Below are 72,089 nucleotides of genomic sequence, written 5' to 3' on the forward strand. Positions count from 1 at the left end.
TTATGATAATTGTGATGGTTATATGGTATATGATGTATTTTCAGATTATATATATATGTACCTGAAACGATTCTGGCGCGAGGCCATATTTATATTATCGGCGCGAGGCCTTATTTATTATGATTTTGGCACGAGACCGTATTTACTATGATTTTGACATGAGGTCATATGTATGATTTCGGTGTGAGGCCGTAGTTATAAAATGTTCGACACAATGCCGTAATTATGAAATTATGTACTATATGTTATCAGTACTCGGATGCTAGTTTAGTTCAGTTCAGGGCTCGGCACCGTAGCTATATGTGTAGATCAGATATCTACTTCAGATTAGTGCTAACCATCCCACGAGGAGATGGGAGATGGATAGTCGATGTGACTTTCAGTAGAGTATGGACGTCCACCTGGTAGTCCGGACCAGGGTGTGGTGGGCCCATTGTACTTACAAACATATTTGATTCAACAGTGGTCGGCCAGCCATTGTCGGGTCCCGCCTTCGAACTGCACAACCCGTCATGGGGGGTAATACATGACACCAGCTAGCTATTCGTCCTGGGTATATTTTTAGTATTTCGAGTTATAATAGATGTTTATGTATGTTATGATTTATTAACGAACATGAAAGTACATGATTATCTAGTATGATATTATGATTATTTCCAGAGTTATGAAATGTACTGTATATGTATAAGCACTTTAAATATTCATGTTGCCACACAGCTGTATTTAGTTTATTTTCCCTTACTGAGAAGTGTCTCACCCCCAACATTAATATATTTTTCAGGAAACCCAGAGAAACCAGCCGGTCAAGGCCGCCGTTGAGTAAGAGGAGCTTCCCTACTAGAAGGGTAAGCTTTGTACTAGGATCAGTAGATTTTTGTTGTATGATCCTAGGGTCATTTTGATATTTGATGGTTGTATATAAGTATAGTATTTGGAGATGTAGTAAACTCTGGTGTTATGCTTATGATGTTAAGTTTTATGGATGAATGATTTAAATTTTATATTACTACTGCTTAGGTTTCCGCTGTGATTGTCAGGTATCCCCGCTACCCACGGGTTCGGGTTGATCATTTTATCTATTATGTGACATTTTATATTTAAAAATTGAGGGATGTTACAATAGTAAGGACTTTTTCAGAGTTAAGGTAAGGGATATATGCTATGTTAGGAAGTTTCAAATTACTATACACTCTATTTATTTATGAAAATTATGTATTACGGTATGGTGTGGCTTGAGAATACATATGTAGTACGGGAATTTGTTTTATGAATTGTAGTTTCATGATTTTATATATTTCATTATTATGACTATGTGAATTACAGTACCACGATTTTTCGGATTTTAATACCATGATTATACGAATTACGGATACAGTATTATAATTAAGTAGTTCCAGTATTATGATTTACAAAGTTTAAAGCAATGTCATGTTTTATATTACCATAACATACAGAGTATACAGATAGAGCATATACAGAATATACAAACAGTTATACAGAGATAACATCTAGATGCTACCGTTGTAGAATTTACAGAACAGAGAGATAACATTATGGTAATTTTGAAAACATGATGAAAACAGTGAAAGAGTATATATGAATATGTATATAATATCAGACCTTATTGGACCATACAGTTTACATAGTACGGTACCGTAGTTACATACAATTTACAGTTATAGAGTGCAACTGCCTATTCAGATAATAGGCTGTACGTTGATCATATTGTGCCCTTGACGTGGACAGGCTCCCCATCCAGATATGGGTTAAGGTGGGTAGATTAGACCGAGGGAGTATAGTGATTTACCTGGTCGGCCAGCTAGTGTAGATCCCGCCTATAGGCCTCACAACCCTGTCATGAGGGGTTAAATCATGACATACAGATATCCATAGGAGAAAGTTTACAGTTATTATTATGTATATAATGATTTTACAGAGATAGGGAAATTACCTATGTATGTTATAAGTATTTCTAAATAATAACTTAAATACAAATGTGTTAAATGACATGGAAATGGGGATGGATATTATGATTTGTACTGTAATTATAGATTCAAATAAACTTGATTATATGGAAACAGATTTTTATGATATGATAACTCAATTGCCACACACTAATAATAGCATATATCATCTTACTGAGTTTTGGCTCATCCCAGTGTTGAAATATTTTTCAGGTGATCCAGGTAGGCGAGCAGACCAGACTCGCAAGTAGAGGGGCGTCTGTAGTGCCCTGACAGCAAAGTGAGTACAGTGGAAGATTTTGTATACCCTAGCTAGTTGAGGGTATTTGGGAAAAACAGTGATATGTATATATATAATTTGGGAAACATGGTAGTACTCTGGTATTGGTTTTTGGACTGTGTATATATTTTCATATGGTTATGTCTATGTGATTATGCTTCTCGCTGCTTAGGTTATTGATGTAGTATTAGAGTATGTTAATTATTACAGTATTATTAAAAAAAAAATTCTATTAATTAAGCAGGTCGTTACATCTAATGTATCCGAACAGATGGGTGCTACTTGTATGGGCAGGGTAATTACCCCTATCCTTTGGTAATCTTGTGAGTAAAATACCTTACATGTATTTGAATAGGATCAAAAAATTATTTTAGAAAATATGTTAATGATTTGCAAATGATGAATAATATGTTATATACAAACTCATGTTAACCACACGATATTTTAATATATTGTTTCTTCCTTTACCGAGATGTGTCTCACCCGAATATGAACTAATTTTTTTCAAGACCTCCACAAGATCGAGCTTAGAAAGCTCGAGTTGTTATAGCACTTTTAAGGAAAATGGTATAATTTTGATAATATTTTGGGATGTAAATATTTTATATTTTATGTTTTAAGTCTTCTGATAAATGGATGGTTGTGAAACATACTGATGTTTGTGAATACTGGAAGTGTAGATTATGTTTTGGACATATGTATATATGTGAATATAAGTGCAAGCATGGTTTATTATGGTGTGTAAATAGATTTAGGAAATTCTGGTATTATATTTGTAGGAAGATTATAATTATGTTTTCCGTTGCATAAATGATATTAGAATGTGGATCATCAGGTAAATGAATAGATTAGTAGCACTCCAGGCCCACGTAGAGGGTCGGGGCGTTACAATATGCGCATGTGTACTACACTTAAAGTGAATAATTAAAATGCATATGCAATATCTATGTACATTTATATAATTTAATAATTCAAATAATTACATATTTAAATGGATATCCTTGATACAAGCCTCGTTCAAATCGTCTAATAGGAAAGTGAAATATAAATATGCATTAGTACAAGTATTCACATTGTGTGAGTATGAAAATGGCCTGGACACGAGCTTGTGCAAGCATAAATAATTTTTTAAAATGATTTTTCATATTTTTGTTATTAAAAATGCAAAACAAAATTAGGTGTATCCAAATATTTATGAAAATGCATATTATGTATTATATTATGCATATTATGTGTGTGTGTGTGTGTATATATATATATTCAAAATTCTTGAAAAATGTAAATCAACGTGGTGGGAAAGAAGTGGGAGTTAGATAATCAATCAGATTAAATTTCCACGTGGCTTGTAAATTGAAATTTGTTTAAAATGATTATCAAAAGATAATAATGTTTAATATTTTCTTTCTTAAAATAATAAATGATGCTTTAATACATATCTCAATCAATCACTTAAAATATATATACATATATATATAATCTTACCAGGCATCTTGTGGTTAAACTTTGATAGATCAAATTAAGATTGGAATATGGTTTATTATTTTTCTTCTTGGTAACTGTTTTTTTTTTTCAATAAAGCAAACACAAATTAAGAAAGATGTTAATAATTTTATGAGCATATTTGAAAGAATTTTATACTGAAACAAATATCTAATTATTGAAAATAGAATTAACGAGAACATCTAATTTATGACAAGAATCAATTAATGGTCAATTAGTTAACCAATAAAATCACAGCACGTTGTACATGGTCTAAAATAGCAGCCACAATAACACTGTCATGGAAATATTTCTTTGTTTTTTTCCCAGAGCCACAAAGTGCATTTACCGTGAGCGGGTGGCGCGTTATAAAAAATACACTTAACGCAGTAAATTAACAGAGCAGTAAATTAGTAATGGGAGAATTGGAAAATCTCCCATTCTCTTTTTTCAGTATTTTTTTTTTTTTTTTTTTTAAAAGAAAGGGTTAAGAGCTTGAAATGGGCACTGCCACTCTCTAATACGGACGCTGCCATGCAACTTTAACTTCTCAAGCCACGTATTTGCATCCTTGGGTACCTGTAAATGCGCAAAACAATTAATGAATAATTAAAATTATTCTCAGAGTCGATCTCTCAGATTTTTAACATAAATAATTTAACACCGTGTTTGGGAACCCCAAACTCCCTATTCATTCTAAGCCACATCTCATTTATAGATTTTTTTTTTTTTTGACAAGTTCACTTTCATTGAGTTAAACTTTTTAAGCCTTGAATTCCAAATTTGGATCCTATAATTTTTTCCTCAAATTAATTTCGATATGTAGTAATGGACTCCATGAAAGATAAAATTAAAAATTTTAAAAATAAATTAGTAAGAATTTAAATAGAATAGAATATAATTTTATATTGCATCATACTTAAATTTTAAATTACATTTTAGTAAAACTTTATGCATATATTATTTTTTTTTAAAAATTACCAAGCCCAATATCTCAAAACCTTCGACATACAGACCAAACATATACAAATATTTAAATAAGAGTTAATAGTAGTAAGGCTTCATTCGCTCATTAAGAATTTAACAATAATTAAATTAGTTATTAAATTAAAAAAAAATTATATATATATATATATATATATATTTAATGTCGTGCTTCGCCCAGTCTGACTAAATTACCATTAATGGACGTGCCAAATAAAAAATATTGGTTAAATAAAAAGAGTGGGGTGGGAACAAAAGAGAGGAGATCAGGGGAACAATGGAAACTCACTGGGGTCGATGGTGGTGAGGACGGCGGTGTGGGAAAAGTCGCAGTTGTAATCGTGGCGGCCGGAGGTCTGGTAGTAGGAGTTCATGAGGTAGGAAGCATGTGCCCTGACGGAGTTGGGGTTGAAGCACGCACCGCCTGCCTGAACCGGCTTGCAATCCACGTTTTCCAAGCTGCACACGTAGTTTATATTGCTCTGCAACTGAGGGTCGGTGGCCTCAGGCTTCGCCACGCACCATTTCTTCCCTGAGGCCGGTGTCGCCGGCGTCGGACTGAATTTGTGCCCGCCGCCCTGTCGTATACCCACACCCGCAAATTATACTCAGATCCAAATTTTAATTTAAAAAAGAAACGAAGGGAGCAGTGATTTGATTTCATGTGGTAGTCGTGACATTAATAAATTAATACAGGTTACCTGACACTTGCCAGCATCTGCTTGGCAGAACGGAAAGTCATGAAAATTAAAAAAGAAGCGGATGCAAAGCACGGAATTTTTTTTTTCTTAAAAAAGAAAAAAAGCTCATCGCGCCTGTACAAAGGCCTTCCATAATTGCCAGCATGTTAAAAATTATTTTTTTTTTTAAATCAGAACAACTCCAAGCAAATGATTAAGAATTTTTTTCTTAATTTCAAAGTCTTATCGTATTTTTGTAAATATTTACAGAGACAAAGAAAGAAAATAGCTAGTTTAGCTATTAATTAAAAAAATATTATAATCTTAAATCCATGAAAGAAAAAGAATAATCCAAAAATAATGGAGATAAAAAAAAAAAGCAAAAAATAAAAAATAAAACACAATGGGTCTTACGCGTACCATGCAGATGCGGGCTAGCAAACAAAGACTCAAGTCAATTATCACAGCTGCAACCATTCAAATGTGCAGGCTAGATAAAATAATAATAATAATAATAAAAGAATGAAAAATCATAAAACTACCATACCTGTGAACCTCGCATAATGCCAATGTCATAAACCGGAGAGAAGTCCGGTCTAAACAGCCCAAAGTTCCTCTCGGCGGTCGGACCGGGTTTCTGATTCTCATTGAACAACGCGAACAGGTAAGTCTCGAACTTCCGGCCGCGCATCAACGGCGTCCCCTTCCCGGAGGTCACGTGCCACACCAGCCTCCCATTATACGTGGCAGCGAACTGCGGGCTCACTCCGGGCTGGTTGGGCTCCGCCACGGACGGCCACCCCGTCTCACCCACTGCGATCTCCACGTCACCGTACCCCAACGCCTTCATCGCCGAGTAAACGGCGTCCATCATGCCGTCGAACATGTTGGTGTACGTAATCCCGGTGAACCTGTCGTGCACTCCAGGGTTCCTCTTGAACAGCGCGTAGTTGCCCATCTTGGGCGAGTAGCCGAAATACGGGTACGGGTTAACCATGAAGGGCGATTTGGTATCTTTCAGGAACTGGAGCATGGGTCCGAACACAGCCTTGTCGTATCCGCGGCGGAAGCGGCCGAGGCTGGGGGGCTCCGACACCGCGAGGATGCCCATGGAGTGGGGAGTGGTGACGGAGATGTCGGTGATTCCGGCGAGCTTGAGGGCGGCGTGGAGGGTGCGCATGGCGGGTACGAGGTGGCTGATGAGGTTCTTGTCGGCGGTGGCCATGATCTCGTTGCCGACGAGGACGTGGGAGATGCGGGTTTTGGGGTGGAAAGGGGAAATGTTGTTGGCAACCCAGGACTGGGCGATGGAGAGCTTGGCGAGGGCGGGGATGTCGCCGTTGGCGGCAGTGACGGCGACGGAGATGCCGGAGCCGGCGAAGGCGCGGAGGATGTCGGGGTTGGTGTCGAAGAGCTTGATGCGGTCGATGGTGGTCTGGGTCTTGAGGAAGGAGGCGACCTGGGCGGGCGGGGGGAGGTCGTTGCCGAGAGTGCCGTAGTTGACGCCGATGGAGAGGGCGGTGGGGAGGAAGACGGCGGAGATGAGGAGGATCAGGTGGCGTACGGACGGCTGTGGAGCGTTGGTGGTCGCCATTGTTGGGGCCGGGGACGTATGAGAAGGAGAGGAGGGAACGGGGGAGATGGAGTTGCCAGAGGTATTTATAGATAATGTCGGCAGACGCGGAAAGAAAAAGATGCGAAAATTACCAAATTTGTACTGGGTTTGGAGGCTGGCTTCAATGGCTGAGAATCAATGAATGACGTGAGAGAGTTTTAAGGAAGACGATGGAATTACCAATTAGCCATAATTTGACTTGATTTTTCCTAAAAATTGACAATGATGCCAGTTGGACCGGCTCGCTGCAATTTTATTTATTTAATGTTGCTAGTTTATAGTAAATGCACATCTTTTGTACCTATCCTTATAAATGACAACATTCAAAGAATCTATTTTATTTTAATGCCATTAATAGCCCCTAATAAATTTCACAAAATTTTTGAAAATGCAAAATAATATCGGAAGTAATGTATTATACTATACAATAATAATAATAATAATAAATAATGTTGATGACAGTTTAAAAAATCTCGCTAACATTTTATTCTTATATTTTTTTGACTAATTTGCCTTCTCTCTTTTTATCTCTTTACTTTTTAACTAAAAATTATTATTTAATATATTAAAAAAATCTAAAGTAGTCTAATTGTATTTTTTGAACAACCAATAATCTCTTATTAGTAGTAATTAATAATAAATAAAATAAAAAAAATATATATATTACAAATGAGTCTGGATACAACCTATTTAGTTGGTAGGAAAAAAAAAAAATCTATCATGCTTGGACATATGGGCATTTTTTTTTCTCCAATTTTATGGTGACATTTATCTCAAGTACTATTTAAAAGCATTGACTATTAAATTTAAGTTTGGATAAAATTCAAAGTAAATTATTGAAAGCCATCTTCTCTTACTCATCACATGGCTTATGATGGTCACAACCCTTTCTTTTACCATTTACCTTTTAAAAGGCATTGGAGAAATTTACCTATTTTGTTTTATATTTATAATATATCTATTTTATTCTTTGAATAAAATAAAATTTTTAGGTCCAAATCCTGACATATTTAAAATAAAATTTTTGAACGTATACTTATTTAAATTAATTTAATTTTTTTAAAAATAGTATTTTACTTCTAAAAAGATAATAATATTTATCTACAAAATTATATATTTGTACTTTTATATATTTTTTGCTATTAAGAGTTTCCTTTTTTAGATGAAAATTTAGCATATCTAAACAAAACTTTATAAATGTAACTTAATCTGATTTTGGTTGAATTTATTTTCTTTTAACAACACTCTTTTGTATTGCTTTTAATCATAGGGATATTTTCGCCACAAAATATTTTACTCTATTTACACTTTTATTATTATAGTATGGATAGATATGATTTTAGTTTAATTTATTTTTCAATTAAATAAAATTTTTTCTTTAAGTTCAAACATTAAGTTCTAGACATTCCAAATGTGTTATTTAATTTAATTTTTATTGAATTATTTTATATATGTATTATAAAAATTTACTTCTTTTAAGAATATTTGATCTTAATTTAATAAAATAAGAATATTTTTGTTAATAAGATGATTTACACTACTCATATACTTATATAATATAAAAAATTACTTTTTTATAGAAATGTTGGTTTATAGAAATTTACTTTTAAAAATAAGAATACTTTTGTCAATAAATTGATTTACAATTACATCTTTTAGAAAAGTTAGTTAAAAAGATAAAGGTATTTTGTTTACAAAATGATTTTTACTATTCATACTTTTATATATAGTATGTGTGTATATATACATAATATAATTATTTTTTCAAAAAAAATAATTGACATTCTCTTAAAAAAAATACATACCCGACTGACAATTTGATACAACAAAGCATGTTTCAAAATTATAATATTATTTGATATTCTTAAAACTCCAAATCAATTGTTTGAAAGAAAAGAAAAGAAAAATAAGAAGATTTACTTATTTTTTCTCTATTAACAAATAATATTAAAATTAAAAATTTTAAAAAGTAAAGGATTAAACATATAAAAATTAAAATTTAGTTGTCTTTTTGGTTATGTAAGGTCTCGGATTATATAATCAGAAATAGTGAATTTAGCTCTAATTCCATCCTATCAAGGTTCAACATAAAATCACCAATGTAAAAGTTTTAAACTTTAATTATTAAAAATATCACGAAAGACACTTAAAATATATTCATTAATTTATTACATATTTTACTTTCTTCTTCGTAACTCTTATGATAAAATAAGAAAGGAGTAAAATTCATTGTAAAATATATCTAAAAAATTATGAGTTAGTTTTTCAATCCCAATTGCTTTGAGTGTAGAGAATGGGAAATCGTTGGGTATTCGTAATTTTGAGATTTGTTTTCAAGTGAAATCCGGTGAATCACGCGCTGTCGAGTGCACGTGGCGGTATCATTTTTCCCAGTGTGAACACACTGGTTCTCCCTTGGCCACTGTCTCACGACATCTAATGATGATGTGGTTGGCAAAGGTAGGGAATCAAAAAGTGCGTGTTGGGCGAGGGCCCACGCGGTTAACTCCGGGTTATTCCGATAAATCACGCTACCCATCAAAGTCAATTACATCGGACCCAAAATGAACCGGCCATGGCGGCTTGGTTGTCCGGCTTAGCCATCTTGCCCGGAGAAGCGATTCAAGGGAAAAGAGCCATGCACCAAAGTTTTCAGTCTCGGGTACAAATAGAAAGACTTGCAAAGACGCAATTCTCCTTATGTACTAATATTTAAATCTACTAAAATGACGTGAAGTGATTCAACCGAGAATGCCAGTTCTGGGGGAGGATTGGTTTCACCAAGAAGAGCATGTGGGGAGGAGGAAGACACGGAGGAAGGAGTAGCTGGAGTGGCCGAAGCATCTGAAGGTAGGACATAGAGACCGTCCTTAACATGGCGCTGGAGGAGCACCGCCTGGTATGCAAATCCGAAACTCAAAAAATACAGAGTTATCAAAACAAAATTGACGGACAGAAAGTAAATTGCGTGTAATAGAAGGAACATGAAGAAGTTTGCCAAGAAGATATTTGCCAAAGGAGAATGAAGGTGTGCAGAGCCGATGTTCTGGATGGGAAGAGTAGAGCCATCCCCGATGCTCACTTGCTCAGAGCCCTGATAACTGGCAGTGTCCAAAGTAAGATGTGACAAATTAGGTGTGAAATGATGTGTAGCAGCAGTGTCAGGAAACCAAGCACCAGAGGCAATGGAGAGTGAGGCATGACTGTAATGAGCTGAGAAAGCCGGAGGAGCAGACGCCTGGAGAGAGTGGTTGAATCAATGATAGCACGTCATGGCAATGTGACCAGGTTTCTGGCAGACTTGACAAACTGGGCGGTTATCTGGACATTGAGAAAAATAATTCCGAGTGGCCACCGCGATTACCACCACGGCCTCCTCTGCGACCACGATAAGAGGAATTTCGACCACGACCCTGTGAGGGTGATACCGGGGGTCGAACAGAAACAGTATTGGCTGTGAGCTGACGGCCAAAAAGTAAGGATTGAGTATGATGGGCAAGTCGGGATTCATGATTCAAAAGAAAGCTGTAGTCTGTAGACCTGCGAAGGGGTCAATGGCTCTAGTCGAGTAGTTATCAAGGTGACAATGGACTCATGGTCCGTTCCAAGACCCGCAAGAAGATAAATGATGAATTCAGAGGAGGATAGCGGCTGTCCCGCAGCTCCCAGAGTAGATGCAATAGACTTGGCTTTGTGGAGATACTCCGTAATAGACTCAGAACCTTTTTTAAGGGTAGGTAATTGATACTGCGTCTGCAAAATATGGGCGGAGGAGCTGCAAATAAGCTATGAAGTGTAGTCCAAACTTGATGAGAAGTGACACAATCGAGCACCTGAGCCAATACAGTATCAGTGAGAGAAGAGTTAAGAGCAGAAATAATAAGCTGATCCTGTAATGCCCATTTCGTATAATCAAGATTAACAATGCCATCGATCATGGGGGGCGGCATGGGAATCCAACCATCAACATAGCCAAACAGTTGGTGACCTTTGAGAAAAGGCACAATCTGTGCCTTCCAAAGGAGGTAGTTATCAATGGTGAGCTTGAGTGTAACAAAATGGGGGGCGGGGGAGGTGAGTATGGATGTGGTAGGGGATGATGATGAAGAAGGCATGGTGGAGTGGTGGTTTTCGCTGGGGGCATTGGTGGTGGTGGTGGAGGTGCTCACGATGCCATGGCAGCTGGACTAGAGCAGACGTAGGTCTTTGAGAGGCTCTGATACCATGTTGAAGTAAATAAAATAAAAGAAAGCAGAGGAGAATTATATTGAAAGAAATGCCTCAGATAAAATTTCCTTCATTCATATTTTTTATTTCTGTCTTGTTTTTATGCATACACAACTATTACAACCATTACATAATATATATAGCTCAGCGGCCACTCCATAATAATTGGATCATATGACGCCTGGAGGGACAGATCAGCATTTCTTGTTAGATGGAATCAAAGGTGCCATTGAGGAGGTTTTGGTGGAATCTTCTTCTGCAGTAACGATTGCCTTAACAAAGTCTACATTATTGAAATCCATATCAAATAATCCCCTAATATTTGTATGGATTCAATTGCTAACTTGACATTTTAAGATTGGAGAATTTCAACTCCTACATAAAGGACAGCACAGTCACAAGTCTTTCTCCACCAATGATGGGCTATAGCAGCCCAACTAAATCTTTCATATCGGCTCTCACTAATGATGGAAATTCTCTGTTGGTCCTGCTTTGGGATCATTGCTCAAGCAGGCTCTGATTCTCGCCAAAAGTAAGGGACTTGAAATAATTGTGGAAGCTTAATTAATACCTCCCTCGAATTAAACACTTGCTCCTCTCGAACTCTCTGAGACTGCCCAAAGGCAGTCGGAGGATGTAGTCCAAACCTTAACAGAGACTGATCTTCATCACTTTTTCCAGTTACAAGACCATTACCAATTAGATTGATCTGAATTGAGGTTTTGAAGAGTTTCCAAATGCAAGCTGTTATCTCCTGGAAGTTTCCTTTTGCCTTTGCATGCTGGAAAATTTTGAAATGGAAAATTAGGAATGGAGGTGCTCCTGCTTCTTCAATCCTGGTATTAGATTAAATACCCAAATAAGCCTAAGCAGGAGATCATCAATTAAGGGTGGAACAACTTATAACCCAGATACACCCAATTACCAACTGGCACAAGCTGGATGCAGATTCCAGGCCCAGCAGGACCTAGGTGGCTTAATCTGAGATGCCAATGGATGCTGGGTTACTGGTTTTGTTCTTAATCTTGGGTGATAGCAAAAACACTAGAGCTGAACTGTGGCCTACTTTGCAAGGGCTCAGACTGGTTTTGGAATTTGAGGGATAGAAATGTGATTGTGGAAAGCAACTTAGCAATCTCAATTAGCCAAATTAAAGGAGAGGCCCCTCTATGGCATCCAAACCTTGGGCTTATTATAAGGCATAGACAATTTCTTGAGCTTGAATGGCAGCGTAAGCTGCAACACACATTCAAAGAAGGTAACATCTGTACAGATTGGCTTCATTTCTCATGATTTGAGCTACAATGTTGGTTTTTAACTTAAACAATCTTGATTAGCCAAATCAAAGGAGAGGCCCCTCTGGCATCCAAACCTTGAGCTTATTACAAACTGTGGACAGCTTCATGTACTGGAATGGCAGCGTAAGCAGCAACACAAATTCAGAGAAGGTAATATCCTTGTGGACTGGCTTGCTTCTCATGGTTTGGGCTACAACACTGGTTTGCAGTGGTGGGATATCAAACTCCTGGGATGCTTCAGCTACTACAGTTTGATTGTATGAAATACGAATTGTGCCTCTACTCATTGCATTTTCTACCTAGTTTCTTTGTTCTGGGTTTCTTTAACCCCATGAAAAAGAAAAATCTACAGGAAAAGCACATATGGAAAGAAAACAAACATTCTTTTAACCACAAAATCTTTATCTACAAATAAAAGGAACAGAATACTTTTAAAAAAGGAAAAGGCACAGATCTTTTATCGTTAGTATTTAGTATTTGCATTATAGTTTCATATGATGCATCACACAGATTGAAGCCCACAATGATTGTTTAAATCTGTGTCATCTTTTTCTGCCCACCAAGATGATATATGTACGTATTTATGTATGTATTTATGTGTGTGTGTATATATATATATATATATATATGTGCTCCATTGAGTTCTTTTTGCATAAATGTATCTCTAGAAAAGCTTGAATGTACTTCAACAGTGGCTTGCATATTTTGTCCCAAAAGCCAAAAATTAGAAAAATAAATAAATAAATCAGGAAGCTAGGACAATTTACAGGAGCTTCTTTTTTTGCAAGGAGCTAGTTGTTTTATTGAGTAAACTCAGTTATAAGTATTCTATTACCTCACTTGTGTTAATGGGAGAGACTACCTTTATGAAATTTTGTTGGCATTAAAATTAACCTGTTTAATTTGAATCTATGGTGATAATTATTTACAAAGCAATTAGATATTCTTCTTGCAACAAATATTCTTTGTTTCTACTGTATTTTGCTTGCAACTAATTAATTAACCAATTCTTATTTGGGTGTTCTTTCAAGTATTTGAGAAAAATAAAAAAGAAATAGGAGGGGAGCTCAATACAGTGATGAAAGTTTCAAACTGGAAAGCTTAGATGGGAATTTTTAAGTCTCAATAAAAAGGAGGTGAGCTGGTGAGCTCAACACAAATAAAAATTTTGACAAAAATTGATGACTTTTGTCTCAAACAGGATCACTTTATACACATTGTACAACAGTCAAAAAATACTATGTTACTAAGCATATGTTTCGTACACTAGAGTAGAATGGATTGAGAATAGAATACAACAACAACAACAAAAACAAAACCAAGTCTTAGTCCCACTAAGTGTGGTCGGTTATATGAATTCCTTTTCGCCAATTTATGCGATCATAGACCATTTCTTTTGATAAATTCAAGGATATTAAATCCTTACTCACTATCTCCTCCCAAGTTACTTTAGGTCTACCCCTACCCCTTCTACTGCCCCCCACAGTACCTAAGTCACTCTTCCTCACTGGTGCACTATGTGACCTACGTTGCAAGTGTCCATATCATCTAAGTCATCCCTCCCTTATCTTATCTTTTATAAGAGTTACACCTTACTTACCACGAATATGTTCATTTCTTAATTTATCTTTCAATGTTATACCACTCATCCATCTAAGCATTCTCATCTCGGCAATTTTTATTTTTTGGATATTAAGTTTCTTCGTCACCCAACATGCCAATCTATATAGCATAGCTAGTCTTATAGTTGTCCTATAAAACTTCCTTTTCAAATTTTAAGGGTATTCTACGTTCACATAGCACACTTGAAGCACTTCTCCATTTTACGCAACCTGCTTTAACTCTATGCATTACATCATCTTCAATTTCTCCTTCAGCTTGCATAACAGATCCAAGGTATTGAAATCTACAAGTGTTATTTATTTCTTCATCAAGTTTAACTTTGTCTCAAATATTTCTCCTATCATTACTAAAATTACATTTCATATATTCTGTTTTATTTCTACTTATCCTAAAGCCTCTAGATTCCAAAGTTTCTCTCCATAATTCTAACTTGGCCTCTACTCCGTCCCTAATTTCGTCAATTAATACAATACCATCTGCAACAACATACACCATGGAACCTCTTTTTGAATACTCTTAGTCAATTGGTCAATCACTAAAGCAAAAAATAAGGACTCGTGAAAGCTCAAATATTTGGAGAATTTCTGCCTTACCTTAAACACAGGTATAGGTGTGTATTTATAGAGATGTAAAATATATTCTTGTTACAACTAAATCATGGAAAGATAGGAACAGAGGAATACATTTGAATTTAAACATTTGAATTGAAACTGTTTACATATCTAAACAAACATATCAAGAATCCTGGAAAATATTTGAACTGATCTTCGTTTAACTGCATATCAAGAATCCTGGGAAATATTTGAACTGATCTTCGTGTAACTGCTTTGTGAAGAGCCGCTGGTTGTTGCTGTGGATAAGTCTCTAACACGTCCCCTCAAGCTTAACTGTGCAGATGCAATGTTCAGCTTGTCACGAAGAAGAGAGAACCAAGAGGAAGATAGTGGCTTGGTAAAGATATTAGCAATCTGATCTCTGGTAGAAATGAAGCGGATGTCTAATGTACCACGAGCAACCATATCTCGAACAAAATGAAAATCTATCTCAACATGTTTGGTTCGAGCATGAAAAACTGGATTTGAGGATAAATATATGACACCAATATTGTCACACCAAAGAATTGGAGTTGTAGAGGGAAGCATCTCAAGTTCAGTCAGAAGAGAACATAACCATGTGATCTCAGCCGCGGTATTTGCTAATGCTTTATATTCAACTTCGGTGCTTGAGCGGGCTACAGTAGCTTGCTTCTTACAACTCCAAGAAATTAGATTACCCCCAAGAAAAACACATTAGCCACCTGTGGAGCGTCGATCATCCCTACATCCAGCCCAATCCGCATCGGAGTAGGCTTGTAGTGAAAGGGAGTGCGACTTGTGAAATTGGAGACCAAAATCCACGGTGTGCTTGAGGTAGCACAGCAAGCACTTGGTTGACTGCCAATGGAGGATTGTGGGCTTGTGAAGAAACTAAGAGAGCTTGTTAACCGTGAATGCTATATTAGATCTGGTGATGCAGAGATATTGAAGAGCACCAATAGTGCTTCTGTAAAGTGTTGGGTCCCAAAATGCTTCACCTTCATAAGTCAAGAGTGTTGTTGTTGTGGCCATAGGAGTCTGAACCGGTTTTGCTTCTAGCATATATTGGTACGTTTTAGGATATCCATGAATATCGATGTTGAGATAGAATGAAGCCTTTCGAATTTTGAATCATTTCAACACCAAGAAAAAAATGTAGAGGACCCAAATTTTTAACAACAAAGTCATTGTGTAAAGCGGATAGCAAATCATCAATAACTGACCGTTTATTGCTTGTGATGAGAATATCGTCCACATATATAAGCATAAATATTCTGACCATGGAGGATGTATAAACAAACAAGGAAGAATCGGACCGAGTACCTTTAAAACCAAGATCAAGAAGCTTGTTGCTAAGTCTAGCAAACCAAGCCCGGGGGGCTTGTTTGAGACCATACAAAGCTTTTTATAATTTACATACATGGTTTGGGTACTGGGGATAAAGAAAACCAGGGGGCTAAGACATATATACTTCCTCTGATAAATTCCCATGTACGAAGGCATTTTGAATATCGATTTGATGAATAGCCCAACCAGCCGAGATAGCTAAGGAAAGAACAGTACGTACCGTTGTTGTAACGACCCGAATCAAATGGTAGTTAAATAATAAAAAAAAAGGGATATGAAAACCGGAAACAGAAGGAGGCCGTCGACGACATTAAACTTTGGGAGGGAAAACGGAAAAAGGGATTAGCAGGACTTCGTCGACGAATACAGGGGGTTCGTCGACGAAGGCTTAAGAGAATTCGTCGACGAACATAGGGCTTCGTCGACGAGAAAATATCGAGAGGGGTTCTGAGGCAGCCTGAATTTCGTCGACGAGTACAGGATCTCGTCGACGAAATTTGTGAAGGACTCGTCGACGAAGAACGGAGTGTCGACGAAATCCTCTGTTTTATACATACGAAAATCCGGGAATTTCTTTATTTTTAAGAAATCTCTCTCTCCTCTCTCTCTCTCTCTCTCTACGACTCTCTCTCCCTTCTCTCTTCATTTCCGGCCCCACCAGTCGTCGGATTAACGATCCGAAGCTACCACGACGATCCTGGCGGAGTTCTCTACAAGTCTGCTTGAGCGGATCGTCAAGAAAACGAAGTTGGATTCCATTCCAAATCCAGGATAAGGCCTTTTACTCAATTTTTGGATTTGTGACAGTTGAGAGAAGAGTTGTACGCGTTAAAATATTAAAGTTTAATACTAGAAGTTTTCGTTTCCAGGGGTGTTGATTGGAACGTTGGGAATCCTCCCTAAGTTGAGGTAAGGCTTTTAAGCCTAATTTGACTTAGTAATAGTTATAGAAATGTTGTACGTATGAAAATACTGAACTTTAGTTATGGTGAATTTCATTTTCAGAATATTGAGTTGGAAACCCTGCGGGTGCAGGGAAGAGTTTCTTAGGAGCTGTTCAGGAATCAGGTAAGGGGATAAACTAAACTAGTTTCTATTTTTGAGAAAATGTTTATATATATACTTATCATTTGATTTATGGAAAACGTAAATGTTTATATATATGTTGAATATTTGCAAAATACTGTGAAAATGATCGTATGTTGAATATGTGGAAAATCTGTTGTGTGGCATGAGTAAAATGTTGGGAAATACTGTTCTCTAGGAATGTGGATTATATGAATTTTTATGATAGAAAATCGGCGTACGGGCCGAGATTTTTATATATGATTTGTCAGCGTACGGGCTGTGCTATGGTTTGCCGGCGTACGGGCCGTGCTTTGTGATGTGATTTGCCAGCGTACGGGCTATGCTATGGTTTGCCAGCGTACGGGCCGTGCTTTGAGATGTGATTTGCCGGCGTACGGGCCGTGCTATGTGATTACTGTTTGCCAGCATACAGGCTGTGCTATGTATAGCTGGCGCACGGGCCGAACTATGATAAAATGTGTAATACCAGTGTATGGGCCGTTGATTTTCATGATATATATATATATATATGTGAAATGATATGATTGATGTGAAAATAAATGATATGAGATATTTATGTATCACGGTTTCAGTATATGTATATGATATCAGAACTTGGTTGGCTTGATCTAGGCTAGCACTTGCGCGGTACCGTTGTTATGTGTCCATGGTCCTCGTGATCATGATATCTGTGTTAACGTCGCTATACGAAGTGGTGTGAGATTGGATGGTCGATGTGGTTATTTTCAAGAAGTGTACTGTTATCGCCCTTGGTGTACGAACCAGTCTAGGTAGACCCATCGGACCTACAGACTAGACTATTGACTTGGCAATGGTCGGCCAACCATTGTTAGGTCCCGCATTTGGGCAACATAACCCAGTCATGTGGGGGTAATACATGATAGCAGCCAGCTAACCTACCAGGATTGTTTTATGTTATTATTATTATGATATGAGATGAGAAATGTTTATGAGAATGCAGTATGTTCTGCCATGTTTTGATATACTTATGTTTTCCTAGATTTGATAAATAGTACTGATTATGTTATGTATGATATATGTAGAACACGAAATACTCATGTAGTAACACACTAGTATTAGTTTATTTCCCTTACTGAGAAGTGTTTCACCCTTATATTTCATTAACTTTTCAGGAGCCCAAATAGGAGAGTGGGAAAAGCCCCGCTGACATAGTGTGGATTATCAGCCCTTTTTGGAAGGGTAAGTTTTTGATAGGGACAGTTGGGTTTTTGTGGGAATTGTCCATAGATTCCATTTTTGGAATGTAAATACAGAGAGATAGTGATTGTAGTACTCTGGTATGTTGTATTGCACATTATGATGAGATGTATATGATTTTATACTTTCTGCTGCGTAAGCTTCTGCTGTATGTTCTGATGTATCCCTGGTACCCATGGGTCCAGGTAGATTGTGACCTGTTGAGTTGGAATGTGAGATGTGTGATGTTGATTTTTATTTATTAAAAAAAATATATGTGAAAATGAGCAGGTCGTGACAGTTGTAGGCTTGACAACAGGGCTAAATGTTTCAACAAAATCAATATGTGGTTGTTGGTGATAGCCTTTGGCGACAAGACGTGTTTTATAGTGTTCGATAGTACCATCCACATTTCTTTTGATTCGAAACACCCATTTGGAGCCAATTATGTTAGAAGCTGAATCATGAGGAACCAGTGTCCACGTTTGATTATGAAGCAATGCATCAAATTTAACGTTCATTGCTTGATGCCATAGTGGATTTTGATGGCTGTGGTATAACAGGTAGGTTCGGTTGGCTGTTGGGATGATTCGGTAAGGAGAGCTCTTGGGATTGGGTATCGGATCATATCTTCAGGAAGATGTTTAGGTTTTTGGATATTATTTTTGGACCGGGTGATCATTGGGTGTACTGAGGATATTTGGGCATCAGTGGTGGAGGGAGGAGAGTTGTCTGAGTGCAAAGAAGAGGTTGGGTTTTCTGAAATAAAATTGTCGGACTTTTATGAGTTGTCTGAGTGTAGAGAAAAGGTTGAGTCGGTGGCATGAGGTAAGGTTACGGAGAGCTCTAGACTGGGTGTATTTGTTTCGCTTGGGAGGTGGCTGTGGTGAGGAGTGTCTGTATGGTCCATTGAGGGATGACTTTGAGGAGCTGCTGCTGTCGAGACCCTTGTATCCTATAGACTCAGAAGATGACCATGATGGAATTAAGATGGAGGAGAGTGGCACACTATGCTGTTTTTGAAAGGGAAATTAAATTCATCAAATTGCACATCACGGGAGATATAAACACGGAGAGAGGGAACATGGAGACACTTATATCCTTTGTGTAAAGGACTATATCCAAGGAAGACACACGGGAGAGAACGAGGTTCGAATTTGTTTGCATTGTATGGCCGGAGGTTAGGCCAACGGCAACAAGTGCAACCAAATATCTTGAGAAAAGTGTAGTTGGGTGGCGATTTGAAAAGAACCTCATATGGATTACGATTTTGAAGTGTGGGAGTAGGCATTCGATTAATTAAGTAACAGACCATGAGAAAAGCATTGTCCCAAAAATGTTGAGGAACGTTTGCTTGGGATAACAAGGCAAGGCCTGTCTCCACTATGTGGCGATGTTTGCGCTCAATAGCACCATTTTGTTGGTGCATATGAGGGCAAGAAATACGATGAACGATACCTTGATTTTGAAAAATTTTATGAAGCGAGCGATATTCACCGCCCCAATCAGATTGCACAACTTTGATTTTGGTAGTAAAATATCGTTCAACATATGATTGAAATTTGAGAAAAATACGACTAACATCACTTTTTAAAGGAATGAGATAAAACCATGAATATTTGCTAAATGCATAAAAAAAAAAACATTATTTATTGCTAGTGTTTGAACAAATAGGAGCAGGGCCCCATACATCGGTATAGATCAATGCTAAAGGTTCTGTAACTTGAGTTAAAGAAGCGGAAAAGGGCAATTGCCGACTCTTTGAAAGCAAGCAAGCAGAGCATTTTTGAGAGATGGAGGGGCGATGTACTAGGACTTACATTTGACGAAGAATGCAATGAACAATTTGAAACGAAGGATGACCCATACGAGCATGCCATAAGGAGAGAGAGGAGTGTTCACTTGAGAAAGCAAATGGAACACTTTTATTTTTGGTGGTTGAAATTTGATAGAGTCCATGGTTACTCAGGCCTTGGAGCAGCAGCTTCCCCATAACTCGATCCTTCAAAAGAAAATAAGATGGGTGTAACTCAAAAAATGTATTAGTATCTTTGGTGAAGCGCTGCACAAAGAGTAGATTTTTGCCAATATGGGGAACATTTGACACATTATTGAGTTGAATTTCAAGTGAGAGAGTGGAAATTTGAGTGGTTCCAATATGATGAATAGGAAGATCATTACCATTGCCTACACGAATTGTGTCAGATCTTGAGTATTCTTCAGCTTTAATATTCAAATTGGCAAGTTCCAAAGTAAGATGATGTGTAGCACCCAAGTTCGGGTACCAAGTTGCATCAGTCGAATTTTGGGAAGTTGATACATATGCTTGGCCTTGAGAGGAATCCCGCTAGTACGATTCATCATACCTGTAATAATAGTCCAACGCCACATGACCCATTTTGTTGCAAACTTGGCAAACGGGACGAGAGTTGTTGGAAGAGGATGAAGAACTTCAACCACACCCCCTGCCTCGGTTGTTCTGAGATGGTGAGTTCTGATAATTGCCTCGTCCATTGTGGCTTGGAGAGCCGCGACGATTGCCACGACCACCACGATTTGTGGTGTTGCGGGATGTGAAATTGGCATTGGCGACACTTAGATCAAATGTGGCTTGATGCTGCTCCAATCGCTTTTCATGAGCAAGGAGATGACCATAGAGGTCTTCAATGGAAAGAGGTTCAACTCTAGTGGTAACAGATGTGACAAAGGAGTCATAATCCGGTCCAAGGCTTGCAAGAAGAAAAGAAACAAGCTCATAATTGTTTAATGGTTGATCAACAGCAGCAAGGGTATCGGTGAGGTTGGTAAATTGCTGGAAATAATTAGCAATTGAGAGGTTGGCTTTTTTTAGAGTAGCGAGCTGAAAGTGTATATTGGTGATCCGGGCATGAGAGGTGGAGGAAAACATGCGTTCTAGTGCAAGCCATATTTCGCGTGAGGTGGTGCACTTAACTACATGAGATAGAATTTTTTTCGTGAGGAAGGAGGTAAGGACACTCAGGATGAGTTGATCTTGAAGGTGCCAAGAGTGGAAGGCAGGATTTGGAATGATTTGGGTTGAGTTCTCACTTTCGGAAATATGAGTAGGTGGTGCCAGTAGTGAGCCATCAACATAGCCGAATAGTTCTCCAAATATTTGAGCTTTCACTGGACTCAAAGCAGATCCTTGATGTACACCTATGGTGATTGGAAATTCTCTAATTTCTCCATCTATAGTCCTTACACTAGTCATTACTCCATCGTACATATTCTTAATGGCATCGGTATACCTACAACATACGCCTTTTTTTTCTAAAACCCACCATAGAACTTCTTTAGGTATCCTATCATATGCTTTCTCAAGGTCAACTGGTCAATAAATATCATATGCAAGTCCCTCTTCTTTTCCCTAAACTTTTCTATTAATCTTCTTAAAAGATAAATAACTTCGGTGGTAGATCTCCCAGGCATAAAACCAAATTGATTTTCTGAGATCTTCGTTTCTAACCTTAACCTTTGTTCAACTACCCTTTCCCATAGTTTCATCATATGACTTACAAGTTTAATTCCACGATGGTTATTACAATTTTAAATATCTTCTTTATTTTTGTATATAAGTATTAAAGCGTTTTTCCTCCATTCATCTAACATTTTCTTAGTTTTTACAATTGTATTAAATAAATTAGTTAACCATATAATTCCGTTATCATCCAAGCATTTCCAAATTTCAATTGGAATGTTATTTGGTCCCATAACTTTCCCATTTTTCATCTTTTTTTAGTACAGGATTGAGAATAGAATGAAATGAAAAATTATACAGTGAATATGTAACATTAAAAAGATCAATTTTCCATTCCATTCTATACTTGCATGCCAAACAAACTATAAGTTTTCTAAGTGATAGTACCTTGTTTATTCGGAGTTAAGTACAGCTACTGACTTCATTCAAATAGAGGATACAACCACACAATTCTAGGTCATGGCCTTTTGGCGTGGTTCATACAGTGAGTGTTACTAAATGCAAGAGATTAATATGCATTCAAGTGAATATAGTCCTAACATCAATAATTTTTACCTTCTAGAAGGTACTAACATTTTACCTTCTAAAATTTGTTGGATCAATTCAGCGATTCAAGCACTTCTTCAGTGTTGAAATATTAGATTAGTAATGCAAGGCAACTAGAGCAATAAAAGCATATAAAATCAACGCCAAGAAAGGTTCTAATTGTAACAGTTAGTCTTCAGTATACCCACTTTCAAGCATTTTGAAGGGATTTTTATTTGAGGGAGCGAAAGGTTTTGCAATTTAAATCATCAAACAGGAAACACTTGCTCACATTTGTGTCTCAATTTGGTGGAGAAGTCATTCATTCTTTTACGGGTTGCTTGCCCTCAGCCCCATCAACAACCTCTACCGGAGGCAATGCCTGCAATACACAACACTCATTACTCAAAACCATAAAAAATGAAACAAACATTTTATGTGCCACTGATTCATCAAGCTTCTAATGAGTGAGGCATTTAATTAAACACATCATGCGCAACGAAGTGTGTAAGACGCAGCCAAGGAAATTACGAGATTAGGCTTGAAGATGTTGTGGACGACGGTGGCGCCGGCTAGAAGCGAAGCAATAACGACGGCGCAAGACCAGGGCAGCGATGGAGTACCCGTCGGCTGCCTGCCGCCTCCAAATTTCAGATTCATGAATAACCGACCACTGAGCGCTCTTAGAGTTTTCAGCTCACAGATTCGACGAGCTGACAACTGGGCTCTGAGAGAGAGGTGAGTTGTTTCGTTCTTCACGCCTTAACGCTAGACCAGAGTCGCTTTTAGGCACACGCAACTCAAGAGGGAGAGAGGGCACCGGGGCAGGGTTGGAAGTTGGGGGCGTGGGTTGGTGTTGGATTCAAGACGGGTCGGTACTGTTTGGATGTTCAAACAAACGGGTCGGGGCTCCTCTAATGACCCTTGCTTGGGAGCCTGGGAGATTGTTTATTTTTGAAACTCATGCTAGGGAGTAATTTTGAAGCGACTTGAGAGCTGCACTGATTTCAGCGTAAGGGATACTTTTGGAACAACATAATAGAATATTTTTTTGAAAAAAATATTAAATTTGAACTAAAAAAATCCTGTAAGCTATAGGTAATGTTTGATTGTATTTAAAAAAGTAATATTTAAATATTTACTTTTATTATAAAATACTATCTAATTATTTTTAACCATATTTTAAATTACAAATATTAATATTTTAATTAACAACTGTATTAATAATACTTTTAATTATATATAATTAAAATTTAAATATTTTCTATTAAAAATAATATTAGATTATTATTTTAATTAATAATAATCTTGTTATTAATTATATTTATAACATATTATTATCATATTAAATTTTGATAAAAATATAATTATTAATTAACTTTAAAATTTTAATTTATCTAATATTAATTTAAATTAATAAATTATTTTTGTTCAATCGAGAATTGAATTATAATAACTAATATGAATTTTTAAATATGTTTTAAATAAAAATATTTATATTGTTACAATTTAAAATTTAAATGATAATTATATTAATTTTATATTTAAATTTAAATACTTTCTATTAAATAAACTAATTTATTATTTATTAATTAACAATAATCTTGTTATCAATTTATATTTAGGACATATGATAATCACATTAATTTATGTTAAAAATTGTATTAATAACTAAATTGAAGTTTTTAGTTTATTTAATATTAATTTAAATTTATATATGGTTCTTCTTCTTCATTTCAGAATTGAATTATGTTTCGTTAATAATTAATATACTGTAGTACATAATAAAATAATGTATGATCATCTTCTAATATATCTTTTAAATTATAAATAAACCATTAAATTTTCTTATATTTACAAAATTGGCCCCGCATATGAATAAAAGTGTTCAAAAAATTATCTTAGATTACTTATCAAAATTTACTTAAATAGTACTTAAAAAGTGATTCTAAAAAAAATAATTTTTGCAATAAGTGTTTGTTGCAATAAGTCAAATGCCACTTTTTATTTTATTTTATAAAAGTGTTTATTTTAAGTGATAAATGCTATAAACATTTTTTTAAGTGCTCCTAAATAGGGAATAAATGTACATTAGTTAGTTAAATAATAAATAATAAATTTAACTTTTAACATTTTAATTAACTTAAATTCTTTATTCTAATTAAAAAAATTAAAAATAATTTCTTGCACAATTCATGTGCTCCTATGTAATGGTTTTTGACAAATTTGATTGCAAGTAAACTAGCATATATAAGAATTTTTGACAAGTGATATAAAATATTTATTCGAATATTTGATTGTGAAAAGTTTAATTAATTTTGAGGTATTACATTAATTGTAAAAAAAAAAAAAAAAAAGCTCCTTGTCTTTTGGAATGATAAGAATTAAAAATACAAAAAAAAAATTATAATTATTGAATTTTTATCTAATAATAATACTAAATGAAGAGATGAAATGTTATATAAAAGTTATTGGTGTGAATAATTTAGTACAACTCTATGGTGAGTTTGGAAAATGGAAATGAAGAAATGGGTGAGCTATATTGAGAACAATATTAAGAGAAGATATGGTAAAGAAGGTAGTCCATGAAGCTAAACATTATATTAATGCTTGGCATGATGAAGAAAATGGCGGTCATTTGAGAAAGAGAGGCCATGTAGTTGGGTTCACCCGCGTGTTAGCGGGGTGAAATGTAGCACAAGATATGAGCTTCAAAATAGTTTTAGTCAAAAATTTCAAGAAAATCATTAAAGCAAGTTCCAAAGTGTTTAATTAGAGATGTTCTTTCAATTAGTTAGTGTTATAAATTTTATTTTCATAATTTGATTGTCATCTAAGGTATTTGTCTAGGAACATTCAATTCTGATCTATGACTCCTCTTATTCTTACACCTTATCGGAACGGAACAAACCCTTTTATCAACTAATGAACAAAATGAATTCACAAAAATGAACAGAATTTCATTGAAGTAGACCAAAAGAAGAATCATAGTCTTCATCTTCGAGTCCCCAAGTCGAGCCATCTATGATTGCATTCACTTGCATAATACCAACATACATGTCAAGAGACAGCCTTTGATAGCCAACTTTATTTCAAATTGATCCTAATCAAATCCCAGCATGAGCTTTCTGACCAAAAATCTAGTGTGGACTTGCGTTCAACTTGAGATCCTCTTGGGGCTTTGGTTTTAAAAGGCTCTTCATGGGCCTATAGATTGATACCTATCCCTATTCAAGGTCCATATGGACTTCTACCCCACTCCCCGTCCCTGATGCTTAGGCCTGATCCATTTTTGTCAAACCCAACTCACCGAAACAAATCGTAAATCCAACATGCATTTTTTTGCATTGGGCTCCGGAATTTGAAACTAAACTTCTCCTCAGAATGATAGATGGAACGATTTAGGGGAGTTGACTTGACTGTTTTGTATTAGAAAAGAAATCCTTCCTTCTTTTTACACTATTTCGAAAACCTAATAATTCAATCGTATGAATATGTGAAATACAGAATTTTCCTTGCCGAAACTAATTGCTTCCCTCCAAAAATAGCTCACATGTAACCTCAACCATTGAAATTGACTAGGGTCATGGTAGTAACTGCCAGACTCCAAAGGCCATAGAAGCATAAGCCCCTTCCATTTAATAACATGTAAAATCCCAATAATGAATTCTTATATAATATGGAAAATATGCTTTTAATTAAAATGCTCCAAAAAGACAAATCTCGGTACTGTGGCTACACACCGCCACATTCAAAACAAAATTTAAATTGAATACTTGTAATTATTGCTCGTGCTTTATTTCAATTATTTATTTTATTATGCAGCTAAATATTGACGCATTAGATACACATAATAATTATTAATTTCACATATAGTAACTTGCGCCAAGTAGTAAGATACTATATGTATATATAAAGCATCATGCAGCATTGACGGCTATCTTCATTCCGGACTGACAATGACCAGGGAGACTGCAGAGGAAGAAATTTTGGCCCTTCCTTAGCACGATCCGATCATTCCCCGATCGATAAGTCCTTGCACCCTTTGGAACGGAGCACGTATTGTAACCAGCTTTGCTTACAACCACAAGATTGTGTATTGTTGGATTATACTTGAATACTGTACCATCAATAAAATTGAGTCAAAAGTAAAAGATAAAAATATTTTTATTGCATTTGAAAGAAAGACAATTTGCAGGAAAAGAGTTAAACAAGTAAGAAAATGTTAGGTAGTTCATACCATCTATATAGAATTAGAGAAAATGAAAAAGAAACTCTATGAGGAGAAGAAAAGATTGAAAAGAGAGCAAAAACTAGTTCATCCTCAATTTATTTAGTTTAATCAATGTATTTTGAACCTGTCTAACTTGAGAATTTCAGTCATCTTCATTTAATCTTATGTTCTTGAATTTTTATTTTTTTTTGGCTTATCCTTTTTGAGTGCTTGTTAGTTCTTATATGCCAATAAACAATTTTACCACTAAAAAATAATCAATAAAAAAGCCTGAAGAAAAAAATATGATGGAAAAAAAACTAATTATCATTTACATGAATTTCGTAAACACATGCGTGGTTGCTTCTTCAAAGAGCATCCGGATTTTATCCTAATCAGTGAGATTTAGGGACGGAGGACGCTGATTTATAGGTTTGGTTCCGCATCAGGGTTTGAAGGACTCGTTGGTGGTTGAAGTTCCTATGTAATAAAAAAAAAAGTATTGTATTTTTTTTTTCTTTATATTAATTTCTATTCAATTTGAGAGAGAAACAAAAGTGGTTTATTTTTGGGGTTAAACGAAGAACAAGTACTCAACATATGAAAAAAAATTACGAATTAACTAAGGAGAAAATTAGTTCCATCCCATAAGATTAACTAATAAAAAAAAGAAGCAAAAAGCTTAAATTTAAAGAAGATAGTTAGAGATCTACTTCACGACTCTCCACCTTTCTTAACTTCCATCTTTTTTTCTACTCTCTGCCTTATGTCAATTATTAAATAAATAAATAAAAAAGAAAAGAAACTCATTTGTAATTGGAACTAGCTGGTAAGTATAGTGAGTTAAAAGAGCACTCACAAAGGACATCCCCCGCCTTAAAGCGCTTCCCCTGAGGCCAGCCAACCACGTTGAAGGTCCAACCGGCGGCGCCTCCGACGGTATAGACCGCCGCACGAGCCATCTCACAGTGAGACAGCAGCAGCAGCAGCAAGGCCGCGGCCACCATTGCACTGCCTCTTCCCTGCTCCCGTCGCCCAGACATCATCATTTCCTAGCTCCGCCCACTTCGATGATGAGATTCCAACTGTTAATTTCAGATCAGATACCTAAGTGGAGTGGGCGAATGCTCCCTTTATAGTGCTAATTCTGACCATAGGCGGAGTCGGTGCTCACTACTGGTACATGGGGCCATCGATTAGGTCATTGCCCATTTATTGTTTTGAGAAAATGAGAGAGGAAATTAATTTTCTGGCCCCTTTGGTCAGCACTCCCACTCCCTCACCCTGCGTACCCAATTTGAAATTTAAGAGACGTTGTATTGTTGCCAGTCTTCCAGCAGCAGCATTGATTGAAAGAGGGTCATAAAAATGTAGCTACCAACCCACTATGGCCGGCCCAAACCTGACTAACAATAGTTACTGCTTGCGAAATTGATCTTGGCTGATGCATTGATTGAAAGGGGGTCATAAAAATGTAGCTAACAACCCACTATGGCTGGCCCAAACCTCACTAACAATAGGTTACTGCTGGTGGTCGACCGCTTGCGAAATTGATCTTGGCAGATGCATTAGGCTGTATTTATTTTGATGATCTGGTTAAATTAATTTAGATTAGATTAATTTAATTATTAGTTACACACGTTTGGTGTAATGCAAATTTATCTAGTATAGGACTAACTAAAAAGGAAGATTTTTTACACATTATATGGGCCTCATTGATTCCCTCCATCTCCAACCTAGATGTGACTGAGATGGTCATTTTCATTACAAAAAATAAAAATAAAAAAAATTAAAATTAAAATTAAAAACAAAAATATTCTTACTTTTTTGTTTTCTCTTTCACGCGCATTTTTCAATTCAATCTCTTGCCATGACATTTACTATTATTAAAGATGATTCAACTACTTTAGTCATGGCCATCTTATCTAATAACTCTCTCTCTCTCTCTCTCTCTCTCCTAATTATCTTCTCTAGTCAATCAAAAAATTTTGGTCATGGTTTATGTCATAAGATCATCATAATTTCAAATTCATTGTTGATTATAGATCATCCACAATATGCACATAGGATTAATTTCATATGAGCACAATGAGATAATTTTTTGACAAAAATTAATTAAAGTAATTTTAATGAGTAGTATTGTGACGACCTGCTTAATTTTCATATTTTTTTTATACAATAAAATCAATGTCATATATCCAGCAGATCATAATTTACCTGAACCCGTGGGTACCAGAGATACATTAAAACACATAACGAAAACCTATGTAACAACAAACATAAATCATAAATATCTCATTATACCATACATCACAATACCAGAGTTACTAAAATCACCGTGTATATATATATATATATACACACACACAATACACAACCCAAAAGATGTCTTAGGGCCATCTCCACAAAATACATCCTACCCTATCAAAACACTTACCCTTCTAGAAGAGTAGATCAATCGTACTAGATCAGCGGGCTTTACCCGCTCTCCTATTAGGGACTCCTGAAATGTTTATAAAATTCAGGGTGATACATTTCTTAGTAAGGAAAATAAACTAATACTAGTGTGTGGTAACATGAGTATTCAGTGTTATACATATACCATACATAACATATTCAGTAAACGGTTATGTCAAATATGGGAAAACATATATATCATCAAAACATAGTAGAACATACTGCATTTTCATAAACATATATCATCTCATATAATAATAATACAAAAACATCCCTGGTAGGTTAGCTAACTGTTGTCATGTATTACCCCCACATGACTGGGTTGTGTGGCTCGAAGGCGGGACCTGACAATGGTTGGCCGACCACTGTCAAGTCAAAAGTATAGTCTGTAAGTCTGATGGGTCTGCCAGACCTAATCCGTACACCAGCGGCGCTCACACACTTTTTAAAAACCACATCGACTATCCAATCTCACACCACTCCGTACAACGGCGTTAACACAAATATCAAAATCATGATGACCATGGACACATAGCTACGGTACCGTGCAAGTGCTAGCCTAGACCAAGCCAACCAGGTTCTGATATCATATAACATATAATGAAACTGTGATACATGGATATTTCATATCATTAATTATCAAATCAATCATATCATTTGCATATATACGTATATCATGAAAATCATCTGCCCGTACGTCGGTATTTCACATTTTACCATAGCTCGGCCCGTACGCCGGCAAATCATATCCATAGCACAGCCTGTACACTGGCAAATCATTTTCATAGCTCGGCCCGCATGTCGGCAAATCATACACATGACTCGGCCTGTACGCCAGCAAACATATATAGAAATCTCGGCTCGTACGCCGGTTTTTCATTATAAAAATTTATACCATAATCACATTTCTAGAAAACAGTATTTCATAACAATCTCTACTTATGTCACACTAAACAGCTTTCTCATATATATATAAATACCATCATTTTCAACAGTATTTTTCAAAATATAAAATCATATTTAAATACATTTATTTTCTCGAAATCAAATGCTATAATAATATACATACTTTTCATAAAATATTAGCTTAATTTATCCCTTTACCTGTGTCCTGAAAAGCCCCTAAATTAAACACTCCTGCACCCGCAGGGTTCCATGTTCAATACCTTGAAAACAACATTCCCCAGAACTATTTCTACGCGTACAACACTTTCTACAACTATCAAATAGGCAAATACTGAGTAGAAAGTCTTACCCTGGATTTGGGATGGTTTCTACCTCAGCCCCACCGACGATCCGCTTCGGTAGATTTGCAGAGAACTTCCCTAGGAGCATCGTGGTGGCTTTAGATCGTCGAACCGGCAAAAATCCGGCCCAAAAATTTAGAGAGAAGGAGGAGAAACCAAAGGACGAGAGAGAGAGAGAGAAGTTCTGCGCAGGAAAATGACTGAAAAATTGTAAGAACCCGAACCATGAGATGTGGATTCATATTTTAAAAAGGGGTAAAATGGAAATTCTGCAGGTTTCGTCGATGAAGCCATAATTCGTCGACGAAGGTAGAAGGATTTTCGTTGACGAAATTCAGAGGTTCGTCGACGAAGGAAAGCCGAGAGGTGGAAAATTGGAAATATTAGGCTTCGTCGACGAAATCTACGATTGCTCGACGAAATCCCTGACTTTTCGTCGATGAAGGCACCTTTTCATCGACGAAATCCCTCGGGTCAAAGGTCTATAAAAGGATATTTTGGGGGTTGCTTAGCTCCTAAGTTTGGTCTCTCTCTCTCTCTCTAGGATTTCAAAGCTCTCTCTCTCTCTCCTCAATTACTTCGTCGTTTGTTGCCAGAATCTCAAATCCAAGGTTACTGCGAGGATCAGTGAAGGATTCTCTACGTTTCTAGTGGATCGAAATCTCGATTCGAGCATTTTCAGGTGTCGGGCCAAAATCGAGGTAAGGTTTGGTTTTTATTTCTGATTCGGTATATGTATAGTAGTACGGATTGTAAGTATGTTTTGTACTATGGTTTGTAGGTTTCGGGATCTCGGTTCATAGTTTTGAGGATCGTAGAGTAGTTGGTTTTCGGGTTAAGGTAAGGGGATTCTGTTTATATCAATCCATTTTCGAAATCAGGATCGGTAAGCCTGTAGGCTACGATCGTATGTATGTTTTGACCACTTATTTGGGAAATCTATCAGGTAAAAATGCGGGATTTTCGGGTTACAGTTTTCGAGAAAAAATGGGGATTTCGGGTATCATCTCTACTTTGTTTGGAAAACCGCTTGTCTTGTTTAAATTGTATTATTGAGGTGACCGTAATCCATATTTGCATAAACTGTATACTTGAAACTGTAAATGATATGATTTTCCGTAAACCAAATAAGTGTGGTATGTATGGTTGTATGTATTTTGTTCCAGGTATTTGTAAAATAGTTATGTGGCGGCTAATTACCGTACGTTGAAATGTATAGGAACGTGAGTTCCAAAATGATTCTAGGTTTTGTGAAATCGGCTAGGGGCGGCTAATTACCGTATGCCGAGAGTGACTGGCTCTATATCCGAGGGTGTGAAATATCACCAGTCTAATTCCGGTTGGTCACCGAAGTAGTGTGAGCTATATGCTACATCATATGATGCAATGGATTCACTGTGGGCCTAGGTCGTCGCAGCGTAGTTGGCATGTGACAATGTAATCGGGGTGAGACTAGGCGACCTTGTGTAGTTGCGTATGTAGCAATGGATTCACTATTGGGCCTGAGTCGTAGATCTTCGTAGTTGCATGTGTAGAAACGTAATCGCTGTGAGACTAGGTGACCTTGTGTAATTGCGTATGATGCAATGAATTCACCATTGGGCCTTGATCGTCGCAGCGTAGTTGCGTATGTAGTAATGTAATCGCTGTGAGACGAGGTAACCTAGTGTAGTTGCGAACTAGTGTGACGACACTGACCGTATGTATGTATGTATTTGGGTATCGTACAAACTGGAATGGTTTTTGTGAAAATACTGGAACTGTATGGAAATGTATGGAATTGTTTGAAACTGTACGAATTGTTTCAACTGTATCGTACACATAGTGTTATGAAGTATGTAAAATGACACAGGTATGTCACACACTGATATAACCTGTTTTCTCCTTTACTGAGAGGTGTCTCACCCCGAATATATACAAATATTTTTCAGGTCCTTCAGGTAGCCGAAACTAGCATCCTAGCATCCGGAAGCGAGGGGTGTTGTTTAGCTACTACTAGTGCCTGATAGGTACGAGTTTTTGTAACTGGGTTGTCGTGATGGATTTTGTAGACGCCCGTAGTATGTATGGTATTCGTAGGGATGTATATCGTTGTATGGTATAGACTCTGGTATGGTATAGTTTATGTATGGAAAGACCGTATTCCATTGCGTATTTTGATGAGTATGGACGATTGTATGTATGTAAGTAGGGCATCTGTTCACCTTGCGGGGTCGGACCCTCTTTTTATGTTGTATCATGCATGTTTTAATTGATACAGAGACAAGTTAGGTTACTAAACTCACCCCTAGGTCCCATTTTCGGGTTCGGGGCGTGACAAAAATCACGTTTAACCCTATTTATACTGCAGGATTCGTTGATGAGGCATGTCACCTTGTCGATGAGTCCTGTAGAAAGTTCGTCGATGAACTTCAACCCTCGTTGACGAATTTTAGGCTTTCAAAAATCCTCTCTCTGTATCTTCTCGTCAACGAGACGGGACTTTGTTGACGAGATCCTGAAGAACCCTCGTCAACGAAACCCTTGTGTTCGTCGATGAGACCTAGAAAATTTCTCAGAATTATCCCTTCCAAAATGCAATGTCGTCGACGAAAGTCGACTGCCTTCTTCTGTTCCTGTTTCCATTTCTCTTTATTTTTATTATTTAAATTCCATTATTCTTCGGGTTGTTACAAGTATCATGAGCATCCATTTTAAAAGAGTGAAATATGCAATTGTTGTGAGGAAAAAATATCCTGAGAATGTTTTATTAAGAAAAAAAGAGCTATTTTAGCAATATTTTTAGTGTATCATCATTTACAATATTTTCATTTAAAAGTATTCTAATTTTTTAAATGATTATTCTATTCGATGCGTGTCGCACCAATCATTGTATAGTATATAACATTAGTTATGCTCTCCTTTCTAATGATAACTGCAATATATAACACAATAAGAGTTATAACTAGTTTATCCCAATTCGTCGTAGCTCCTACAAATTTTTAATTATGAAAATAAATTTAATTTGTAAAATATTTATTTTAAAACTATAATATGAAATAATGAAAAATAATGAAAATTATATATGAAAGTAATAATTTTTTTTTAAAAAAAATCACTCATCTAATAATTTTTATTGTTTCATCCAATGTGAAATAGGATGAGAATGTTAGTTTGTCAATAATTATTTCTTGTATATTTTATATTTATAGTTTTTTTTTGAATAAAATGCTTTTTTAACAATTCTATTAATAAGAAACAGAAAAGACATTAAGGTAGTGTTTGGATGGATTCATGCCTTACATTTAAATTTAGTTGGATTTGAGACAAATTTTAATATAATTTTATTCGATCTTTTGTTCAAATCTAATATAACTTTAAATCTAAGGCCTCTCTCAACATTGGGTAAGCTCTTTCGAGACTTCAAATTTTTTATGTTTTTTTCATGAGATTTCATAGACCTTTTGGATGAACATTTGATTTTTGACTCAACTATACCATTCTAAAAAGGATTATTTTTTAAAAATTTATAAAAGGATGTTTGTATCTTCTACAAATCTTAAGGAAAGCTGACTAAAATTTTCAAATTGCAAAAAATTGCTGTAATTTTAAAACTTTTGAAAAACTTAATACTTCTTTGACAAATTTTAAGGAATGTCACTATTATTTGTCATATTAAGAATAGATCTACTCATTAGCCGCTTAGCATCTTAGAGAATAGAAGTTTCGTTGTTTTATTTTTTTAATATTTTTATCCCAAAAATACCCCATAGCAAATAAATAAATAATAAAGTTTTTTTTTTTCTAAAAAAAAAAAAGTAAGAAACGAATAGATGGATTGACGGGCGGCACTGCTGAAAAGGCAGAAAGAGTCGACACGTGTGGAATGCACCATCTCCATTCTCCGCACAGTAAAATATGAAAAGAACCATACGAGTCTTTGACATTTCCTGCGCCCATTTCCACCTGCGCCCCACGGGTTAAAAAAAAAAAGGGAAAGAAACGAATAGATGGATTGACGGGCGGCACTGCTGAAAAGATGGAAAGAGTCGACACGTGGTGGAATGCACGATCTCCATTCTCCGCACAGTAAAATATGAAAAGAACCATACGAGTCTTTGACATTTCCTGCGCCCATTTCCACCTGCGCCCCACGGGTTAAAAAAAAAAAGGGAAAGAAACGAATAGATGGATTGACGGGCGGCACTGCTGAAAAGACAGAAAGAGTCGACACGTGGTGGAATGCACGATCTCCATTCTCCGCACAGTATTGTAACCCGTGGGGCGTAGGTGGAAATGGGCGCAGGAAATGTCAAAAGACTCGTATGGTTCTTTTCATATTTTACAGTGACCAAAAGCGACCAAACACAAACAGTGACCAAAAGTAGTGACCACACCTTCTGATCATATTGTTTGAGTTGTGGTTTGTATTTATAAAATTATTTATCTGAAATCTGAATGCTGTAATATTGAGTGAAATTTCGCATGGGAAGGAGAATGCCGTCATACACAAATGTCTGGTGTCCATAACACCGAACTTTCATCTACTCTATCGAACTTGTGCGCCACTCACGCATTTCATCAAACATGTTCTACGCATTATACTTTCAAAAACAGGGGATGTGGTAAGCTGGGGTTACTCGCTTTGTTTTTTTTAATAAGTACAATTAAAAATTTAATGATTCAAAATTTTGGGTCAAGTTAGTTTTTAATTATATACATCAAAAGTGTTTGTGAGAAATTTTTCGGCACTAACAAATAGAGGTGGCAAAATGGGTCAACTTAACTCAACTAATTAAATAAACAAATTAGATGAATTTGAGCTGAGCACCAATTGGGTCATCCATTTACATTAATATACATATATTTTATAATTTTTATTTTTACTTTTGAGTTTTTAGATAAATAATAATTTATAATTACAAGTTATCAAACTAGATTTGTTGAAAATTTAAAAAGGAAAAAATGTTACATAACACAAGTGATAGATTATATTTACATTGTTTTCATTTTAAAAATTTTTAATAATTTTTTTAAAAAAAATTAAAGAGATGTACTGTTTTTTAAAATTTAAGTTTTTATTAAGATACTAATGAATAAAATAAATAACTTAATGAATGTTGCTTTTAAAAAAAAAAAAAAATTAAGTAAATTTTGGTAAAATGTTAGAGAAAAAAAATTAAAATAAATAAAAAATATTTTTAAGTAGGTGGTAAACCAGTAGTACCATTTATGATTTGTTTAATAAACGGACGAATTTGGATTGATTACCCATTAATAAAAGGGTCAACCCAAATTCGAACCCGTTCAACCCTCACCTATTGATGACCCACCCAAACCCGACCCTTGAATCGATTATACCATCCCTACTAACAAGTATATCAAAATCAACGATTTGAGCTCGACTTAAATGTTCATACATGTAATTCTAATGATGTAAGGCTGCATAAAAACGAGTGGTATATTAATCTACAAATTTTAATTGATATGCCCTAAATATATTAGTTTATAAAAGGAAGTCAAAACCCAGCAATCACTGTCCAAGTCAAATCATCTGGTAGGAGCAATTAACTCTAATCCAATAATGAAGGGAGAGATCCATGCTAACGCCTTAAACGCTTAGAGTGATCCACACTGGCGCTTTAAACCTTTGGAGCGATCCACGCCCCCACGTCATAATAACGGATCACCCCAAGGGTCAAACCTCGCCACTATAAAGAAGGGTGATGCAAATAAGGCAAGATATCTTATTCTAACCCAATTTCACTATTGCATTCGACCTCTTGGAAGCATTCCTTTACTTAGGCATCGGAGTAACCCCCGGAATACACCCCATGTCCTCCAAGTGTGACGCCCCAATTTTTCATAAATTTTTTTATTAATTAATTATTTATGCGCACCAATCAGCCACGTCATCCATCCTAATACTATACATATCACCTGACCTGCATTGGGCACCGGTATACCAGTCACATTATATTTCAAATACTTATAAGTGGAAGACAATATATACATACGCCATAGCAAATATACATATGAGAGTATAATCCATCCAAAAATACATACATCAACAAACACCCCAAAATAACAAAACTCTAGGGGAAAACATCCATCCCTAGATTAAACACTCACCCTGTATATTAGGGTCCTTGCTTCACTCTATCTGGGAGCTCTATCACCAACTCGATCTCAGTTTCTTGATATATTTAATACTTGGGGTGAGACACATCTCAGTAAGACGGAATAAGTTATTGACAGTGTGTGGTAATATGAGTGCAACTACATCAATATACATATATATGTTCGATCAAAACATTATTCATCTGATATGATATCTGATATGTGTGAATAGCTATATAAATATAAAACACAACTGTTATAAACTTTATGTCCCATTTCCCAGTTTCATTTATTTTTCTCATCTTTCTTTCATTTTAGTTTATTTCCATTATATCATTTTTTTCTTATTTATTCGGCCCATGAGTATCCTAAGTAACCTTTCCATATTGTGTCTGTAACTTATGGCCATTTCTAGTTTGCTATCTAGCCCATGGGAATCCTCTGTAACCATAACATGTCGTGTCTGCAACCCATGACTGCCCTGAGGACTTTTCTTCACGCCATGCTTCCTCCCATGGTTAAAGTTAGGCGGTCCAAAGGCTGGATCTAACCGCGGTTGGCCGACCTGGTTAGATCAAATAATACCATATACTTGTTTGTAGGAACAGATGACCTGTCACATACCCTGGCCCAATAAACAACTCTACTCTGGCCTATTCGCACTGCCACGCCACACGCTCCACGAGTCCATGTGGTTGCCCTTTTCAACGGCTAGCATCGGTACCGTACTCGATATCATAACCCATCGCCGGGGTTTACATATCCATCCATCAGGATTTTCATCTCCACTATTTCACTTTGCTCATATCCATACATATATTCATTGCAATTGTTACGCTACAATGTTCACAATTCCAGTATTCACATTTCATTTCCAATATTCACATTTCATTTCTAGTATTCACACTTCATCATTCACAAATCAATCCCCACATTTCATTATTCATATTGCAGAATTTCACGATGCAATATTTCCATATTCATATATCAAAATTCACATATCCAGTATTTTCATTCAATATTCATAAAACAATATTCCCAGTAGATTTCTCATTTTCTACTTTTCATTCTTAGCATTTCAATTTCACAATTCATCTCATAATAATTATAATATATAAGCAAATATAGGAATATATCACATTTCATATATTTCATCAGTTCCAGTATGCACATATCAGTATTTCTTTCCCCCCCCCCCCCCATTTCATAGAAAATCATTTTCACATTTCAATTCATTTTCTCAGGGATATTTATCATCATATCATTTTCTCAGATTTCCCATTTCAAATCACATTTTACACAATACATTTCATAATTTTCATAAAATCATATGCCACACAATTTCTCATCTATTATTCATATCATCATAATAATAATTTTAGAGAAAATACCATAATTCATTTCACATATATTTCAACCAGTATTTCATAAAAATACCTACTATAACTTATTTCCCTTACCTGGTTTACTGAGATGCCCACAATCAATTCAATCCTATGCTTGTAGTAATCAGAGTTCATTACCCTGCAATTTTATATTTTCCCAACTCAATAAAAAAAATCCCAAAATACACTCATTTGACATTTCTTAGAACATTCAACAAAACCTCAACATACTTTTCATAAAATACTGCTCAGGTTCCCAATAATCTATATACATCATTAAACTCCAAAATACCCCACTTACCTCGTTTTTCCTGAACTATGCCCACAGGGTCCCAAAATTTCACTCACGGTGCTTACTCGAACCCTGAATTCAATAACTCTAATTCAACCTCAGAATGCCCAATATTTAACATTTCTAAATTTACAATTGTTGGCCTGTTAGTATGTCTAGGAGAGGGGGGGGGGTGAATAGACTTTCTTCATTGATGTGCTTACTTTCTACAAACACAGAAATCTTACCAAGAGCAAGTGCATAAAATTGTCGTGTAAAAGGAAATGTAGAAAATCACGATAACAATATAAATGAGATAAGAGAGAAGAAAAGCTTAACACATTGATATTTACGTCGTTCGGCACCCCGCCTACGTCCACGCCTTGAGACCAACTCAAGAATTCCCAAAATCCACTAAAATCCTCCTTCGAGCGAAGAAGCCAATGCACACCAGCTTACAAAGAGCTTCAACAGGGTGCTCACTTAGAGACACCCAAAAACAGCTCACAAAGAGCCCTTGTTTACAAAAAGGTAGATGAAGATTAAATGTAAGTTTGAATACTCCCTTGAGGTAGTTAAACAAATAAAATCCTTACTTAATATCCTTTGTCAATAGAGTGAATGTAAGACTAAGAGTGCAAGAAGAGGGCAAGTGAGGTTTTAAGTAAACCCTAGAGATGACAACACCAGTGAATGATCTTCTTTCAATATGATTTCTCTTAATAGGAAGTAAATGCTATTTACTCCTATTTATACATTAAATGGGCGAGTGCAATGCTGGAGAGTCGTTGGGCATTTATGAATGTAAGACAAAATTCAAAAATAGCCATTCGCATCATTTAATGTTCGCTGCTGCTCGATGTTCATCGACGAAGCCCTGTGTTCGTCGACGAGCTCTTCAGCAATTTCATCGACGAAGACCTATGTTCGTCGACGAGTTGCTGATTCTAAATTCAGGCACCTCTCGGTATATTTTCGTCGACGAGAACCTGTGTTCGTCGACGAGTCCTTTATGTAATTCGTCGACGAGATGTGGATCTGAATTCAGATGCCCCTCGATATCTTTTCGTCGACGAGAACCCTGTGTTCATCGACGAAGTTTATGCTAAACTAGTTGACGAAACCCTGTGTTCGTCGACAAGATCCTCCTTCTTAAAATTTTGTCCTTTTAAGTTTCTAAGAAGGTTCTTGTCTGTTTGGGGGTTTCTTTATACACTTTAAATGACTTTACTAGTATTTTGTTGTGTGTGTGTGATACGCCCCTTTCTTGCTCTTAGTATTTGAGTTTCACTCTATGTACAAGATATTTATAAGATGATATCTCTCTTATGTTACACACTCATTTTTCAGATGACTTTGTACATTTGTTGTATTGTTCATGAATGCTTTGAGAGACTTGTGCTTCTGGTCATGACATGAGTTACTCTGACTGTTTGTTGGTTCAGATGCCATTCTATATACCTGAAACATATCTTAGAGAAACGTTAGTGACCTTGAGAGCAGCTAATGGGTTGATAGCATCAAAACATAGTAGGAATGAAAGACCTTTAACTATTTGGTCTAACAACAAGAATTAGCCCCTTAATAACCCCCTTAGCCTAATTTTGGGATTATGCCTATGATGACTCCACGAGAAATCCGCTCCATCAGACTTGTAAAGAATCATCCCTAGATTCTCGTGGTGGTTATGACTCAGTCTTAAGAAGGCGTATGACTCAATCTTAAGAAGGCTTATGACTTAGTCTCTTAGAGCTTTTTAAGAGAGATGCTGCAACACTTAAACTTTCCAGAAACCATGATTAGTTGGATCATGGAGTGTGTTTCAACTACATCCTTCTCATTATCATTAAATGGAAGCTTCCATGGTTTTTTTAAAGGAAAGAAGGGCTTGAGACAGGGTGACGCTTTATCCCCCCTGCTCTTTGTGATATGTATGGAATATTTATCAAGGTTGTTAAAGGATATGGTGAAAAATTCAGACTTTAATTACCACCCAAAATGTGAGAAGTTGGGAATTACACACTTGACATTTGTAGATGACTTAATCCTCTTCCCTAGAGAGGATTGTCAGTCTGCTAAGCTGTTAATGGAATTTCTTGGAAAATTCTTAGAATGCTCAGGCCTGTCATCTAATTGTCTCAAGTCTAACATGTACCATGCAGGCATTAAAGAATATGACCTAGAGGGAATCAAACAGATGACTGGTTTCAATGAAGGGGTATTCCCTTTTCGATACCTTGGCATACCACTTGCTACATCTAGACTTAATGTGGCTCAATATCTCCCAATGATAAACAGAATTGCAAATATGCTTAAGTGCTAGCCTAGCCATACATTATCTTATGCTGGAAGGTTGGAACTGATTAATTTTGTTATACAGGGCATTGAGTGCTTTTGGCTTGCCATCTTTCCTATTCCATACAAGGTCCTTGAGCATGTGGTTAAACTTGGTAGGGCTTTCTTTTCTTTTTTTTTTTTGTGGGGGGGGGGGGGGGGGGGGGGGGGGGGGAGGAAGAAACCATTAGTGGCATGGAAGGTAGTTTGTCTCTCAAAATTTGAAGGAGGGCTGGGGGTCTTTGACTTCAAATCATGGAATAATACTTTACTTACTAAAACTTTTTTGGAACATACAGACCAAAAAAGACTCCTTGTGGTCTAGATGGGTTAATCATTTCTATATGAAGGGCTCAAATATCTGGGGGATGAACTCGAAGCATGATGACTCCCCCCCTTTAAAAAAAAATGATTGATATAAAGAACCAGCTACTTTTAAAATGTGGGAACCAAGTTGATGTGGTAGAAAGAACTCTGGAGGGGTGGGATTTGGACCACAACAATACCTCGAAATGCTATGATTTCTAGAGACTAAAGAGGGACAAAGTCCCCTGGGTTAAAGAAGTATGGAAGAGTGGTAGCACTCCCAAACATTCTTTTACATTGTGGTTAGGGATCATAGGAAAGCTGCTCATGTGTGATAAAATATGCTGGGGAAAGGAGGATCATCTTTGTGTTTTTTGTAAAGAAGATACTGAAACTATTGATCATTTTTTCTTTAAATGTAGGTTCTCTTTACATATATGGAATGTTATTAGGAGATGGTTGGGAATCCAAAGGGTCATGTCTACATTGAAAGCTGCAATAAAGTGGCTACATAGTGGTAGCACTCCCAAACATTCTTTTACATTGTGGTTGGAGATCATAGGAAAGCTGCTCACGTGTGATAAAATATGCTGGGGAAATGAGGATCATCTTTGTGTTTTTTATAAAGAAGATACTGAAACTATTGATCATATTTTCTTTAAATGCAGGTTCTCTTCACATGTATGAAATGTTATTAGGAGATGGTTTGGAATCCAAAGGGCCATGTCTATATTGAAAGTTGCAGTGAAGTGGCAGCATAAAGGGGTGAAAGGTAATGGCATAAGTGCGGTAGGGAAAATGGTTGGTTTGTTTACTACCGTTTTCTTCCTATGGCAGTTCAAGAACAAGATGAGGTTTGAAAAAAAGAATATTGACTCGGAGGAGATGATTGAAGTAATCAAATACCGTTGTATTTGACAAGTTTGACTTGCACACTCTTGACATCTAGTGTATTTGACAGTGATAACTTTATCCCCTTTGTATTGATGTTAGACTGATGAGTAGTGTATGAAATGACCTTGTACCCCTGGGTATGCTTAGGTTTTTGATGTAATGTAGATTGCTGATGTTTGTTGGATGGGGAACAATACCCCAATACAGTGTATGTTTGGTATGTGTACATATTCCATTTTGATCAATACAATTTACCCTTTTCTGATAAATAAAAAAAAAAAAGAGCGAAAAAGCCCATTTCAATCAACACAGGAGATTCAATTTGCAGGTACCCAGTTTGGTAACTTGGGCTGGTCTGGGTGAGCCCAATAGGGAGGCTAGAAAGTCCATTAGCCCAATGGGCCTTGCTAGGCTAGCCAGTCCATGCTCTGAGTACTTCACCGTATATTTTGCAGCTAGCAGCGTGTATAAGGTCCGTAAGTAGTAAGCTATTATTTGTTTCGACTCCAAAACAAAAGGTGTTATATAAGATTGAAACAAGTTATTAAAATATTATATGGACTAAAAATCTTCCTAATACATATATTTGTAATCGTGACAAGATAATGATAAACTGAAACTATCATTAGCAGGAATTAAGTAAATTTGGGTAAAATGTTAGAGAAAAAAAATTAAAATAAAGAAATAATATTTTTAAGTAAACGCTTAATAAGTACCATTTATGATTTGATTTATAAACGGATGATTTGGATTTATTATCCATTAATAAATGAGTCAATCTGAATTCAAACCTGTTTAACCCTCATCCATTTATAATCCACCCAAACCTGACCCTTGAACCCGTTTTGCCACCCCTACTAACAAGTAGTATCAAAATCGACGATTTGAGCTCGACTTAAATGTTCAAACATGTAATTCTTACATGTAATTCTAATGATGTAAGACTACAAAAAAGGCAAGCTGTATATTAATCTACAAATATTAATATTGTTGTAAAATCACTCCTTAAGGTTATATGCACGCGCACGCTCATACATACAGAACAATTATGAAAAATAAAAAAAATTAAAATAGAGAAGAAAAAATAACAAATTTATGTGCTTCAACAATGTTATCAATTTACGTGCTTCAACAAGTGATGTTCACTCGTGTAAATAAAGCATGTTGACAATATTTTCCCTTACACAAACAATTATAGGGGCTCAAACATGCTATATGAAAATAGGTTGCCAATAGATTATAATGACTCGTACATTTTATCAAATAGGTTGTGGTGTTAACAACTCTAGTGCATATAAAAATAATTCTATTAAATTAAGCTTGAAAATGTTGTTGGAGAGGAGTAAGGACACTCCTAGTGCTAACTAATATTAGATCAAGTCATGACTTGAGTTTGGCTTGAGTTTTCATGCTTATGATCGATCCCATGAATATTGTAAATCACTTGGAAAAGGAGTAATGGATCTTGCAAATATATGTAGAAAACAAATGTATAAAATGCTGCAGAATAGAAAACGCTTCAAGACACACTATAATATCGTTTTCCTTAAAACGTTATTTGCACCTACCAGATTGATGTGTATTGAGTCAGTAAATACGTTTTTAGAATATAATGAAGTTTAGGATATAATCTGATACTAGTTTGTGTTATACACAAACAAAAAACTGATCACAATACCCTTAGAAGAATTTGAAAAAATTTCTGGAATTCTATTTTTTCAGAAAATAGAACCCAGAATTGACGAAAAAAAAAAATGATTTGTGAAAGCCTTATGAGAAAAAGAGAATGAGAGAATGATTGAATATTTTATGTGATTCTTGGAGTTAATTCTATCTTTTACTAAACAGAATTATGCCTTTTCCAAAAAGTTACATATGTTCAAATTTAAAATATAACAGTTTGATTATTTATATGGTTCAGATTGCACAAAAATATAAGATTAATTTTAAGTCATCCGATCATGATCAAACAATCACGATCTCGTAATGATGTAAATGTGCTAAATGTTTGTGCGCTATTTAAATGCGCCACTAGCACCCTACAGTCACGCCATGCGCGCGTGCGCAGATGATGCGAAGCACCGTCCTAGGGTGCACGAGAGTATACACTGGTACTATCTTTTAACCAATTTTAAGAGAATTTTCCACATTATCATTTATTAATAACTTTTCCTTTTTCATGCTTTCCAATGTGGGATAAATCTACATAACATTAAATGCTCCTCATGATTATTTTAGAAAATATTTCAACAATATAAATCTCATAGATAAGTTATTTCTCATGGTTTCCTAACTTTCTTTACCTACTATTAGTTGCATGATACTAAGTGATGTATAATCATTTCTATTTAAAAAAGAATGGTTGAAACCCATAAATATTGAAGAGTGATTGTTCAAAATTTTCACTAGTGAGTTTGTTCCACCTTAGAAATTCGGGTGTATGATAAGTTGCTTATGTGTATGGATGAGTTCAAAATCTAATAGTTTAAATTTTTGGATCAAGTCTAATCTAATAGTTTAAATTTTTGGATCAAGTTAAGACTGACTATCATATATCAAGCCTACTTTATTGCCCATGTACTAGGAGTGTATAAAAGTTACCAAAAAATCGAAAGTCATATCAAAATCACAAGCAATTCATTTTTTTAGTATTCGATTTCGGTTTGGATTCTAGAAAATGGGAATTTTAAATTTCAATTTCGGTTTTGATTTCATAAATAGAACCAAACCGAAAAACTTATTTAAATATAAAATATATATAAAAATTAATATAATTAATATGTATTAAGATATGATTGGTCCATTATCCTAGTTGTAGTAGGCTGCACCACACTGGATTTGCACTCCAATGTTCGGTCAAAAATCGATTAAAAATTGAAAAAATTGGAACCGAACCATCTAATGTTTGATTCTGTAGGGGATAAAAAGTTTGGCTTAGTTTCGGTTTCGGTTCACCAAGATTAAAAACTGCAAAATTTGTTTCGATTTTCGGTTTGCCCCATAACCGATCCATTATGAACCGATTACAACCCTACCTAGTACCAACAAATTACAATGGCTTTGACATGGTATTGAATAGAATGTAGACATTAAAAATATTAGGCTAGATGAAAAGTCTTTATGAGATTATGACCGAAAAATTTACAACATACGAATAACTTCAAGGGATGTGTTATGATTTTTCTTTTTTTTAAACGAATATAATGAGGCATAAGGGGCTTGAAATGTGAGCAATAAATCATGGGAGACCTATATTGATAATAATTGACTTGGTAAGCAAAATTTTACCCCTTGAAATACTTGAGCAAGTGTAACGCTTAATTCCTCCATAAATAATTTGTAATTTATCAATCATAAAAGAGTCATATTAATATTATTATTCTATACTAATACAAATTAGAAGTTTAAAACTTTTATATTGAAAGTCTTAAATTTAAATTTGGAAAAGAGTGAGAAGGAGTATCAAATGAATACATTCCTTCACTAATTAAGCCTTTAAAGGAATTATTATTTTTTTTTACAAAAAAAAAACTTTAATGTGGGTCCCTAAATCCAACCCTACTTGGGATGGTGATGGTCCAATAATAATGTGGCACAATGTCATCAGTAGGATGCAACTTTCACTTTCACCTATATAATTTTGGATCTTGGTACTGAACAACGGGTTAATTAATTAAAAAACAAATGAGTCTAATAGTTAATCTAAATAGGGAATTGAGAAGATTATTCGACATATAATGAAACTTAATTTACATTTCATAACTAATGTAACACACATCCTCAAATCAAACGACCAAACATGCCTGTCCTTAATATTTTCGCGAAGCAAATAAATAATAATGGATCAGTTATAATAAATTTTCTTAGGGAGAGCGAATGCAGAGAAAACGGAAGAAACGGCGGAGAAGAGGAAGGCAAAGAGAAGGAGACTGGCGGCGGCATTTGCCTTCTCAAAGAACTTGTCCACGCTGGACCCCGTTCCCGACAGCGCGTCCTTCATATCCACCGATGCCCCGAACGCTGCCGCCGTCCCCGTCGCCAGCAAGTACGACACTGCCTGCATCACCAAAGAACCAAAAAGCCCATTTCGATCAACACAGGAGATTCAATTCGCAGGTACCCAATGGGCCTTGCTAGGCTAGCCAGTCCATGCTTTGAGTAGGTAAGCAGTACGCTAATATTTGTCTTGACTCAAAAACAAAAGGTGTTATACAAGATTGAAACAAGTTATTATAATTTTATATGGAATAAAAATCTTCCTAATACATGTATTTATAATCGTCACGAGATAGTGATAAACTGAAGCTATAATTAGCAGAAATTAAGTAGCAAGTACTTTATCACCGTAGAAGTCGAATTGATAGAACCCATCACCACCAACTAAGCGATGGCCCATGCTTAGATGGTAGATCGTGAAAGCCATTTGCAAAAGCGTGTACGCAATCCCAATCACAATTGATGCCACCATGTACCTGCATGCATTATGCATTCATCCCGCAATTTTAATTAATTAATTAATTAATTGATGGGCATAATATACATGTACATTATTCAAGATTTATTATAGAGCCAAGACTGGAGGTCCATGCACATATATATATATATATATATATACCGGAAAGCATAAATGTCCTTGAAGTGGAGGTTGAGCTCATTGAGGCCGAGGACTAAGGTTGCTGTGTTGGTGGTGAGGATGATGAGCGAAATTAAAAGGAAAATGAATGTGAGGATCCTCAGCGGAAGTGAGATAATCGGCGCCGGCGATGGTGTTTGTGGTTGTGGTGATGGTGGTGGTGGCGCCATCATATCGATTGAGTTATCCTGCTAGCTAGCTTACTTAATCTCTCTCTCTCTCTCTCTCTATATATATATATATATATATATATATATATATATGTGTGTGTGTGTGTGTGTGTGTGTGTGTGTATAGATTACATAAATGTAGACTTTTTCCCCAGCGCTACTGCGTCAAGATCACGATCACGAAAACGCGGCAATTGCCGTACCGCACACAGCGCACCGATTGATCTATGCATGCATCGATTATTTATTTATTTAGTTTGAATTTGAAACTAAGCTATTACTATTAGGTGGGGTTTTATATATATATATATCTGTGTGTAAATTGATGGACATTGGCCTGGTCATGGTTGACTCCATGCTTAATTATAGTATTTAATGCATGCATGGCCTCTCCATTTCAAAGAAGCACTCTCCATGACATCTTCTGTTGAGAGAGATATCAATAAACAATCACAGCGGAATAATTTTTCTCTCTATATGCAAGTAAATATAGTGTATTTCTACTTTTATACGTGCTGAAAATAATAAGAGAAATAATCAATCACACCAAGCCACAAGAATACAAGCAGTTTTTTACGTGGAAAACTACCCCGGTGTGAGGAAGAAAAACCATGGGACCTAATCTAGTTAAAATCTCCACTATCAATCAAATAATGGGTACACAAAGTCTTTTCTAATCGTAATTAGAGGATTCAAAAATTACTGATCGAGATATCTACAATCTTGACAAATACAAAGAGAATTGAAGAAAATATACCAAATTCACGGTTACTGTTCACGGGTAAAAACCCCAATTCTGAGCTCCAAATCCGATCTTCACCGTTCAAATTGTAGATCCTTGAGTCTTGAACCTCTCCTCCAAATTTCAGCTCAATCGGACCACAGAAGAAGCGGGATTGGAGTCTTGATGAAATGTGGGCAGCATGAGAAAAAACCACGTTTTTCTCTCTTTCTTTTGAGAAGTAACGGCTCCTCTCTTCTCCCCTCTCTTTTTACAACTTCCTTTAGGTTTTCCACACTAAAAGGGCTGGACTTTAGTCTTTTAATAAAGCCCACTTGGGCTTTCCTCCACAGGGAAGGAAATAACCCAACAAATCTCCCCTTTTCCGAGTATGTGGAGGGAATCGCTATCCCGGCGATTGAACAACAAACTTCAAGCTTCTCCCTTGGTAGTGTCTTTGTCAACATATCAGAACCATTATTATCAGTGTGAACCTTCTCAAGTTCCAATAATTTATCGTTCAACGCATCTTTGATCCAATGGTATCGTATATCAATGTGCTTCGATCTTGCATAGAAACTGGAATTCTTAGCAGGATGAATAGCACTCTAGCTATCACAAAACAACACATACCTCTGCTACTCGAAACCAAGTTCTCTCAAGAACTTCTTTGCCCATAACAACTCTTTAGTCACTTTCGTTGCTGCAATGAACTCTGCCTCTGTCGTAGAAAGAGCAATGCACTTCTAAAGTCTCGATTGCTAAGCTATGGCCTCACTTGCAAAAGTTATCAAATAACCCGAAGTAGACTTACGAGTGTCCACATCCCTAGCCATATCTGCATCTGTGTAGCCAACTAACAATGGTTGTCTATTTCCCAAACCAAGTCTCAAACTGGAAGTGCCTCGAAGATACCTCATGATCCACTTCACTGCATTCCAATGCTCTCTTCCCGGATTTGACAAGAATCGGCTAACTACACCAACTGCATAGGCTATATCTGGTCTTGTGGAAACCATTGCATACATCAAACTTCCTACTACTGAGGCGTAAGAAACTCTTTCCATGTCTTCCTTTTCCTTATCTTTAGAATGACATTCCTTTGTACTTAGTTTGAAGTGGGTAGCAAGAGGAGAGCTAATCACTTTAACTTTGTCCATATTGAACTTCTGAAGCACTTTCTCAATGTACTCCTCCTATGACAAATATAATTTCTTGGCACTCCTGTCACGACTGATTCTTATGCCAAGAATTTTCTTTACTGGCCCTAAGTCCTTTATAGAAAATGACTTACTCAATTGCTTTTTCAACTGGTCAATCCTTGAAACATTCCTGCCAACAATTAGCATGTCATCCACATAAAGCAGTAAGAAAATAAAATCATCATAAGAGAATTTCTGAACAAATACACAGTGATATGAAGTTGTCTTCTTGTAGCCTTGCTCCCCCATAACAGACTCAAATTTTTTATACCACTGTCTCGGTGCTTGTTTCAAACCATATAGGCTTTTCTTTAGCTTGCACACATAATCCTCTTTCCCTTTCACTCTGAAACCCTCTGGCTGCTTCATATAAATCTCTTCCTCCAAATCACTATGAAGGAAAGCAATTTTCACATCCATCTGCTCAACTTCTAAGTCAAGACTAGCTGCTAAGCCGAGTACTGTACGGATCGATGACATCTTTACAATTGGAGAGAAGATCTCATCAAAATCAATACATTTTCTCTGACCGAACCCTTTTACAACCAATCTAGCTTTGTACCGTGGTTGTGAAGAGAACTCATTTGGCTTCTTCTTGTAAATCCACGTGTTCTCCAAAGCTCATTTTCCTTTAGGCAGCTTCACTAACTAAAAGGTTTGGTTATCATACAATGACTGCATCTCATCTTGCATGGCCTCAACCCACTCTGTCTTGTGTTCATCTTCCATGGCTTCTGCAAAACACTGGGGCTCTCCCCCATCAGTCAATAACACATATTGTTCTGCTGAATATCGAGTGGAAGGATGTCGGTCTCTGGCTAACCTCCTGGATGAAATCTCTGGTGGAGTCTTTGACACTATCAATTGCTTATCAGTATCAACATCTCCTTGAATCTGTAAGGGAACATCCACATCACCTCTACCCTGGTGGTCATCTTGAACATCATCCTCAACTTGAGAAGAAAAAGTCTTCAAAGGAACTGGACCCACATTAGTTAAACTGTCACCCTACTGAGACATAGGTTTCTCTGCCTTCTCAATATCCTGAATCGTCTTATTTTCTACAAACACGACATCTCTGCTTCTCACAATTTTCTTCTCAACTGGATCATAAAACTTGTATCCAAATTCATCTTGACCATAGCCAAGGAATATACACTGTCGCGTTTTCTCATCAAGTTTGGACCTTTCATCTTTTGGAATATGCACAAATGCTTTGCACCCAAAAACACGTACATGATTATAGGAAACATCCTTACCTGTCCAAACTCGGTCTGGCACATCAAACTGTAGAGGAACACAGGGTGTAAGATTCAACACATGAACTATAGCGCTCAATGCCTCCCCTGAAAAGGATTTTGGCAACTGGGCTTGTGAAAGCAAACATCTCACTCTCTCAAGCAGTGTTTTGTTCGTCCTTTATGCTATGCCATTCAATTAAGGAGTTTTTGGAGGAGTCTTTTGATGCCGAATACCTTGCTGTCTGCAATATTCATCAAATGGACCAGAATACTCTCCACCGTTGTCAGTCTGGATGCACCTCAGTTTCTTCCCAGTCTGCCTCTCAACTAGGGCTTGAAATTTCTTGAACTCAGCCAACACTTGGTCTTTTGACTTCAAGATATATACCCACAACTTCCTTGAATGATCATCTATGAAGGTCACAAAGTATTTGGAGCTACCAAGTGTTATTGTCTTTATAGGGCCACACACATCCGAATGTACTAAATCCAATATCTCTGACTTTCTCGAATGAGGGGAATTCTTGAAGGAAACTCTGCTCTGCTTCCTTGAGAAACAATGAGTACACCTTTTCAGAAGTGTACTTTTCAGTCCACATAGTAGACTTTTCTTCCCAGTAGAGCTAATTCTTTCTCACTTATGTGAGCCAGTCTCTTGTGCCACAACTCTGCTATACCATTATCCTCCATCGCATTAATAATGTCGTTGGATATCTTTGCTTGCAGAATGTACAATGCAGAGTGCTTCATGCCTCGAGCCACAACCATAGCACCCCTAGTGAGCTTCCACTGGCCATCACTGAAAGTGCTGCAATACCCTTCGTCATCAAGTTTACTTGCAGAAATCAAATTCAAACGAATGTAAGGAATATGCTTCACATCTCTAAGAACTAAACTCGTGCCATTATTTGTCTTTAGATACACATCCCCAATTCCAATGACTTTAACCAAGCCATCGTTTCCCATCTTTACTGTTCCAAAGTCACCAAATCTATAGGATGTAAAGAAATCCTTCCGAGATGTAGCATGAATGGAGGCACCACTGTCAATCACCCAACTGGTCTCATGATATGCAACATTTATCATCTCATCATCATAAACAATGAGGAATTCTGCAGGAGTGGTAGTATCAACTCTATCATCACCATCTTTGTCATCTCCATTCTTCATTCCCTTCCCTTTCTCATTCTTGTTTTCCCTCTTCAATTGCCTGCAATATTTCTTGATGTGTCCCTTTTTCCCGCAATGATGACACTCAACATTTGCAAACTTGTTGGACTTGCTTCTGCTGTTATCTCTGTTCTTCGGACCTCTGCTCTTACTTCTCCCCCTCTTTTCTGTAACCAAGATCTCTGACTGTGAAGAGGACCCTTGTGTTTTTCTTCTCATTTCTTCATTTAGCAAACAGCTCTTGGCCATATCCATTGTGATTACACCTTCTGGAGCGGAGTTAGACAATGAAGTTCTGAGCGTCTCCCACGAGTCCGGTAATGAACCAAGCAACCATAACCCTTGTATCTCATCATCAAACTTAATACCCATTCCAGCCAACTGATTAATAATTCCTTGGAATGTATTCAGGTGATCAGATAAAGGAGTCCTATCTTGGTACCTCAAAGCCATCATTTGTTTAATCAAAAACAACTTATTATTTCCAGTCTTTCTAGCATATAACTGTTCAAGCTTATTCCATAGAGAACGTGCATTTGTTTCTCCATTAATATGGTTTAGAAGTATTATCATCTACCCATTGCCTAATATACCCACACACTTGTCGATGTAACAAAGTCCATTCCACATCAGACTTTTTTTCTGATTTTTCAGCACTAAATACCGGTAGGTAATAATCTTTCACATAAAGAAGATTCTCCATTTTTCCTTTCCATATGTGATAATTTAAACCATTGAGATTAATCATTCTACTAGTATTTGCTTCCATAACTCAAACTATCAACCTGACAATTTGGAAACCTGGCTCTGATACCACTTTGTTGGGAGAGATATCAATAAACAACCACAACGGAATAATTCTTCTCCCTATATGCAAGAAAATATAGTGTATCTCTACTTTTATACGTGCTGGAAATAATAAGAGAAATAATTAATCACACCAAGCCACAAGAACACAAGCAGTTTTTTTACGTGGAAAACTTCCCCGGTGTGAGGAAGAAAAACCACGGGACCTAGTCCAATTAACATCTCCACTATCAATCAAATAATGGGTACACAAAGTGTTCTCTAATCATAATTAGAGGATTCAAAAATCTCTCATCAAGATATCTACAATCTTGACAAATACAAAGAGAATTGGAGAGAATATACCAAATTCGCGGTTACTGTTCATGGGAAAAAACCCCAACTCCTAAGCTCCAAATCCAATCTCCACTGTTGAAATTGTAGATCCTTGAGTCGTGAACCTCTCCTCCAAATTTCAGCTTGATCGGACCACAGGTGAAGCGGGATCGGAGTCTTGATGAAATCTGAGTAGCATAAGAAAAAACCAAGTTTTTCTCTCTTTCTTTTGAGAAGTGACAGTTTCTCTCTTCTCCCCTCTCTTTTTACAACTTCCTTCAGGTTTTCCACACTAAAAGGGGTGGGCTTTGGTCTTTTAATAAAGCCCACTTGGGCTTTCCTCCACATGGAAGGAAATAACCCAACATCTTCTGCATGCATCCGCTGCCTGTCAAGTCCATCTCCTTGGAACCTTCGTGTATATGAGGGCGTGTTGAGAAGAATGGCAATTAGGTTTAATCTTATTTGCCCATCTCTCTCTCTCTCTCTCTCTCTCTCTCTCTCTCTCTTTTCTTTTTTGCCTTTATTTATTTTTTTTATTTTTTTAAAAAAGGGTTCAGCCTCTTAGAAAGTGGAGACTTAACCCTTTCAAACAAAAGAGACTTTTGTATGCTTTCTATTAATCCTAATCTTGAAAAGAGATGAGAAAGAGTTTAGAATTGGGATGAATTATATATATTTTTTGTAGAACTTATTGATCAATGTCTTAAATTGGGAAATTTGTTGCCTTTTTATTTTTTGAAAAAGAAGAAGAAGAGGTTTCCTAGCTCACCCTCTTAGAAAGTGGATACTTTAGTCCTTTCAAATGATTAAAAAAAAAAAGAAAAAAAGAAAAAAAAGAAGTGACTTTTGTATGCTTTCTATTTGTTCACCCTAATCTTGAAAAGAGATGAGAAAGAGTTTAGAATTGGAATGAATTATATATATTTTGTATAAAACTTATTCATGTATCTTAAATTAAAGCCTTAAAGAATGAGAAAAAGTTTTTCTGAAGATAATAGACTTGTATAATTCATTAATTATAACCTTTGAAACTATATAGATTGAGCATAATAGGTTGTAGATCGAAAGATTAAAATATAAAGCAATATATATATATATATATATATATATATATATAATTATATTAATCTTAAAACTTTGAGTTTTACATAATTTGACACATGGTAATTTTTTTTAACTCAATTTTCTATTCAATTTCTTTTTGTCCTTTCAATCCATCACGTCACATTAGAAAAAGGGACATTGCGAGACCACTATTTTTAAAAAAAAATTAAATTTCATTTCCCACTCTGGCCAAGGCAAGGGCCCCACTACAGGCCCTATTGTTTTTTTTAACATTCATATTTTTTTCCCCTTTTTGTAGCGTAGACAAGGACCCCGTACGGGTTCCATAAAAAATTATTTTTAATTTATTATTTAAACTTCTCTCTTTGACCCCATCTAGGCTCTACTAAATTCTTTAATTTATTTTTTACACTATTCTCTCTCATCCTACATATGACCTCATTAAATTTATTTATTATTTTTTAAACTAATTTCTCCCTTTTATTAGATAAAATTAAAAAATTTCAGCATGAATGAATTTCATTAAAATAGTATTTTTTAAGTGGTCTCAACTCAACAACTTTTTATCATTTTCTTTTTCAATACTTTTATGTTTTAGAACTGATTAAAATTATTAGTCCCTACTTTCTTTATCTTTGATTTATATTTGCATTCATTTATCAATATATATATATATATATATATATATATATATATATATATACACACACACTGTGTTACAATTCTATTTTTATACAATATATACATTAAAATTAGAATAAGAGATTGGAGATTGGAATTATTTTCAAAATATTATATATAATATATACAATACAGTATAATTCTTCTTCACTAAAATTATAGAAATAATTTCAATTTATATTATTCAAAATATAAAAATATATACACTATATTACGTTTCTCTTTATATACATTATATTCTTAAAATTAGAATAAGCTATTGAAATTATTTTTAAAATATTCAAAATAATACAAATTTTCTCACCTACTTTCTACCAAAAGTTTCCAATGACAAGATTTTACAATTATATACAAAATAAAATAAAGTATTTTAAATTTTAATCAAATTTTGCATTTTAAATTTTAATTCATATTAGTATGATCTATGTATGTATTTTACTTTTCTACGTTTATTTTGCACTTAAATTGGTTTACTGCAAATAAATTTATATCATATGTGCTTGTCAGTAACATTTTTAAAATTTTATCTAGTACATGTAATTTTTAAAAATATTATAGTATACATATAAATTTATCAATATTTGACAATCTCATTGAACAAATGATGTAAACTAATGCGTTAAAATTTAATATTATTGTCAAAATTAATTATCAAAGTATATATACATATGCTCGGCTCAAAGCGCAAGTTGTTTTAACTAGTACATATTATTAGTGGACCTATTAATTAATTTGGAGTGAAAGTTAATTTAATAAGAGAAACCATGCATGAGAACGGAAGATTCATTTTCAAAGGTGTCTTTGGGCATACAAAATTTCCACTCGCAGCAATCATATATTTTTTCTAATAATGAAGCCGAAGTCATTATTAAAATTAGATAAATAAATAATTTTAGTATTATATGCATAAATTCCAAGTCAACATTTTTTATAGAACAATCTCCCTTGAATACATATATTAATTTTTACGTGTGATTAATGTTTTTAAAAGTGTATTTGTATTCACACTCTAAAATGCTGAAGGTGCATAATATCTTGTTTTGCATGTTCAAATATTTATCATATAATACATTATATTAATGTAATTTAATTGAATTATTATTTTAGATGAGATTATTTTACCTCTTATAATACAAATTCTTAACATATAAAGTGTAATGAGCATACTTGAAGCTTGGTCAAAGGATTGATCTTGGTTATATAAGGATGATTCGAGTTTTACTCTTGTGACGCATATTATAAAACAAAATTATGAAACAATGACATGGTCAAAACAGTAAAATAAATAACATATACCTTAATTAGTAGATTAGGGTCAAAGGGTATTACATAAAGTACCAATATGGATAAGCTTGTGCATAATAAAAAAGTTGAGACTAAAAATGTGATTAGAGGCTACCTCTCATGTCTGGGCCTCTAATCAACTAACTTCAAATTAGAAAATATTCATAATAAGTATTTAAGCAAAAGATGCTCACCTTTCATAAGGTTTAATAAAAAGATAAAGACCTTTCCTGAGATTTTTAAAATTCTATTGGTATCTTCTGAGGTTTTAAAACTACCACAGACCTCCCATGAAGTTTGCTAAAAAGACACAAATTTCTGCTCAAAAGACTTGTCTTTTTGTAAATTACAAGGGTTGATTTGTGTATTTTTGGTAAACTTTAGGGGAGGTATATGAAATTCTTGAAACCTTTAAAAAGATTATGAGAATTTTTGAAATTTTAGGAAAAAAGAATATTTTTTTGTCAAATCTCAAGAGAGATGAATGTCTTTTATCCTATGTATTTTTTCACACTTTTTATAATAACAACATAACTCATGAGACTCGGTCCACGATCTCAAGGGGAAAAATTCACAATTAAGTATGTGATTTCTAAATCTAATTATTAACTTAATTAAAGGCTTGGCTTAATTAATTCTACATCCTAGAGTCAACGCACCGAAAATTAAGACATAATTAACTCAACAACCAGCAGCTGGCCGGTCATGATCCTTTCAACCATTGGATTTGTATATTTATTTACTTAGTTTTTTGTTTTTTGATTCTTTTTCTTGGTATTTATCGGTATCCATTTAGAGCTTAAAAGTATTAATTAAGAAGAGCAGAACAAAATATGAAAGGAATCAATTTGCCTGTAGAGGAATGCGAGAAAAAATAAAGATATAGAAAATAACAATAATTTTATTTTGCATGCTATCAATCTTTTATTTTTCTTAATCTTTAACTATATATATATATCAAAATTATTTTTAATTTTTAAATGTAAAAGAGCAACCTGGTATAAGCTCCCACATATACAGGGTCCGAGAAAGGGGTGAACCACGATGAATCTATATTTATAAAATTTTAAAATTAATTTTTCAAGCTAAATCCTTAATTCAAATGGAGTTTTAAGTCTTATATGAAACTTAGAAAATAGTAGAGAATGGGAAAAAAATATATTTTTATATTTATTTAGTAACTAAAAAGTTAAAAAAATTTAAAAAAAAAAACTCCAATAATCCTATTTGATATAACAAAAGAATATTTTTTTATATTTTCTTTTGGGAAAAACTTTTTGTTTCATTGTCATTGTTAATTCGTTAGTCAGAGGAGTGGGCTAGTGGGCTACATGCGAGATGCTGCTGTTGGCCCAACCTACAAGATTCGCATCTGATTGGGCTAAGTTAAGGAAAGCCTCTCTCGGCCCATTCATGTTGGGGTTGGCCTACTTGTGTTCCAAGCCCGCTTAAGCTCTCGTCTCAAATTCAACTTTATATAATTCATTTAAATTTTAAATTGAGAAAAAAAATTTACCACAAAGATGTTGCAATCTCCTGAATGGGTCAACTCAAGAAATATGGTAATTAAATCTCCGTGTTGCCTCGACCAAATGGCGGACTCTAGATTTATATGAAGGGCAATGCATATGGTGAGAAATGGGCTAAGATATGGTTCAAGGAGAAGGAGTCACTACTAATCTATTTAATTCTATGTGAGGTTATAATACCTATTTAATATGCTACAACTTTATTGATCTCTAATCTATTCCTAGGTCCAAGGGAACTAATAGTACATGGTTTGCGTTACCACATTGGATTCAGGAGTTTTGTTATGAGAAAGGAAGACATTAGCACCTCTTCTTATCCATTCAAAGGACGGTACCTAATTAGTGTAGGATCACCTTCAAATTTAACCGATCAAGACTTTACATTTTTCCTTTTTATTTCAATCACTACTCCATAATGTGTTGGGCAATCCTCCAAAACATTAATAAAGGCCGCCCTTACCCCAATATCGCCGAAGGCGTGCGAAGACAGAACCTCTAATGATCCCAATGAGGATTAATTGTTTATTTAGTTCATTCTAAGTTACGTGTTTCCTTTACCTAGCCTTTAAATAATTAGATAGCCTTGCAAGAGACAAAAACCACACGCCGCCAATTCCTTCAGGGCATGCAAAGACATAACCCATAAGTTTGGTGGAAAATTATTATGGAAGTCTATTTCAATGATACATGCAATTAATAAAAGCAAACATTTATCAAAAGCATGTAAACCACAAGGTATGCAAAATGATGTACATAAATCAAGGGGTCTAATAGAATTACTATCATGTGATCCTGAAATGAATCTGCTAGACTCCTTGCCCATCTGTGAAGACATGTGGCAAACATAGAAGTGGGATGACGTCAATCAATGAGGAACACGTTAGTGACGTCAACATAATGTCACTTGCTACATGGCATAACGATTTTGGCGTGGAGGGAGAGACACTGGTAGATGACGTGGCACGATCCCAGTCGTACAAATAAAACACACTTTCGATGACTGAGATTTCCCCATGTCATGCAGGTGATGTCACCCACTTTATGTAGACGCATTGGTGCCACGTGTCACTGTATTGTTTCTTTTCCTCTTTTTTTTTTTTTTCTTTTTTTTCTTTCCTCCAATTTTCTATTGAACTCCCTAGAACACACACACACACTCTCTCTCTCTCTCTCTCTCTCTCTCTCTCTCTCTCTCTCTCTCTCTCTCTCTCAATTTGCCCTTTACTCCCACTCCCTCTCTCACCTTTACCATGGCTACCTCCACCTCCAGCGGCCACCGCCCCATGGCAGAACCCCTTCTGCTCCCTTTTTTCCTCAGCCTCTCTCTAACAACCTCTTTATCTCTTACAACCCTTTTTGGGACTCTCTTTTCTCTCAATCTCAGCCCTCTCTCTCCATGATCATCATGAGCGGCGGCCTATGTTAGTGGAGTCACCCGAGGTAAACATCCCCCTCCTTCTCCTGTCTTCATCCTAGATCCTCTCTCTTTTCACTCTCTAAGCCCACTTCTACCATCCCCTCGTGGGTCACAATCTAAACGAAGCAAAGAGCTTGTTGGCCTGAGATCCAAGGATGGATCTATCTAGACTTGGCAAAGCAGATTGGGTCGGATAATTCATGGCAGATAAGGTGGATTATCGGGTGAAAAAATTATAATCCATATTTGACTCGTTTAAGTGGCGGATTAGGCGGTTTTAGGTCAGATAATTCATGGCAGATGGGCGGATAATCCGCCATTCTCAAATATAATTTTATTAATAATTTATTTTGTATCATAATACAACTTGCGATTAGCTTGTATATTAATTTTTCTAGTAACTATATCAATCATTCAATCGTTTATACTAATTAACAGCCCCTGATTCATGCAAATAAAATTGTAAAAATTAAAACATAATAAATTAGTCTCATTCCAACTCAAAACAGAAACTCAAACCATGTGATTCGTGTGAGTCTCTTTAAAATCTAAACATTACAACTGTTCTTAAAGCATGCGAGTTTCTTTAAACACAACTATTTTCATATTGTGTGAATCTCTCAAAATAAAACTATCAACAAACTAAAAAAATCTCAATAAATCCTTTAAATAACTTCAAAATCATTTGAATGTTTTGAAATAATTATAATGCTTTCATTTGTGACGTTAAAGCTTTCATATTCTTCTCCTCGTGTGTCTATCATGAAAGAATTCAAAATATAATTTAAGTTATGGATCGAATAACATAAATAGAACTTATTAATTAGCATCTCAAAAGTTACAAGTTATTAAACTGGAAAAAAATATTTCTAAATAATTTATTCAACACTATAAGTTAAAACAAAAAAGTAACAATAATTTACTGACTACATAACTTTTAAAGATAAATAGAAGCGCCACTAGTGTAGTAGTATTAAAATAAAGTCAAACAAAATAAGATGATACACTAGATGAGGTACAATTTGCTCTTTCAACAATATCTTCGGCAAGTTCTTCCTTATCTACAAAATCTTCAACAACATTCAAAATTCAAAATATAAATATATGAATATCATATAATACATAATAATTACAATAACATAGAAATATAATTAAATAAGCATACCTCCTCGTAATGTACTGCAAACGAATTGAGAAATGAGATTAAATATTTTTATTTTATATTTATATTCATCATAATGAAATGAGTCAAAGGACCATAATATTTATATTAAAATTTGACTGCGCAAAAAAATAAAAAACAACTTGCATCAAATTTACAAGCTAGAAGCATCTGACTTAAATTGTTTTTTTTTTAAATAAAAAATTTAATTGATTGTGCGAATGACAATTGTAAATAATTTCATAAATGGGTGTTTGCCACAAGAACTAATAAATCTCATTATAGTAAATTTTTCCCAAGAAAATGAGGGATTGAGGTCTTCAAAGAATGTGGATTTCATTTCTAGCAAAATGCAAAGCTCAGTAAATTTCATTTATAAGAAAAAAATTGTTAAGGTCTTATTTGAATCAAGAACTTTATTTGAGATAAAGAAAAAAAAAAGAAATACATTTTCCATTATATTTTTTCTCAACATCAAATAATATAGAAAATAAAAATTTACTTATATCATTAAAAGTTAAGAAAATCAAATGTTAACCATACATGAAATGAAGAGAACATTTAGCTTGAAACTTATGCAATGAAAACCAAAAGCTCAAAACAAGTATAGATTTCTAATCAGCTTGAGTAGAAGAAATGAGACACAGTAGAAAGGCCCCATTTGCTTTCCATTAGCAGGAGATGTCTTACAGTATAAAGGATCTGCAAACAACTACAAATTCACTTATGATATAGCCTTACAAATCAAAAAAGAGGAACAATCAAAATTAACCTGGAAATGGCAAACCACAAAGCGACTGGAGTCACTACACGAGGCCACAAGGGAAGACAGGCATGGGTTGATTGGCCGAGTGGCTGGCGACTGGAGAGAGACGAAGATGACTGGGCGAAGCCGCAAGCAGCTAGGGAAGACTGGGCGAGGCCATGAGGGAATTGTGGCTCATGGCCGTGGGTGGCAGTCGGCGACGGCAATAGGAATAGCCGTCAACTCGTTGTCGTGGGATTTGGCTGCGGCGCTAGAAAGAATAGTTTGAACTTTGAAAATTGAAACAATGAAAGTATGAAACCCTAATAGGATCTGAGAGGGGCTGCTTGTGGCCGTATGGGCTACTGACCACTGGGTTGTCCGTGTCAATATGTGGCGTGGGCCGTGTGGGCACTACCGCATTGGGCTTTTCAATTTCCATACTTGGGCTGTGGGCTCTTGAGCTTTTATGGGTTAATTAGTAATGGATTTTTAAGCGGTTTGGCTGATATCCGTTGGATAAAACTGACCCGACCCGCTAAGGAGGTGGATATGAAAATTAAAAACCATTTTCGACTCATTTAGCAAGCGGTTGATGATAAGTCGGTTAAAACGGATCAGATGCGGGTCAGATTAATGGATTTTTATCCATTTTTCCAGGTCTAGATCTGTCCATAGGTAAAAAGAAACCCCCCTTCCTTCCTTTTTTTTTTTTTTTACATATTTGCTTTTTTATTTTTTTTTTTCTCCCCTTGATCTCAACTAGTTTTGTGTTCTTTCTGCAATGGGCTTATTTGGGGGGGGGGGGGGTTCTCATGCTTTGTCTCGAGCCAAATGGAGAAAGGGGTTGAGACTGACCGAAGTTGTAACCTAGGTTAGGGCTTAGTTTGAGCTGGTGGGGTTGGGGGTCAGGTTGGGTCAAGGGGGTCAAGTTAGGGCTAGGTTAGGTCAAGTTGGGTTAGGGGGTTTGGTTAGGCTTAGGGTTAGGTTATGGTTAAGGTTAGGTTAAATTGGGCTTTGAGGTTTGGGCCTCGGTTAGGCAATTTGTGTCACGCCCCGAACCCCGAAATGAGACCCAGGGGTGAAAATGCAACCTAATCTGTCCCTATATCATACAAATCATCACAGATACAGTACAAATGATGAGGGTCCGACCCCTTGGGGTTCCCAAGCACCCTAAATACATCCAAATACAATCATATATGCAGCGGAAAAACCATACATACATATGCAGTACCATACCAGAGTCTATACAAGAGTAGACACAATGCTCTATTAAGACGTACAAACGGGTGCCCAACACATCCCAAAATGGCAACCCACCAAAATTATAGTCCTAGCACTTACCTAACGCTAAATGCGGTACACAGGCCACTATGGTCCCGACACCAGGACGCTAGTTTCGATTACCTGAAGGACCTGTAAAAATGTACGTACAGTAGGAGTGAGACACTTCTCAATAAAGAAGAACACACGTTATATCGGTGTGTGACATTTGAGTGTTATCATGATACAACATACACAAAGTTAAATGCATTCTAATACTAATTTCCATAGTGCACACACGCACCCATACACATACACATGATTAGTAATCTCGGTGTCGTCACACCCTTCGGCCCGAAGCCGGTCCGCGACAATCCGGCGTTGGCCTGTAGCCAACTCGTGAAGCACGGCGCCACCGGCACATGGCTAGTCCCAGACTCCTATAGCATCGTATTGGCGCATAACTGGTGGATCCACACTCTTCAGCCTGATTTTCCGGAATAGGCTTACGCCCTCGGATATAGAGTTGGACACTCTTGCCTACATTGGAGACGATAAACACACGCCCTCGGATATAGAGCCAGACACTTTTGCCCACATGGCAGGAGATAAAACACGCTCTCGGATATAGAGCCAGACACTCTCAGTACCTGGAATAATTTCGGAACTGCGTTCCTACTAGCATTTCAACATATCACACACACATGCATGCTCATATAACCAAACAATTTACACCCATTTGGTATTCCAAATCATGGTTTTTCAAACAAATACAGTTCACACAAGTCAAGGCACGACCATCCCAATAATCCAGTATAAATCAACATATACGTGCGGTTTTCAACAAAACCAAGGATGCAGCTTGTCGCCCCCTTTTCCCAAAACTATAATAATGAAAAACCCATAGTTTTCCCCGTTAGATTCCCTTACCTTTCCCCGCAAGCAAATCCTGAACTCCAAAGCCCCTAAACAGCGAACCGAGTTCCAAAACCTACAAATCACAGTATAGAATATGCTCACAAGACAGTTACCTACAACTACCAGATCAGAATTGAAAACCGAGCCTTACCTCGATTGCGCCAAAAACCCAAAAATCTATGAGATTTGATGTGAAAACGAGATTACGATCCATAGCAATGTCGAGAATCCTTCCACGATCCTCATGGTAACTTCAGATTTCCAATTCCATCAACGATCGGCAACCCAAAGAAAACTAGAGAGAGGAGTAGGGAGGAGTTCTTCAGAGAAGAGAGGAGAGAGAGAAGAGAGAGATTTTGAACGTACTTAGTGAAGAAGAGAAAGTCAAATGCAAAAAGAAGTAATTGAAAGAATCATATTTATAGCCTTTGACCCGGGCCCTAAGTCGTCGACGAAATGGTTCCTTCGTTGACGAATCTTTCACTACCTTCATTGACGAATCAGTGACCTCGTCGACAAATTAGAGATCACCGGTTTTTCCGAAACTCCTCGGCTTCTCCTAGTCGACAAGTCTTTGAATTTCATCAACAAGAAGAACAAAGGCTTCGTCAACAAAATCTGACTTCATCGACGAGGCTTACTCTTTTACCAAAATGTCTCTCTCTTTAATATTTAAACCCATTTATCACGGTTCGAGTTCTAACAGTTTGAGCTAAGCCGAGTTAGGCCTTGAGGTTTTGAGTTTAGGCTTAGTTAAGATTGGGCCTGGTGTAGGCTAATGGGGGGGGGGGTTTAAGTCAGACCCAAATTGAGCCATAGGGGTAAGGGCTCAACTAGGCTACAAGTTTTATGGGCTTGGGGTTTAGGCTGGTTTGGGATAAGTCTAGGTTGGGCTTGGGCTTGAGTTGGGCCTGGAGTATGGGATAAGTCTAGGTTGGGGATATTAGTTGGATTGCTCTTGGTTTAGGTCTAGGTGGGTTTCAGTCTAGTTTAGTGGGTTTGGGCCAGGTCTTAGGATGGGTTAAGGGACTCATTAACCCAGGTCAAAGTTGACCTTGGCCTGGGTAGGTGGGTCAGGGCCATTATGTTGTTGAACTTGGACTTGGGTCGGGTTAGTGTTTTAAAGCCAAGGTCCTTTGACTCAGATTTTTTATTTTGATTGGGTTTTTGGGTTCGGATTTCTCAAATCTAGGTCAAAAACCCAGGTCTACTTGGGGATTTTTAGGGTTTTTTTTTTTGCAAGGTTTTGGGGGGGGGGGGGGGGGGGGTTGTTACTGGAAAACTTTGGGGGATCTTTTAAGGATTAGGGGGCTTACAACAGTTTTTTTGGGGGTTCTGGAATTGGGTTTTCAGAACTCTAAAATGAGGTTTTGGGGGTTTATATGGGTTGATTCTATTTGGGAATTAAAGGGGATCTTCATTTTGGGATTTTATGGAGTCTAATTTTGGGATTGTGGGAAGTCTGGAAAATGGTTTTGGGGATTCAGTAATTGAGTTGTTTTTCGGGGAGATCAAACACACACATTAAATCTAGGATACCGCATAAAGATATTAGCTAAAACTAGTTATACAAGAAATGATTTCGCTTATTCAATCACCATTAGGTACTAGAGCACGTATTTTGTGTTCCACCATGTAATTTTATTAAATGATCATCCCTTTCTTTCTGGCCTTGTTCCAAGCCCATGATCTTGGTCTTTCGTCCGGTATTATAGGGATGTAGAAAGAATGTCTTATTCTGCTCAAAGTTGGAACCTTGGATTTTAGTTTTTCCACCATGGAACACTGTTTTTTTTTAGGCAACTATAATGTGAGCAAGGTCAACCCATTGGCTATGACCATGTGTGCATTATTATGCATGAAATGCATGAATGTAAAACAACATAGAATGACTACTTTGCCAGAATTCCTAAAAAAACCTAATGAAAACTCCCAAATCAACCCAATGATATACAATCCTCAATTTAAGACTCAGGTTGTCTTCTCCAACTTACAAGAAAATTTATTTTTTTCATGCTGACTCCTAACAGTTGACCTTATCGGTTCATTGAGATTTATCTGTAGATCTTTAACCATAGCCTTAACTTTTTACTATAGCAAAATTGTTCGGTTGTAGAACGTCGTAGGTATGGGGAAGCAAATACTAACAACCTCGAAAAAGGATTCTCAAAAGAGTGGGGAATTTATAAATGCCACAATGTGGCGAGTTCATGTAATGCAACAACCGTGCTAGATTGGCCATCAATTCGTCTTCAATCACTTCAATTTTTTCCTTACTACTTTCTGATGACGTTAGTGGCTCCAACTAGGTGAACCCTTCATTGTTACCACATACCGGGTGTCCCTAGGGATGTAGAATGAAGGAAACAACAACCCTGAACGGCCCCTCTCTGCAAAAGCCTTGACTAACTTATGTGGCGAAGGCTGCACTCCTGTCGCCCCGGTGAGGGACTTTATTCCTTCGGTTCACCCAAGGCCTCTCTTTCCGGGGCGGGGAAATGCCCGTGGGTGTGCTCCCATCTTCAGCCGAGACCCCCGAAAACGCGACATGGCAGCGAAGCGGGACACATGAGGAGCCAAGCACAGGACAGAAAATAGGCACAATGAGACCAAACAAGAGGGACAAGGAATAGCAGAAAGGAATGTGAAAAACGTATTAAATTAAAACATTTTTGGATAATTCCTAATTAATTAATGGCTTGATTGTCTAAAATCTGTAGTGGAGTCACCAAGCTATTGCGACGTCTTGGAGTAGGGGCCCACAACCGTGAGGGAATAAAATATAATTTTTAAAAAATTTTAATATTTGGGTTGCCACTATCCTATTTTCCTAGATGCGGTTAGAACACTTAATTACTACTCATTTGATTAGTCCTTAGTCTAAACCTAGGCTAAAGAACCAATAGTCTCGGTCCATTTTTACCAGAATCAGAATCAAAAGTTCAGTTATACATAGTAGTGCCCCCTACACACTCGTTCTATAAGTGATACCTAATTAATTATGAATTATCCATAAATTAAATTTAATAACCTTTAATTAACTCATTTTAAAACAAACAGATAAAATAAAAAATAATTAAATAACTAAATAAATGAAGAAAATTAACAGAAGGTTAAAAATCTCAGTACGATTTAGGAATGTCTAATGAGACCTTCAAATGAGGAGATCTTGTTAGATAAACCCCCCTCAAAACTAATACGGGTGAAGTGTAAAATACCTCATTACTCTTTTTTAAATTATAGAGACGCACACACACAAAAATAAGCAAAATCACCAAATTCTAAGCAAAATAATCTTTATAACATTCCCCAATTTTTAAAATTTTTTCCATAAATTTTATGGAGTTAAATTTTTTTTAAAAAAAATTATGGGATTTTTAAAGACTTTTCCTTACCTAAAGCTGCTGTGGTAATGAAGTTGTTGTCCAAGCCACAAAATCAAAGTTACAAAACTCCAAATGACAATCTTACCTACCAGAATTAAGAAGGATAAGTCACAAACAATCAGACGAGAAACATCATCCGATCGTCTAGATCAAGCTGATGTACCTCCAACTTTGAAGCTGCTGCTGCTGCAATGGGGCTGCTGTCCAAACCACGAAACCAAAGTTTCAAAACTCAAAATGGCAATCCAACTGACTAGAATGAAAAAGGATGAGTCACGAACAATCTGTTAAAAGTTTAGCTCAATCAGACGAGAAATATCCATCATCGTTAAGATCAAGCTGACTGCATAGACACCTCTAATTCTGAATTTTCAGCAAACAATTTTCTTCTCTTTCTCGCTATTTCTTAGTTGTCTCGAGGATGCAAGAAGCTCTCTTTTTTCCTTCTCTTCCCTCTTGTCTTCAAAAACGATGCGTTGATCATGATAATTAAATTCAAACATCCAACAACCTATTTATTGTCAAACTCCTAACAACCAACCACCCTTTTTATTACTAGTCTTCTAATACTCCATTTAATTTTAACAGCCAACCACCTTTTTATTTTATTTATTTCTGTTGTATTGTACTTCATTTTTTTTTATTTATATTTTTCTGCTCTATATATATATTTATTTATTTATATTTTTCTTCTGCTGTAATTTTTTAAAAATAAAAAATATTTTTTCTTGTTATATTTGGCCCCTAAAGAAAATTGGTGTCTACCCAAAAAAAATAGACTTCATTAATGGCAGTAGAGCAAAATGTCTTCATCACGTTTTCTCCACTCGGTTGTATTGGGCTTCAACAAAAGATAACTCATCTTCCATTCCACATTCTTTTCCAATCCTTTCAAACATTCTTTGCTGATACTTTGAAAAATTAAAATTAAGATATTTAATATACAAATTTCATTCTTGGACTATTTATTAATAATTTTGGATGCGCACACATCAAATCAATTAGTAGGGAATTACTTCTCATAAAGCGTCAAATCACACCATTACAATTAGTGGATTGTTCAGAATGGTACTTGTCATTCACAAAGCTATTCCATTTTCATCCTCTTACACAATTAATAATTAATTATTTTTATCCACCTTTAACTGTGGCATGATTGCGCAATCCTTTGTGATGAAGTTAACTGACGTTGAGAAACAAAAATAATTAAAAATAACAATAACATTATAGACAAAAGAAATTAAAGCATGTGAATTCTATAATTGATGAGATGCCAATAATATGCATTTGTGTTTTGATGACATCAAATGAATTTAATATGTTTTATGAACATAAAGTAAAAAATATTAAAAATAAAATATTAATTCTGCACAAAAATACTAGATTATTATTATTATTTTTAAATTCATGTCTAATTAAAGAGATTGACTTTATGATTTTGATAAATTATTATTATTTTGAAATTAAGACTTAAGAACTCATCAATGGATATATATTTTAAAGAAAAGGTTTAAAAATATATATATATATATATATATATTTAAATTCAGTTTAAGCTCAGCTAAAAATAACTTGAAATCGTAAACTGCACATTTTTCTAGCAGATATTATGACATAAAATATTAAATGACAAAGAACATATAAATAAATAAGAAAATAAAAATATAAAATCAATTAATAGATAGCCGACAAGGCGACAAATAAAAAGTTGCATGGTTTGATTATTAAAGTTTAAACAGGTTAAGGGCCTTCTGTTTACCACCTGTCCGTGTGCTCCATTATTAGCACTTCCATTTTTGCATTCATTAAATGTCTGCCTTCTATTATTTCAGAAGTCTGAAGTGGAATTCTTTTTTAAAGATATTTAAACACAGGCTCAGTTTTTAGACTATGTTTAATTGATTGGTAAAATTTTTATTTTAAAGAGAAATAATATTTGTAATAATTAATTTTTTAAAAATATATATGTGGTGCCTTTGTTATTCCATTCAAAATATAAATATGTTCCTCATGGTGAAAATTTAAAATAATCTTTTTTTTTTATGAATTTACAAAAATATTGTATGTAATCAATTTTTAAAATTTTTATTTTCAAAACCAGATATTCTATTAAGAGGTACCAACTAATTAATGAACTGTGACCAACACGAAATCTTTTAAATTGTTGATTTGTTAAGAGGTGGATTTAAAGGTTTTGTAGAATATTTTAAGATTTTAACCTATAAAAAATATATAAATTTCATATATAGTGCTAGTACCTTCTCATTTGTCATATCTTATTTACATAATTATCTAGAATTTAATAATTCAACAACTAAAATGACTTAATATTTAATTTTTTTTTTTTTTAAAACTCGATCGTCCAATTAGCTGGATCCAAAAGTCAATGCCCAATTCACAAATACAAAAAATTATATGAAGCTAGTATTCTACATTTCTACACTATCTTTAGCTAATGTTCAACAGTTATAAAATTTTTCTTTTCTGGTTGCTCATCGAATTATTTAGTTTTAGCAAAGGTTTTCATTCTTGTTGTCTAAGTACCTCAACCCCAATGATTAAGGTTTAGGATTCTAATGTTGAACGTGTCAGTTTCGCATCTTGTGACAACCCCCCTAGATGGAAATATGAAGAAAGGGGTTTCCAACTTCGCCATCTCCACCTCTTTTAGCTGCATGAAAACAGCTTGCACACGCCTGCTATGCAGCACAAGTGAAAACGACGCCGCAAAAACGCCAAAGCCCATTATGCATGGATGCATTTCGGAAGAAGCCTATTTTTTTTTTTTCCAAAAAAGGTTTAAGATTTAATTAAAATGAGAATCGAGAAGGCTCAAGCAAGAGATTGAAGTGTAACGGGATCAGTTTAAGTGATAAAGGTGATTTGTGACTTTGATGATCTAAAGGTGGAAGTCAATGAGTCCTTAATTTATATATATATATATATATATATATATATATATATATAAGAAAATAATATAATAATACAACTAAGAGAACAGCCACAGGACACGCAAATTAAACAAAATAGCTGAAACTTATCTCTCCCTGCTAGTTATTAAGGGAGAGAAGGCAGTGTAAATTCGTCGAGTGCAGTGTTAGAATATAAAAGAGATTTCTGGTGCAGTGGAATGAGTTGCGTTCGAAAGAGGACGAAGCCTAATTAATTGATTGGCAGCTTTCAGCTTTTACGTGACATATATCCATCCATCAACATTCCCCTCCTCCCCATCCTAATAATCAGGTATATCTCACTGTTAAATCTCATCTCCACTTATCAAATTAACTTTTGCCTTTCCTTTCCCCCAAAAGAACAAATAAAAAATAAAATAAAATGGAAATCTGCTTCTGACCAGCCAATGAAATTATCGATATAAATGCATTGCTCAATCAATTACATTACAGTTTTAATTGATTTTGACATACCCAAATGTTAATCTCAGCGGAGGAGAAGTAACAGTAGTAGCATATTAATTAACTGGTTTTGTTATTTGTAACAGCAAGTCAGTTAAGCTGTTAGCTTAACTTAGTTATTTTAGATATCAATTATCAGTTTTCTGTTGTAATTATATATATTCGTAAACTCTCAAGGAGATGATATATGATAATGAAGTAATTCACTGCAATGCAGTAAATGAATATACTTTCATAAATTTCACACCAAAATATATCACCTATTATAAATTAAGAGGAAACTCAGCATTAACAGGTTCATTACTTGTAGTGACCCAGAGAATTTATTATATTTAAATAACAAAAGGAAATGAGAAAAGGAAATTAAAAGGGGGCAAACAGGTTTTCGTCGACGATGTAGCATATTGGGCTTGTCGACAAAGGTGTGGTTCGTCGATGAGAAAATATCGAGAGAGAATTTGGGTGATTATGAATTTCGTTAACGAGGAGAAAGTTCGTCGACGAATTGTCTTCTTGACCTCGTCGATGAGCGTCGACGAGGTGATGTGACTCATCGACGAAGGTCAGTGTATAAGTATGCTAAAATCGAATTTTTCAGCAGAAATTATGCGAGAAACTCCTTCTTTCTTCTCTTTAAGATCTCGGGCCGGATTTTCGCCTATTCAACGATCTGAAATCACCACGACACTCTTGGGGAAGTTCTCTACATATCTGTCGGAGTAGATCGTTGATGGGGCTAGTTCGAAATCCATTCCAAATTCAGGGTAAGACTTTCTACTCAATATTTGACTTCTTGACAGTTATAGAAAGTGTAGTACGCGTAGAAATACTGAAGTTTAGTTCTAAAAAATGTCGTTTTCAGGGTGTTGAACGGGGAACCCTGCTGGTGCGGGACTGCTTATATTTATATGTGACAATCCGAATGAAAATGGAATTTAAATTATAAAGATTGAGGAAAAAAACCGGATCGACAATCCGAAGTCACCACGATGCTCCTGGCGAAGTTCTCTACGAGTTTGCCTGAGCGGATCATTGGGGAAAGCGAGTTGGAAATCATCTCTGAGTTGAGATAACACTTTTTAAGCCAAATTAGACTTTATTGTAGTTATAAGAAATGGTGTACGCATGACAATACTGAGGTTTAATACTGCGAATTTTCAATTTCAGGGTATTGAGCAGGAAATCCTACGGGGGTCAGGCTAGGATATCTTAGGGGCTTTCTCAGTAGTTAGGTAAGAGAATAAACTAAAGTAGTTATTTTCCATGCAAATTATTATTGATTATGAGTAATTTATTTTCAAAAAAACACATGTCATATTTGTTTATTACGAATGAAATGTACTATTGGGAAAATACTGCTATGATGTTAAGATATATATATATATATATGTATGTATGAGATGCCAAAAAATCACGATTTTAGAATATAAAGTATGACTTAAACAACACATGTGTGACATGAATATTATTTTATGTGAAATGTATTATGATATGAAAGATTTTACGAACAAAGCATGGTTTCAGGTATTATGAAAGGATGAGTTATTTTGTGATGATTTGACGAATATATGATAAATGATTTATTTTCAATATATATATATATATATATATATATATATATATATATACCTGAACGATTTTGGCGCGAGGCCATGTATTTTATGTTATCGGCACGAGACCGTATTTATGTTATCGGCACGAGGCCGTATTTATGATATCGACACGAGACCGTATTTCTGTTTGGCACGAAGCCATAATTTATGTTATGTTCAACACGAGACCGTAATTATGTTATATTCGGCACGAGGCCGTAATTACTATACTTTCGGCACGAGGCCGTAATGATGTTATATATGATCATGTATTATATGTTATCATAACCAAGATATTAGTTTAGTTCAATTCAGGAGATCGGTACCGTAGCTATATGTAGATTAGATATCTATGTTCAGATTAGTGCTAACCATCCCATGAGGGGATGAGAGATGGATAGTCGATGTGGCTTTAAGTAGAGTGTAAACGTCCACCTGGCAGTTTGGACTAGGGTGTGGCGCGCCCATCGTACTTAGGCCTGGCAAAACGGGTCATAACCCGTTGGGTCACCCGAACCTGTCAGTTTAAAACGGGTCCGGATTTAAGAAAGCTAACCCATTTAATAATTGGGCGGGTCACGGGTCAACCCATTTATAAACGGGTTAAGTGGGTTTGGGCGAGTGACTCGGCGGGTGACCCGCTAATTCGCTATGCTTGTGCTTCTCACGCTTCACGGCTTTAGCTTCACTGCTTCAACCCCCCTTCGCTTCAGCTTCACTGCTTCAGCCCCCCTTCACTTCAACTTCAAGCCTTCACGCGACTCACACCTCACGGAGTCACGGTTCACTCTTCACAAACACAATCACACACTTAAAAAAAAAAAAACCCTAACCCTAACCCGCGTCGCGCCTCTCCACTTCAGTCTCCTCGTCTGGCCATCTATGTCATCTCTGACCTCTCGCCTCTTGGCTCTCGGCTCTCAGTCTCAGTTCTCAGCTCTCACTCTCTATCTCTCAAATCCTCTCCAGCTCTCCTCTCCAGTCCGGCAGTCTTTCCTCTCCTCTAGCGTGCTGGATCTGCTAGGCTGCCAGTCGTCTCCTGCAAAGGTCATTTTTTACGACCAAAAAACCAGATGACGAAACATAAACCCAAAACCAGATCTCACTTTACCCGTTTAAAAATATTTTATTTTTGGGTGGAAGACTTTTGGGTGATGGGACTTGGGAGTGAGGAGTGTGAGTTTTTTCCTATTTAATCCCTCCTCAAATTCAAACTCATAAAATGTATTCTTTTTTACATTTTATGTTCTTTTTATTTATAAATTAATAAATAAAATGTAATTTTTTTTTAAAAAATATCATTTTATATGAGATTATAAAAATTTTTAAAATAAAAAATTATATATTTTTAAACGGGTGACCCATTACCCGCCCGTTTATTAAACGGGCAAGTTAGGGTTGTCATGTGTGTGATCCATTTAACATCGACCAGTTAATGACCCAACCCGTTTATTACCCGGCCCGTTAGTAACTCGGCCCGCTCGCCCGTTTTGCCAGGCCTAATCGTACTTATAGATATATTTGATTCGGCAGTGGTCGGCCAGCCATTGTCGGGTCCCGCCTTCGGGCTGCACAACCCGTCATGGAGGGTAATACATGACACCAGTTAACTATTCATCCTGAGGACATTTTCAGTATTACAGTTATAACGGATGTTTTATGTACATTATGAGTTATTAGCAAATATGAAAATGTATGATTATTCAGTATGATATGATGAATGTTTTCCCGATTTATGAAACGTACTGTATATGTATAATTGCATTAAATATTCATGTTAC

General features: G+C 35.8%; 3 protein-coding genes across 3 annotated transcripts; all 3 read right to left on the reverse strand.

Annotated features, from left to right (window-relative positions):
* Positions 1-3,930: 3,930 nt before the first annotated feature.
* LOC131165759 (glucan endo-1,3-beta-glucosidase-like) lies at positions 3,931-23,262 on the reverse strand. The gene is made up of 5 exons (XM_058123801.1): positions 22,914-23,262; positions 22,675-22,764; positions 5,935-10,835; positions 4,997-5,285; positions 3,931-4,302 (listed from the first exon to the last, which is right to left on the reverse strand). The coding sequence occupies exons 3-5, from the start codon at positions 6,979-6,981 to the stop codon at positions 4,274-4,276; spliced, it is 1,365 nt and encodes a 454-aa protein (XP_057979784.1). The 5' UTR covers positions 6,982-10,835; positions 22,675-22,764; positions 22,914-23,262; the 3' UTR covers positions 3,931-4,273.
* A 2,915-nt stretch (positions 23,263-26,177) lies between these two features.
* Positions 26,178-27,710, reverse strand: LOC131165760 (basic blue protein-like). Its single transcript, XM_058123802.1, has 2 exons — positions 27,455-27,710; positions 26,178-26,502 (listed from the first exon to the last, which is right to left on the reverse strand). Exons 1-2 carry the CDS (start codon positions 27,642-27,644, stop codon positions 26,303-26,305), a joined length of 390 nt encoding a protein of 129 aa, XP_057979785.1. The 5' UTR covers positions 27,645-27,710; the 3' UTR covers positions 26,178-26,302.
* A 17,722-nt stretch (positions 27,711-45,432) lies between these two features.
* LOC131166499 (CASP-like protein 4D1) lies at positions 45,433-46,391 on the reverse strand. Its single transcript, XM_058125098.1, has 3 exons — positions 46,204-46,391; positions 45,925-46,060; positions 45,433-45,645 (listed from the first exon to the last, which is right to left on the reverse strand). The coding sequence occupies exons 1-3, from the start codon at positions 46,389-46,391 to the stop codon at positions 45,433-45,435; spliced, it is 537 nt and encodes a 178-aa protein (XP_057981081.1).
* Between the last annotated feature and the right edge of the window lie 25,698 nt (positions 46,392-72,089).

Source organism: Malania oleifera, chromosome 10 (assembly GCF_029873635.1).
Source record: "Malania oleifera isolate guangnan ecotype guangnan chromosome 10, ASM2987363v1, whole genome shotgun sequence".
NCBI lineage: Eukaryota > Viridiplantae > Streptophyta > Magnoliopsida > Santalales > Ximeniaceae > Malania > Malania oleifera.

Bases quoted from the DNA above. Each gene is read 5' to 3' on its own strand.
- LOC131165759 (XM_058123801.1), bottom strand. From the start codon at position 6,981: ATGGCGACCACCAACGCTCCACAGCCGTCCGTACGCCACCTGATCCTC. The intron at 5,286-5,934 runs GTATGGTAGTTT...GGTATACGACAG, and splicing joins GCATTATGCGAGGTTCACAG to GGCGGCGGGCACAAATTCAG. The intron at 4,303-4,996 runs GTGAGTTTCCAT...GCGCATTTACAG, and splicing joins CCTCACCACCATCGACCCCA to GTACCCAAGGATGCAAATAC.
- LOC131165760 (XM_058123802.1), bottom strand. From the start codon at position 27,644: ATGATGATGTCTGGGCGACGGGAGCAGGGAAGAGGCAGTGCAATGGTG. The intron at 26,503-27,454 runs GTGAGTGCTCTT...TTGATGGTACAG, and splicing joins TAAGGCGGGGGATGTCCTTT to TATTCAAGTATAATCCAACA.
- LOC131166499 (XM_058125098.1), bottom strand. From the start codon at position 46,391: ATGGCGCCACCACCACCATCACCACAACCACAAACACCATCGCCGGCG. The intron at 46,061-46,203 runs GTATATATATAT...TAATGCATGCAG, and splicing joins AAGGACATTTATGCTTTCCG to GTACATGGTGGCATCAATTG. The intron at 45,646-45,924 runs GTACTTGCTACT...TTGGTGATGCAG, and splicing joins TCGACTTCTACGGTGATAAA to GCAGTGTCGTACTTGCTGGC.